We start from the raw sequence: 72,089 nt of genomic DNA, 5'->3' as shown, positions 1-72,089 counted from the left end.
TATGCATATACATATTTTTACTTATGAGCATGACAAATACTAAAAAGATAGATTGCTTGTAAATGTAATATATGAGTACAAAAAGCTATAAATGTAAAATGTTTGAAAAATAATTCCTTTTCCAAAAATAATTCTTAAAAAAATAGACTTTGTCCAGGAGGTAAGATGATATATTGCAACCCATCAGTGCAAAGGAACATACAGTATTCGCTAACATTTCCACATCCTCTTCACTAATGATATGCTTCAGTAAGGAAAGTACCTGAGAACAAACCTAGGTAACAGATACAATATTATGGAAGGGTGGTTTGATTAGATTTTCAGAGCTCAGAGAGGTAGAAGTAGCACTGCATCACATGCAAAGTTAATGATCAGATTGGGAGCCATATGCAACAAGTGTATAGAATATTATTACAAAAACAAATAAAAAAATGTCCCTACCCCAACTAAAACCCAGTCTTGACTGCCCAACTTTATTGTCAAAAACATATAGTAAACCCCACTTGTGACCACTAGTCTAGGTTGAGCTGTCTGTGATCCCCGGCCAAGTTTGCTGAAAAAAAGAGAAAACAATAAAAAGAAAGAAAATTGCCAGTAGATTAAAAATAATAAAGGCCTGCAAGACTTGAAAAGTGAAAGCACAGACAGTGTTATTTGATGAAAAGCTACTGTTTTCTATAGAGTATAAAATCTTTTCCAAAGAGTTTTATTTTTTACTTAGCCATCCAGGCTAGCAATAGGAAAATCACATTAATGCGTGAACCAATCCCAGCCTGACAGGCTGTGGAGTCTACCAAGTTGTCTCATTTCAGTGGTGTTGGAGCAGTACTGTAAGTCTGCTGAAAGTGTGAAGCCCTGAGGCTGTGCTGCCGCAGCAGTACAATCAGCACCCTTCATTGTTCTTTAGGTTTTCGGACAAGGACCACATGACCTTTGAAACTTCTTAGTATCTTTGTAAGAAATTACACTTCTCCATGGGACCTATGATTAACAAGTATCAACCTTGTCAAGAGGCATTTTCATGATCTCTATATCAACTTACATTGCTTTCTGTAAAAATACTCCAAGTTGTAATTAATATTATGAACAAATTACCTCTGCAGATAGATTGCATCTTTGCTTTTCTAGAAAAAAACACATGAATTGTTAAATATTTGTCAGTCAGTGGCTTTGCTGAGAGTGAATTGCTGCAAATTGGAAATCCAAATTATTTCATCAGCTTCTTCCCTGCTTCAAAATGATTTTGAAACACCACTGCTGATCCACAAAGATTTATGAAGCCAAGGGTAAATGAAAGCCTGCTGTGGAACAACAACTGTTCTGTGACAACACAGTTTAGCAAAGTGTATAAAGGTGTCTCATGGCACAGCCCTGGGCAGCCAGAAGTCTGTACTGCAAATGGCCAAAGTGAGCTGGCACAGACAACAGGAAAGCAGTGGGGTTCAGCGAGAGCTGTAAATTCAGCCTGAGCAAGCTGGTAGTACTCAGGTAGCTGGCATGTACCACACTCTGTCCAGCTGCAAGTATGCTGCTTCTGCGCTGGCCAGCTATTTTAAAACCAGCTCTGATCTATGGCTGCAGCCTGTGTGATCCTTGGCCGTAGTGGATAAATGCTGAAACTCACAGGTAAGCTAAGCACAGGGCTCGCAGCGCACCTTTAACGTTCCTGGTGTTTACTTTCTTTATTGCTTTAGAGGGGAGATGGTTTAACTGAAGATTGCCCCATGTGACTGGCTATGACTACATACATGGAAACTATGAGGCCAAAATGCCCTAAGGTAAACACAGCAGGGCTTCATGAATGCGAAGTGATGCTTGGCTACTCTCTGGATACTGTGAGTGAGTCTCACATGCAACGTCTGTTACCACTAATCCTCATACATTTAGAGTAAAGGCAGATTAGACTCCTGTGGTGGTGCTTTCCAGATTGCACTATAATCAAGAGAAAACATACAGACTTCTCATATTTCCTGTAACCTAAAAATGTGTGCAGTAAAATCAGTTCACGCAAAAAGCCATGTAACTGCAGCCCTTGAAGCCCTCCAGGAAATAGTATGCAGTGCCAAAAAGGCAACTACCACATATACCACAAAGCAAGGACATCTGGACTGACTGGACTGATGATAACGTTCCTGGAACATCTGGTAATTAATCTTGGTTTGGAAGGATTTTAAAATGTTGGCTTATATGACTACTTCCCTTTCACTCTAGTAAGTACGTATGCACCAAGAGACCTTTGCTTCTACAGCTCCTTAGTTGCTTCTCCAGAAGTTGAGAAGAAAAACTGTTTTGGAGCTATAGATCCTGCTTAGAAAAAGGTCAAAATGTCAGAAAGCTACACTGTCCTGATAGGTAATTTGGAAAAAGCTTTAGCACTGAGAGGAGCAGAATAAAAAACCAAGGTTCATTGACACAGATTAAGTATTATTCACCATTTCAGGGTTAGAAATTTATCTGATGGCTGCTTATACATACTCACCAGGTTGGGATATGGAGTACCAACCAATCAAATATCTGTGATTTTTGAAACATTGATTCAATAGCCATTGAAGCCATCATACATAATGGAAACACAATTTGTTGCCTAATAAATCTAATCACTTTCTCAAGGCTAAAATTCCTCAGTCTGGTGTCTGTTGGCTTCTACCCTTTCACCAAGGCAGCAGCTGCTCTGTTGCTCCATGTTGTTCCATGCCCTTTTGTGTTCTGGTACTTATTCTGACTTTAACTTGTGTTTTCAAATCACTTCTACCTGGGGACTTTCTTACTAGAGCCTTAAAGAACTTGCACCATGGTTATTTTAAGCATATATGGATTGTAGCAGTCATGGAAGCTTCTCAGATTAACAGTGATTCTGTGAACACACTTCTAACAGCATTAGTCTCATGTGCAAGAATGCTGCCAGTAAAAACTCTATGTATGACAGTATTTCCAAAAATAACATTTCACCAACGTTACCTGAGAGACTTGTAAACTTCATGCCCGTGTTACCACCAGTGTGATGGACAATCACGTCATGCTGTAGCAGGTCTAGGCATAACCTTTTGAAAAGGAGGTATTTTATTTCAGCTCCATAAATGTAAATCAAGTCTAATAAAGGATATCTTATCAAGCAGGTCAATATATAAAAAAAAAATATAAAAAATCTGTGACATCGTCTGTCCTACACCTTTACCAGTAGGCCAGCTGAATAACAACCAGTTGGGATAACTTATATATTATTTGACTGAGCTACTCCTATAGGGGAACTCTGAATTGAGGCAGACCCCATGCTACCTCTAGCTACTTTAATAATCATTTAAAACAATCAATTATTCTTGACAAAATTCTTCTTGTATATTTTATATGGGTTAACTCCTTTGGAACTATTATCATGAATCTTTAAGAGAAAAGCAAAACATTAATAATGTAAATATGCACTCTGATTTATAAACAGTCATCTCCTTTACAGTTTCAAGCTACTGTAGAATGCATGCTTTAAATCTATGCTAGCATCGTAATTGCCTTTAAAGTGATGAGTCACTTGGATTTGAGCTAAGACAGCTCAGTTTGTATAGCTGCCTGCTGGGGTAAAGAGATGGGATACAGACACAAGCCACCTTGTGCCCCTGAGATTTTTTTCAGGAACAGTTTTTAAGTGGTCTTGTCACATTTCATATTAGCATGAGTGCAAGAAGGGTTGTTGAAATTAGGTCGGGTTCTCCGAGCATTGCCAGATAAGTCACTCCAGAGAGGAGATCAGATTTTTCTGGTTTGATTGTTCCAGTGCTCTGGGCTTGTATCAAGTATTAAAACAGCTGGTTTATTGCAGTTCTCTAAATTCGCTAGAACTATTGTTCTTCAGAGAATTTGTAACACTGACAGCTATTAGATAGTCCTTTCCGCATAGTTGCCTGAAAACCAGGTTGGAATAGCGAGTGTATGTCTCTTCCCTATCAGGATGCAATAACATCATGCTGTAATAATAAAGAAACAAAATTTGGTTCACAGTCAACAAACCTGAGTGACCCGTTTACCTAATTCCCATCCTGACACAACTCCTCTGTACCATCACAACCAGTTGAAATTTGAAGCCTGGGGAAATAATACAGCAGTGCACTACCTAGCTCTAAATCCATGGCTCTCACCCTGATACTCTCTTACCCTAGGGCTGATGAAGAAAGCGGGAAACACTACAGCTACATTTACTGTCATCTTTTCCATTTCTCAGTAGTAACTCCATGTGAATGCAACTTAGCTTACTTTGGTTGTGATCCTCTTAGACAAACATACAAACAAATAAATAAAATCTCACTTCACGATTTTGTACCAGCCTCTATTTGAAATACTCAAACCCTTAAAATGAGATCTATTCAGATAGATATTACTATTTCCTTACAAAGTATCCTCACTGAAGAGACCTGAAATATCCACCTAAGCTTCTGAACTTCTGTAAAATCTTGGGTAGAAAAGGCGTTCACAGGATAATAACCTGTTTTCCACAGCAGCTTCCAAATTTTATCTTCCATTACGTTAAAAGCCTCAGACAATTTGATCCTTCTAGGAATTCCCAAATGAAAAGCACAAATACAGTTAAAAGAAAAGAATGTTTTAAAATGAGAAAAGCTAAATATTACTTCAACATTTTTGAAGGTTTAAAGCCTTTTTCTCATTTGGTCTTGGCACAGTGCTTTATATAAAACAACAAATGTAAATATTTATTGCAAAGCCTGGTTTTGTATATCCAAAAATTTTAAGGATGACAGCCAAATGTCTTGTCAATTCACTGGAAGAGCCCAAATAGAAACAGCCCTTCTTTGTTGTGATACCCAGTGCATAATAACGGAGTAAAGTCTCCTGCCAGAAAATAGCTATTAATTTTCTTTTCTACTATCTTGGATCTGGCCCACACCATAAATATGTGGTTAGTATGAAGTATAGAGTATTCCTAAGAATGCATTTACCATCACTGTCATTATCTCCAGATTTTCTTCAGATCATAAATGTGTTCTGAAGGCAAATATGCAATATACAGGTAGGGATCACGTCACTAAAAATGTTAGTGTTTTCATATGATCTATGATATCAACTGTTATTTGCTATCATTTTATGAGAAATATGTATCTGACCCAGAAAAAATTACAGCATTTAGAAAAAAGAGACTAGTTTCTCTAGAGAAGCCATATCATTGACTTATGTTTTAAATTTTTTTATAACAAAAAGATGTCAAGAAACAATATCTAAAAAATTCCATGGTGAAATCGGACTGCATTACAAACCAATGAGATTATAATGTATTTTATGGTAAACCCACAAACCTGTGTCATGAAAAGGATAGGAGTTAAACTTAAGGAAATATAATTTTAAAGATTTCATATTAAATAAATCCCTTTATATATTTATTTGGGATTAAATATTATTGAAACATAGCATTCCTCGGCTGAATTGGAGTTGCTTGCAATTCCATAGCTGTTTAGAGCACAAGAAAGAGATTGTCTTTCATTTTACCACAGTAAAATACGAGTCATAAGGTGAATAAAAGGGCTTTTCCAGGAGTAACTGAATATTGAGCATTTTGGAAAACAGTCAACAGGAGTAAATGTTGCTCCAAAAAACCCACTGAATATCCTTCACTTGTAGCACCTTTGTAAAGTGCTAACTAGTTGTAGTCACCTGATAAACCTTTGAGAAAGCATGTGATCAAAGTACTAAAAGTACTTGAAACAGCACAAAAGTGTATGTTTGTGACCTTCCAAAGAACTTATTTCACTGTTAAAGAAATGAATTAATTTATATTTTCTACAGAGGACATGTTGGGCAGGTAACTACATTTACAGCTATAAATACTGCTAACTTTTTGATAGCAAGAATAAGCGATCCCATTTTTGTTGTGGAAGGATAAATATATGAACTGACCGCTACACTTAGAAAGAGGAAATGTTTTCTCTTTGTCTTTTTAAATTATGTAATCTTTTCATTAGTCTCATAAAGCAAAACATCTTTTTCTTTTCCTGCCTGTAAAATTATTAAGTTAACTAGAGGTATACAACTCAGCTGAGAAGGTGCGAGACTAACAGCAGTTCAAAAAGCAAAAGCAAGCTAACCTTGTCTTTGCTCCTCAGTCTACAAAACACAAACACTTACAGCATCAATACAGCACAAATCTTCACCAGAGGGTTGGCAAAAACTTGATCTTGCTACTATATTTTAGATAGTAAGTCCGCTTTAAACTTTAGTCAGACTAGATGTGCCCAATTTGATATTTTAAAAAATTTTATTTGAATTTTGAATTTGAATTTTGAGACTTGGAGTGCTGGTTTGGATATTGTCATATTTGGATAGTGTTGTAGAAGCTTGACGTGCTTTTAAACAAACTTTTCTGAGTAGGAAGGCAGTACCTTGGAGTTGCTTGTTGAAACTCAAACTGCTGTTAAAGCTTTGAACGTCAGGGTGAACTGCATCCTACAGAGATTCTTTTAGCTTACTTTTCAGAGCATGTAAAAGCTGTATGATCAAACAACCTATTGATCAATTTGTGCCCTGCTTTCTCTCTCAACTGAATTTGCCCAAGTTAGTGATAAGTAAGTTGTAACAATCCTTATGGGAAGACTAGACTAGATGGAGGAGCATTACCCCAGTGATTGCCCTCACAGAGAAGAGTAGGCCAAACCTAGCTGTTACAACATGGGCTGAAGAAGCCAGTGGGCCAAAACCTGATGACCCTTTTCTCTCTCACCTCGTGGAGGTAAGAGAGTCATCATGTATTCAGGAGACAAAGAAGGTATTGCTTGCGGGAGAACCATTTTCTTAAGTACAGTGTGCCTTGTTTAACACCTTCTAGTCTTCTCATGTCCCATATTTAACCTGATTACTGTTTATCTTCCGTTCTGATGAAACACTAAATGAGGCAAAAATCCTGCTTTCATTCTACCCACAAATGTCTGCGGTTTTCTGAAGGAATCACAGTTCTGCATATTATCCATTTCTACTACAGCAGTTCTCTTAGGTAGGTACAGATCTTGCTTATATTTGCACCCTCGAGGACACCAGAGGAGCCCTAAAGTCTGTCAGCTGGTATTTGTGTTAAAACGATCCCTTTACACCCCTGTAGGGGTGCAGAATTTTTTTTGTAAGATGAATTTCTATGGCTTCACTCAGGAGTTAGGCCTGGAACTGCTATAGAAATGAAGCAGGAGCTCTGAAAACTATTCTAATCAAAGGGTCTGTGATTTATAAAATTTGTATTAAATTAAATTATACAACTAAAATGCATTGAGATCACCTTTGAGATACATTTGTTTCATTATTGTAGTGTTTGTCTTTAATTTATCCTGGTTTCTCTCAAGGCAATCTCTGAAATGGAAGGGACTATTGCTTTAACTGAGGACGCATTCACTCAGATAAAGAAACATCTTAGTAACTTGGCATTTTAAAGCTTATGTTTCAGAGCTATGAACAACTTTGGAAAGACAAGAAGTGCTATCCAAATAGAAAATTTTATCTGATGGGCACATTTTGGGATTAACAACAGCATGGAAAGCTCCTAGTACAGTCAGAACTGTGCAGTGCAGGAAACTGAAGTTTACTGATAGCAGTTAAACTGATAACTTATTAAAAGAAGATGTTATTCTTTGAATTTCAGATTTCCAAACAAGCTTATTAATGAACCGGTGTTTGGGTACTCCACATATTCACCTGGCTTTGGCAGAAATGGAGATGGCTAGAGATGATAGGTAGTAAGTAGAGTTTGCAGTTTTTATTTTTGTTTTTCAGAAATGCTTACTTGCTTATTAAACATAAAACTCTGTAGCTCTAATACTCATTATACAGCATAAACTGTACTAATTTGCAGAGATGTGGACTGGCTGGGAGTGTTAGGCAGGATGAAATGACTGCAGTATCTGTCTCATCTCTCCTCCCTCCTCTAGAGTCTGTAGCAGTAGTTTGACAGTGAGTATGGTACACTGTGGGGCTGTAAGGCTGTATGGAAAGGACAAAGTCAGGGTAAAGTTGCTATATGTCATATCCTTGGGCCAAAAGCATGTGACATTTGCTTTCCCTCTGTAACTCTAGAGCCCATAGAGTATTAAGGTGTTTGGAGCAGGAGTTAAGCAGAAGCCAAGCACCTAGTTTAAAAATTGCAATCCTGGACCATCCACTCATTGATGCATAGTTTTCAGAGGTACATAAGCACACTGAGTAACTCCCGTTTGACTTGTAAGCTCCCTAAAGTTCAGTTTCTGTCACAGTCTGAGCAAATCAGAATGTATCTCTCAAGGATTCAGGATATAGAAACTAAGTATTTTCTAAGGCCCAGTCAAGGCATGCTTCAAAATCACCTAATGGGTGAACTGACCTCTTAAAAATAGTAAATACAGTCACTGCCTCCCTAAAGATTGTTGAGAAAGAAACACAGATCCCTGTCTTTTCACAAGCCGTCTAACTTTGCTGGGGACATTGGCTTCTTGCTTTCCTCAGGAGGGGGGTGAAATCCTTGCCTCCTACTCCCCAAAGGACTATGCTTACATCATGCTTATTGGCCATTCTGTTCCTGTGAGCACTGTGTAATAATTCATTTAAAGTAGTAGGTCAGAGAGGAAGCAAAGAAGGAATATGACTTGCAGGTGGTACAAAAATGGGAGGAGTGGTTGTGCTGCCATTCAGAGGGACCTTGACAAGCTGGAGAAATGGGTGAACAGAAATCTCATGAAGATCAACAAATGTAAATGCCAGAGAGGTTGTGCTGTCTCTTCCCTTGGAGATCCTCAAAACCGAGCTGGACATGGCCATGGGCAATCTTCTCTAGCTGAGCCTGCTCTGAGCAAGGGTGGTTGGACTAAACAATCTCCAGAGGTGCCTTCCCACCTCAACTCTTTTTGTGATTCCATTAGTCTCCAGCCTGGTGACCAGTTTATCACTTATGGACTCCAGGCTTTGCTCCAAGGACTGTTTCTGTATTTACATTCCATAGGCCCTGGAGAAAATGCATAAGCAGTCTCTGGAATTGGGGCTACCTAATTTTGGACTAGATTTTGAGTATTCTGATTAGCTGTGCTGTTTTATAAAATTTGGCAGAACAACTTCCTTCAGACAACCTCTAAAAGAGAAGAGCGACCATATTCAGATCTTTGAAAGATAAGGTGTGTGCTCTCAGGAGAGGTTTAGATCCAGTTCGCTATATCCAGATAAATCTCAAACACCTCTAAGCTGTAGAGAGAAGGGCTAGATGAAGATATTTTGCTACCTTTTGCATTAGCCACCCCAAGAAATGGCTGGCTTCTGTACAGGATATTTGGGGCTTTTCAGTGGCAATTCTATTATCTTCTACAGTCCTCATGCTCTCTTCCAAAGTCTAGTGCAGAGATAAGACCATGCACCTAAGGAAGTGTCTTTTGTTGTATCAAATTGACAAACTTACCAAGCCCAAGGGGTTACTTGTAGCACCCACAGATGCTGCTTAAAACTGTTGGGAAATCTCTGGGTTCTGAAGATCACATTGACCTCTTGTGAAAGCCTTTCCATTTTCTTACCTTTCTGCAGAGCTCAACTGATGCGGTAATGTGATAGGCGAGGCATGGAAAAATCTCATTTGGGAAGGAACTCTTCTCCATTAGATTTTCCCTGAGAGAGCTGGATCAATTATTTTCCTATTTAAGTAGGTAATATGAAGCACTGTATAATTAGAGTGAAAACAGTAGATGAGTGTGTACCCAACAGGAAGAGTTAAAGAGAAGCAACCTAGTGCCAAAACTGTTACGTTGTCACTGATGATTATTATCTAGCAGTCACAGAGATATTCAACACTACTTCTTCTCTGTCAGTGTGTGGAGTTTTGGTCAGTCTTTTTTGTCTTATCTTCATAATGCTAAAAATCGCAAGGACCCATTTACACTGTAAGGTGCAGTGCCACGTCATTTTGAAGTTTACTTTCAACTCTTTTTTTTTTATTTTTCCTTGAAGCAGATTAATTATGGTAGAAGTATTTGCAGCAGCCTATCTGTCACCAGAAAACAATAACATAAGGCAGCCAGAACTGTAGTGGTAGACTTACTGGAAGGGTATTACATGATCAGGTTAAACTTAACAAATTGAATTTGCTTCTATTTTGTTAAAAATCAGTTCCACAATAGATTAGCTAACGAAATGTCCCTGCAGTGACTGAAGGATGTAAACCAGATATAGGTTTGTTGAGTATGTTTGTAGAAGAGATGTTTCTATCACAGATTTTAAATAGACATAGGGGATAAATGAACACGCAATGTGTTTTTCATCAAACATACTGCCTAGAAACTTTCAGTACTTGAGAAACAGTGCTGGTTCCCGGCTGTATTTCAGATTATCTCCTTATCATGTAGATCTCAGCAACAGAGGCACCGTGCAGACTTGGTGTTTTTGTTACAAAGAATACAAAAGCCCATGTTTTCTTTGGTTAAAATAGTATAAAGCAGAAGTTACTGCTTTTAGTAAAGTTTCACCAGTATAAAACTAACCGCAGAAGTCAGAAGTGGTTTATGTGTTTACCTGCTATGAAGTAAGTCTCGCTGATTTTAAGAGCTTTAGAGAGCAAAGTCAGAATCTGACATCTGATGCTATTTTGTAAACATGAACATAGTGAACACGAATGTCTGTTATGCCAAGACTGTTCATTACCACATGAACCACCAAGCTTGACAATTCTTTGTTGAAGGTGGCCGTTTTTGAACTAAGTAGGACATAAGTGCGAGAGGAAAGGGCCTTTTTACTATTCCAATAGTAATTTTGAACATACAAAAAAGTAATTCTTGAGAAAGCTAGGGACCTGAAGGTTTGTTTTTACTGTCTTGAATCTGGGATATGTTTTGTATTGTGAATTCTGGAGGAAGAGGGAAAGGTATGAAACACCTTTTACATAACACAGATACAAGAGTATCAAAAGGCTATGGTTTACATTCATACCGTAACTGTAAACTGCAAGAACATGTTGCAAGTTCATTAGTATCTACTTCAGGTTGCCAGGAATTTTCAGTTTATGATGCCTAAATCAAATAAATATCCATTACTAGAAACTGCTTTTCTATGTCTTCGTACGTAATACTAGTAGGCTGTAAAAGTGAAAGTGGTTAGCAACTGTTTTACTGAGAATTTGCAAAAGATTAGGCACATGCCCAGGGTCAGCTAGTAAGTCTTAGCTGGAAGAAAAAGAGTGATTGAAGAAGTGCAGGAGATCTGATCACTTGTAGTGTGGTGTAAACAGACCTGGTGAATACCAGTGTTGGTATTTGCGCCATGCCATTTAAATATGTTGTTGCCTTCCCCCCCTCCTTTTTTTAAAGCTGGAGTATGCTTTCCGATACCAACAAAAAGTGGCAAGGAACTGTTCTTGCTCTAGATATGCTTCCTTAGAATTCAGACCATTCTTTCTGAGGTCCCTCTGGCCTGTGATCCAACATACACTGTAATTATGAAATGTCTGGAAAATATCTCACAAATTAGTTTTTCTCCACCAATACTGAAACTTAACACATAGCAGAAATTATGTTGGAGGGACAAATGAAATGAGAGGAAGGGAACGAAACAAAAAAACCCCACTTCACTCAAATGAAGTACATTATAATTACTTCTAAAGGACACAGCTCTGTGAAGGATAATCAAGGTCGAGAATGGAGGGTTAATTAAGTGCAATCCAACCTAAGAATTTTGATGGCGTATTAAAATATTAAATGGTAGAAAAGAATTTACAACAAATAGTCATGTGCTTTCTTAGTCCACCCGAATAATGCCAGAAACACTATGCCAGACAGTCAGCTACTCTGTTGTCTAGACAAATGGCATATTCTTGCTAATTGCAAGTACAAAAAGCCAAATTAAAAAGTAGGTTTTATGCTAGCAGGAAATGATAGAAAATGGACTGTGCTCTCATAAGCTTTTTTCCTTCTCATTACTTGAGATGGAATTGAAATCCTGCACACGAAATTATACTGATTTCATCAACTATGAATATGTATTTTCCAAAATATACAGCTATGAACATATGGATCATATTTTCAATGCATGTCTCAAGTTTAAGAGTTATTAAAAGTCATCTGTTTTGTAATATTTAAACTATTTCCAGTGTTAAAGCTTAACTTCTTAGACACGATATTTTCCAGCAACATTTGCAGAGAATTGTGTGGGGTTTGTGTTTACCAATGAAAATGAACTGCAATGAGGAGGGGGTAATATTCTTCACATATTTGTTGTTTGTTTTGGCATTTACACAGTCATCTACAAGAGCTTTCTCCTGGACACTTCCTTGTTCTGGCTTTGCTGTTATGTATCTGTTTTGCTGTGTTTGTCTCAAAGTGAAAAGGGAGATGCCTTGCATTTGTGCAGCACGATGAATCACTATGCAATTTAGAGTGCATTGCCACTTGTATTCATTTCTTTACCAAATTACAGACGAGGCCTTATTCTTCATTGCATCTTTTCCTCTGATGTCTTGTGTAAAGTGCACAAAAAATTTATCATCGGTGAAGTCCTGGTGTATGACAGAATGATTCTAACACTCATGGGACTCCTCATGTGTATAGTACCTGGGAGAAGAATTGCATTCATGGCTATAGCTCAGTTGTGGATGTTGTGTTTTCTGAATGCTGCTATGGTGTCCTGGGCATACTAACCCACCACATGTATATTGTCCACTTATACATTTCAGAACTTGCTGATAATTACAGCTACTTGCTACTGAGCTGCTGTACCATGTATATAGATAACTTTTGTTTGTATACTAAAAAGTGCAATACCCACCCAATTCTGGACAGGGAAGCCATAAAGTAGGCGTACTCTTGCTCTGTAGCTCATACCAAACCTTTGCACAGGAATATGAAGACAGCCTTCGAAGTCCTGATATTAGGACACACTACCAGTTGCTAGTGATAAAACCACCCAAGACCAGTGCAACACACTTCACACTTGTTTGTGTGTTCAGTACAAATAGTAGTGTCTCTCAAAGAAGAGTCAAATTGCTGGTACCACAGTATAGGTAACTGTACCTCCTTCTGTGAGGTTCTCAGTGAGATTTCCAATGCTCTGTTACCCTTTTTGAACATCAGAGGACACAAACAGTTGCAACACATTGCTCCTAATCCATCAATATGGCTGGTGGAGGAAACATGTAACAGCCCATATGATATGGGTTATCATATTTGCATGGTGCAGGCAAGCAGCTGGCAGGACAAATGCTAAAAAAGTCCTTGCCAGAAAAGCCAAAAATAGTTTTTGTGTGAGGTGGTGTGCTGATGGATGCCATATCTGGTATGCAATGCCAGGGACACCTGGGATACTCAGTAACAATTGTCAGGCCTGAGATATGATTGCTGCTCACCCACCACGTACCCTGGCAAGAACAGCCTGCGCATCTACCCAACAGACCAGTGCAGACATTGTCCTGGTGCCTTCCCTGCAGTATGAGAGCCCATGGAGAGACTGCAGAATTTGGCGAGGTCTTAAATTAAGACTGGAATGTGTCATAATAATTGACTAGTCTATTCCCCATGCATATCTCCTGACAACTGTCTGGGATAGGTTAAGTTCATTTCTGCTGGACCCTGGGAAAAGGATGAGGGAGGGTTCCCCAGCCAGCTACAGTGGCACGGAATGATGTCACATATAGACAAATCTATAGTGCTGGATCAGTGGTCAGTCGGCATTATCTTGGGCCAATATGTAAATGGTTGCCATGCAGATTTAGGTTGCCAGGTAATCCTGGCAGTGTCAGTGCTGAGGCCCTGGGGAGGAGAGACCACCACATCACGCCCTGTTTGGGTGCCCTGCAGCTCTAATGTGGAAGTGGACCACCCTGGACATGACTACAGGCCTTGTCCTTTATTTATGAGAGTATCAGGGGAGGTTCCTCTGCAGAGAAGTGGGGTTGCCTTGGGTCACCCTGACTGTTGGCATCCGGTGGATTGCACTGCGGGAACCCACACTCATAGGGTTATCAGCAAGATCACTTTCATGATATCCTCCCGTCCAAAGTCAAGATGACATGAACCGTCTGAGAATTTGCCCTGAAGTAAGCTCCTGCAGGATGATACAGAGACAGCTATAAAACCTTTGATCCTTCTGCTACAACTGTTGAAGTGCTGCACTGAAGTATGCTTCTCTGGAGTCCCCCTGCCTGCTCTGTCTCCTGTCATCCTGCCAAAGGAAGCGGCACCAGCCCTCTGCGATTCCTGCACCCCCTGCACCAGGACGTTGCTCTGCGCTGCTGCCGATGGGAGCTTGGCAGTGACTTCAAGGCAACCAGACGTCTACGCAGGGTCTCCCATTGTGCTCCGTCCTGTTATCAGAGACATAAAAGGAAGAAGGCACTTCCTACATTCTCCTACGTGACCCAGAGCAACGGCTCTGTGTGTGGATTTTTTGTTCTTTGGGGATGAAGGGAATGAAGATGGGTCTAGCAAAACAAATTGCAGGACTTTTTGTTTTGGTTAAAGCCACTGTGTAACTACTGCTTGTATTTTCTGTGGTCACATTCCTAAGGCTACACTCACAATAGAAGCCATCTTCTTTTTAAGATGAGAGGAAGACTTGACAAAAGGTTACAGTAAAGCAAGAAAAGCTAACAACATGGATAAAACATGCACTTATTATAAAATTATCATCCCTAATCCTTACTTCGATATAAGCCTGGTTTTGGTTTCTAGCTGCAGGCTAAAAATTGTTGCAATGATAATATGCTTTCTCAAATACAATGGCAAGGTGAAAGAAAAGCAATCTAAATATATGTATCAGAACTAACCATGTTTTCTTATATTAAAAAGGCATTTTTGTCTCTGAAGAAATGCCACATTCATGCCTAAAGCATAAAATACAGTGAAGGAATAGATGACAGTATTTAAAACATGCAGATGAGCTCCAGAAACTTCTAAGGGCATTAGCATAGCTGGCTGCAGAGAAGGTACTATTTATCTTAGGAGTCACTGGGTAATGTGTAACATATACAGAAAAGAGAGGTACAAGGTCAGGTCTCTTATGCTTAGGATACCTGGTAGTTTGGAAGTGTTTTTTATGAGGCTGTCTGCCATTTAACTTCCAGGAAAAAACATTGTACCAAACAAATTCTTTCAACCTTTCATTTTCTCTCTCATTTTATGTGTAGGAAAGCAAGATATTTTCCTTTTTTTTTCATCTTGAGAGTGCCTGAAAACTAAAATAGATGAAAGAGAGAAATCCAGAAAAAAAATCCTGTATCTATAGATTCATATATTTTAGAGTTTCAAAAGAACATTATGCTTATCTAGTCAGAACTGCCTGACAGGCTGAAAAACCTCTCCAAGTAATCTCTCCATCAAGCACATAACATCTGTTTGAGTAATTGCATACCTCTTAGAGAGATACCCAGTCATGATTTAAAGGCTGCAAGTGATGAAGTTCTGCAGTCCTTACTCGGGATTTGACTCAGTGAAAACATTGGCATATTATGCTCTCTGTCTGTTAGGTTTGGAGAAACAGAAAGAAATACCTGGCTTTAAATAGAGCCCTGTTTGAAATCTGTATGAATAAACTCTACAGAATTTAAAACAAACAAAATAGAATGCATCACAAGAATACTTGTGCACCACCTTCTCTTTTGTAAAGATGCAAAATCATGTTCTTCTATCCTTTTTCTTGGGCTTTTCAGAGAACATTGACAAAACAGATGAATCCTGCAGGTGGATCTCTTTGGGTTTAAAGTGACCTAGGTTTCTAATTCAGCGACCTACAGGAAGAGTTCCAGGGAACATCATCTCTAATATACAGTCTAGTCTTGTTTTACGTGTAGTAATACTGCACCTTCAGTATCTTCTCAAAGATACTAATGTCAAGAGAATTACATCAGAGGCACCAACTTTAAGTAGGGAGATAAGTTCTCTCACAGGTGCCATAGAAATTCAATCTTCTGTACGCTAATGAGACTTCAGGTGTTCAGATTTGATGCCAGGGCAAAATGGTGACTGAACTGCTCACTCGCTGACAAATACCACAGAAGTGTCCGAGCTCTGTGGCAGAAATAAGGACTATCTGGAATTCTGATCAACATATCTGTGCCTGTGGTGGAAGAAGTATGAATATACTTGGCTGTTAAATGTGATCAAGAAACTTGACAAATATATATAGCCAAAAGATGGCATTTTCTGAACAGATGCAGATGCAATATGTTCACAGATCATGTCAGGATGTGAACTTATACTCATATGCGGCACTGAAGTACACAGTGCCAGAAATTACTTGTCCGATTTCAGACACATTAATAAACAGTAGAACAATATTTCAGAATACAATAACATTGCCAAAACCCGAATATATTGGTAATCTTGTTTTCTGTAGCAGTGAACGTTATGCATACATGAACATTCAAACTATGGTAGCTCTGCTCTTTGAAACAACAAATGTTTCCAATATTAATTTGCACCATCTGATACAAGAATAGATTTTGCTTACATCCAGTGGTGTCCTGCTATTGCTTGAATTGACTGTCACAGCTGAAGGTCATGGAGTGAGTCAGTGACAATACAAACAGATGAAATACTGGGAAACCATTTTTTTAAAAAAATCTTACCTTACTAAAAGCAAGCACAAACTCCTGAAAAATGTGAACTTTGAAAAAGAGAAGCATCAGTTATGGTTTCTCTGCTCATCTTTCAAAGTTAAATCAACAGAAAAAGCAGTCATAATATTTGCACACCTAAATAAAACAAGCTAGGATTTGACTTAAGGACTTACTTAAAACTACTCAGTTCATTTCCCTAGTCAGAAAGAGGCTTCCTTTGTGACTTTGGATAAACTGTTTGGGACAAGGTTTTTGAAGTATCTAAATGCCTAGATGTACATTTAAGTGTGCATTGGGGTATTTGCTACAGATATTCCTAACTAACAGGTGCTGAAAATGAGTGCATATCTACCTTTAAAATGATCTTCAAGTGTTTTCCCCAGGGGTAGTCTCTGGATAACTAAAGGTCCACAAGCTCATGAATTTGGTCTATTACAAACAATGAAATTAAGAATTATTTTCACTTTAAGTGTTGATGATAAGGTAGTATGGTGCCCATGAAGCCTTTGAGAACTGACAGTGCTCTAGGAGAGCAGACTCTGTTCCCCTCTGTAATATGAGAATAATTGTACCTTCACTAGTAGCTGTCAAATAACCACAGGACACATTGTGAGACAGTCATATCATGTCGTAATGTAGCCATATTTCAAGCCTGCGTTAAGACAAGGAAAATATCCACTTGCTGCATAAAGAATATATGTTTGTTCTGTATCTTGCTCTCTGTTTCCACACTTCATCGGAGGAGGGAGAAAGAATGCATCTCCATTCTCATACAAAAAAATAAATTAGGTAAGGGGGAGTCTTATGCCAAAAACTGATAGAGTGTAAGTAGCAGAAATCACACAGTTGCATGCTGCTCAGTACATCTTGGAAGATGCTCAGCACCTCGGATTCAGGGCAGAATTTGTATATTTGTTTCAGGCTTGATTCTGCAATACTAAATTAAATGAGTCATCTTTAACTTCTGCAGAATTCCATTGAAATCAAGGACTAATTACACAAAAATCACTCAAGACAGAAGGAGTTGCAGTGAGGCCCTAAGAGAGCACAACTACATGCACTTTAGACATCTGAAAAAGCTCTTTCCGTAATGCACATCACATTTGTATGAATAAGCTAATTGCTGACTGGAAGGCGCTATCGGTGTTTATTAAATGTGACAGTTCAGAAGCAACATCTGGCTCAGGGAACCCCTTGACTTGAGGAGCCTGGAAGGGTTATCAGGGAAAAAATAATTTAAACACATTTTGTATAATCATTCATAAGCATTTGCTATGGGTGACCATCAGAGGTGGGATAATGCAGACGGCAGTTACTCTGACAGTTACTATAGTCCAATGCTTGACTGTCAGAGATTCCATCACATGTATGAGAAACTATATTACAGTCAGAAAAGTACATTCTCAGATCTCTAGATAATAAACTTCAACATTTACACTTGTCATTTTTTACCTGCCACAGTGGACCAGTAAGATACGACCACTGAGGATCTTTATGTTGACAAAGTAGATAATGCAGATATTATAATGAGATCGCTGTATGCCATTTAACAATTTAGTTTTGCTATGCTTTCTAGTTTTATAGAAATACATCTATTCTATGTACTAAGAGGTAACAAACTTTTCTCCTTCAAATTATTCAACTATGGTTAGTCCACTTTAATTATGGCATATAAAAGTGTTTTATTCTTTTCTTCAACCAGACTGGCAGAGATCACTTAGAGCATTCAACTAGAACAGTCTCAATAAAAACTAATCAAAAGCTCATGTGAGTTTGAGCATGGGATCTGGTAAACTCAGCAACAAATAAAACATAATTCTAAACATTCATGTTTACAAAAAAAAAAATTACAAAATCTGAACAATAAGTTATTAAAGTGAAATAGTTATCTACTCCTCAGATATAAAAATACCAGCAACTTAATTTGTATATCACTATAGCAGACATGACAAAATAATGAATAATGCTATCCACTGTCATAAGTGGTACTTCAAGATTTCCAGCTGAAAACTTATATTTTAATTTTCTGTTCATATATTGCCAAAAGTAAGAGACAAAGCCAGCCTAATAGTAATCCAAGGTTCTGTAGGAGAAACATCAACCAGGGTCGCCGTGTCTGAATATGAGTCATTTCAGGAAGCTAAAAAAAGAATGAGACACCAGAATGAGAGCCAGATATATTCATCTCTGGGAAAAGAAGTCTTATGGGAAAAGAAGGCAAACTTCATTAAAAAAACTTGTAAAATGCTGAGTTTCTGAATATAGCTATTAATCTGTAGAATGTTCTGTACATTGCAACAATGCCGATCTTGACAGCGAAATATTTAAATTAATCAAATTCTGCCCAAAATGGTTCTCTTACTAGCACCAACAAGAACTATAAATGAGATTCCAAAATCTGTTAACTTCTCAATAGTTTTTAGTAATTTCATACAGCTGTCTGTAAGGAAGTGCTTATTCAGTAAAATTAGTGATTCCCTTGTGTGGGAATAAACTAGTTTGATTTTTTTTTGTTTCAGTACTATATATAGGGTCAATCCTGCTCTTACTGAAATAACTGGCAACACTCCTATTTACTTGGGCTTTAGTAAACATACAAGTAGAAAACAGGACCTTTCAAATATGCTTAAAAAGTTACATTTAATATTTTTTTCTGCAAGTTTTAAATCAAGTAAAGGAACAGAGCAGCTGTTTATAATAATTTTAAAAGCTACGTATGCTGACCTTCCTACATGGTCTCTTTCATCAAAGTTTTAAACAAAACGTGTGTCTTTTAACAGAACCTGTGGAAATGATGCCTTAGGCTCAGACTCTCTTAGTATTTATGCTTTATGTGTTATAGACTCCAGGGGAGACACTAATGACTGCTGATACTTTGGCATCAACTTTGGAAATAAATATAGAGCAATGACCTGGTACTGACCTTTGGTTTTGGTTGTGGGTTTTGTCTATTTGCTGTGAATCTCAAAACAAGAGCGAGTGGTCCTGGCACTCTCCCATCACGTTGCCCTCCTGCTCCACTCACAGCCTGTGCTTGAATGAAGCTACTTATTTCCTCTGCTCTTTAGAGCCTCCTCACAGGAGCTGTAACAGCATCAGCCACTGGGAGACAGTGGAGTGGTGCTGATCAAGGAGGCTAAGAGGGTATGTTTACATCTATTTGCTCTGCTTGTCCTTCCCTCTGTCAGAGGGGGGGGTCTCTGGGTCTGCTTCTCCTGCACTCTTCTTTCTCTGGAAGCTGGCATGGGCCCAAAAGAAAACTATGGTGAAAAATATGCCTCCACTTTAAAGTTTTGCATAAGAATAACAGGCAAACCCTAAGGTCCTGGCTCTTCATAACAGCTAGGCAGTGGTTTAAATCATGGTACAAATTTGCACCTTAGAAACTCATGTGGTTATATTTAATTTGTATTTAAGGATCATCAGAAACATTTAGTCTAAAGCCAATGTAAACACCTCAAAGTTCTGATGTAAATAAAAATCTGAACTGACAGCTTGTAAGTGTTCTGAGCATTGTGGGTTTTGTTCTGTGTATAAGTAAAAACTGTTAATTAAGGCCTAGGCCTGAATCCAGGGTTCCAGTCTAAACCTTTGGTCTTTCTAATTCATCCTTATAATCAGTCTATTTTGTCCTCTTCCCCAGTGCATGAGTGAACAAGTACTCTAAATAAGAAACTTTTTCTCTTCCCACTGCAAAAGCTGGTATTTTCTCCTATTGCTGTCAGTGCCAATTTACAAGTTACACACATGCACAGTCGGTTCCTAAGAAAGTTTTAAGAAGAAATTTTCAGCAGGTAGTATCCTTCCTATGTCCAATGCAGATCTCTCCTCCCTCCACCTAGCCTATGTGCATGTTATCGAGCTCACAGGCCTTACCTATAGTCTTACCTAGTGTGACATCCCTGCTTATCTCTTTGAAAACAAAAGCTGATTGCTGACACAGTATCTGTTATGGTTCCCCAACTCTCTCTGAACTCACCTATACACAAGTGTGTGTGGTGCACCAAGGAAATCCTTGTTGTTTGGGAAGCATAGGCCTATTCAACTGGCAGATGCAAAACACTTCACAAATCAAGGGAAGATAGCACCACATCCAAGATGTTGGATGCCATCACACTGACTAAAGCTTCAAGTCTCTTGGAGGCAAAGGAGTTACTGTTAATCAAGGGACAGCTCTGTTCCCACTCCAGCTCATGTTTTCATCATGAGCACACAAAAGATGCAAAATATTAGGAAGCAGCATGCTGAAAGAAGGCATGAAGGGCTCTCAACCATGTGCTGGCTAAACAAGAGTTCTACCAAGCTGGGGCAAATATGACACGACTGCTGCACTGCAACAGCCCAATAAGCCACTTTAAAAACACTCCTGTATTTCCAAAATCTGAAAGATTTTTAAGGTTAATCAGAGGAAATGTCAACTAGTTGCCTCAGGGAGTGGTTCGCTAGCTCCTATTTCTTGACATCCTTACTGTCTTTCTTGCTTCTTTCAAATTAGACAGTAATTCTTTCTGGTCAGGAACCATATAAACAAATATGATCTGTACAATCACTGAGAAATGACGTCCCAGTCCTTGGGGTTTAATACAATGCATGTAATTTCATAAATATTTATCCATAATGATTACTTCATAGATAATCAATTAAGAGGCTGATACAGGATTTTCAAGTTTGTTTCCCAAGAGGAAAAGGGGACATGTTTTGTCAAAGAAATGATTCACTAGGAGTGAATTGGTCTGTTCCCTTCCATATATTGGTGTCTCCAGTTTCAATTCAGATTAAAGGTATGTTAAACTTCTGCAGAATTCCTTGGTGAAAAATGATGAAGGATATAAATAATTTTATCTTTTGTCCTTTTCCTTAGATTTCTAAAATGATTAGTCTAGCCTGCTTGTTAATGGAGCTAGAATGCCATTTGTAGAAATGAAAAACCTTTAATTAACAACAGAATTAGCTCTGTGCAACCTTGACTGTGGCAGCAATCTCACAGTGCTGTCCTGTCAATGAACCTCCACCTCATACCCCTCAATGTTCTTCAGTGCAGAAACCAGTGAGGCTGTTCAGCTTTATTTAACTGCTGCTCTCTTATTGAACTGCTGCTCTGACAAGCACATGAATATGTGAAAGCCCATTAAAAAATACTGAAAATTATAGTTAAGCTTTGTACACCATTGGCAGCAACACTGATGATTGCTGTTTGTTGATGAGAATGCAGCAGAGAACAGAAGTTGTTTCTGTGCAGAAAGTTGAAAAATACAGAAAGCATGGCTGATTTTCTTTTGAGAAGTACTATACAAACATACAAAACTTTTCAGATCTATAGATTCCTGCAGTGCTACAGGAATATTTTTTAAAATAAAATAATCCCTGTGATATTCAACACTTGCACTTCTGACAAACACAGGTGAGCAATCCAATGGCAGTTCTTTTGACAAAATGCAGAGAAAGGTTAATTTGAATCCTTTCAATAAAAGGGAGGTAAAAGAAATAAGATCCTCCCCTCTCTCTCCCTTTTTTCTCCTCTTCACATCAAGAACAAGATTATGGTGACAAGCTGAGAACAAGGGAAATCATGTCCTTGTCTCTGCCTGGAACTTTGTCATCTCTTGGGATTTACAGCTGGCTCATTACTTTGAGGGAATAACCATGGTGTTGTTCTAGGAGCTTGTGGATCCCTGAAGGATGCTGATCCTACACTGAAGGAAAAATATGCCTAGATCATTCTTAGCTGCATTAGCAAAACCATGCCTGTTGAGTAGGTAGGCAGCCTCACTTCCAAATTTCTGTGTCAGAACAAGATTCACCTTGCTACACAATGATCTTTTCTGTTATTTACCACCTCAGTCAGGACTCTTGACACATCCACAATCCTTAGGCAGTTCCCTCATAAGCTCTTAGGAGCACATTATGTTCACTTTTTTGTTACAGAAGCAAAAATACACCCAAGGTCTAAGGTCTATATTACAAATAGATTTTAAAATAGATTATAACACTGGCATAGCACATCAGTTTTAAACTATTATGCTTAAACCTGGTAAGTGTGATCTCAGGCATGAGGTGGGGGGTAGTAGTGAACACAACAGAGAGAAAGCCAAGCTTGGGAAAAACACAGTAATAATTTATGAAGAGACAGACCTCTTTGTTCCCCGCTCTTCATGTAATCATTCAAAATATTCTGTCTGTGTTCAGAAGCTTGCAAGCAGCTTCACATTAACACGTTGGTTAAAGAGCCATGTGACAAGGCTGGCGAGGTAGTTAAGTTCTGCATTGTTACAAATTAACAGTTGGCATCTCTTCAATAAATGATGTGGCCTAAGGCATTTGCATGAGTTATGATTCCACCGCATTCTTCCACAGTCCTTAGACCTTCCTCCTACTGTATATCTTCACATTTTTTTTCTCCTATAGTCAGATCATTGCTATTGAACAGGGCGTATGAAAAATGTTGGGGAAATATGAAAAAGTTGAGGCAATCTGATGGGTTTTTAATTGCTTAGGAGCTCATTCAAACCTCTCTGGGATAGAAAGGCTGTCCAGGAAGAGCACAGGATAAGCAACTTGCCATTTAGTTCAGAAACAGCAAATTAATGTTGAAACAATGGATGAAAAATATATTAAGAAAAGGAGCTGTAAAAAGAAAAAATGTAGCCAACTTCTTCAAGATTTCAAAAAACCCTGCAGGTTCAAATATTTCTTAATGTTGTACTAAGTAATTCTATGAGGCCTAAAAAAGATATTGTTTACCATTCCCCCTTTAAAAGTCCTTTATGCCTTTCTCATCTATTACCCTTTTAATGGCCTTTATTTCACCTTTTTATTACTAATTATATGTAACATGGTAGTGGCAAGAAACAAAACCAGGCTATTGTTCTAAGCACTGTAGACACACAGGGCAGACAACATGCTCTTCCCAAGAAGCCTATGAACTCTTTTTCCCTCCAAGTTCATCCACCTGCATTTGTCGACACTCATCTGTGATGTGGTTATGTCAAAAAGAAAATATAACAACAGACTGAAGTTCTCACCATTTCTGCTAAAGATAAATACAAGAACATTCCAGCTGTAACAGTAAAAATCCAGTTTTGAATGCATGGGTCAGTTGATACAGAAAGGCCAATATAAAGTCCTAAGAATGCTGTTAGCGCACTTATAAAATTCATCAAAATTGCAATCTTCGTGGGGAGCCCCGTACTTAGCAGCACAGCAAAATCTCCTGCATAGAGAAAAAGACAGAAAATTTATTATTCAGCTGATAAAAGTGTTTGTAAGACTCTTGGTAATAAAACATGAAGGAAAATAATTAAGATATGCACAAAGATAGGGAATGATGGAGGACTGCCCTTAGATTTCTGTAGAATTAATTAAAAACTCATCCTGTGTGAAAAAAACAAACCGAAAAACCCATATTGACTGATATTTGTTTAGCTGTTCCTAAAGTTAGCCTACAGTATACAGGAGTGGCTTTCTGTTAGTTCTCAATGTTCTGTGACATTTCCAACTTGGGCACACGCAAAAGTGAAGCCACATGCTTTCCCAGAGTTTCTAAATCTTTCTCGACTGGGAACTTGCCAGTTCAAATCATGTGAGTGGATTTGCATCATGGTCTTTGAGTGTTTTACAGGTGCTGCAAGTCAGAAAAACCTATGCCAGTCTGATTCCAGTTTGACTTTAATTCCACTGATTTCAGACCTAATTATTTTTGGTAAATCGTACATCAGAATCCCATCACATATTTTTCTTCTAAATTAAGCTATTTCATAACAGGTGCACAGTAGGAGTTTTAAAAAATTATTTTCTGTGAGTGTAGAAATGCCACTTTGACACTGGGGTGCTACTGCCCCAGAATTAGGAAGGTCTGTCTTTGGAATTAACTGTTCAGTATTGTGGTAATTTCTTTGCCACGCAAACAAGAGTTTTACAGCAATTCCCCATCTCACCTTTTTGTTTGGGGAAGCTTTCTACATAGACAGCACATGAAATCTTCTGTCATTTAAGAATAGAAATGAGAATCTGCAGTTCTCATCTCAAACTTCCCAGCTTATGTATGTTCATCAACACAATGTCAGGAACAGTGTCCATCATACTAAAAGATTTACCACAAGGAGATAACTGAGGGTAATGTTCAATAGAACTATCTTTCTGTCCTGTCTGCTAGTAAAATGGGTCATATATCTTCTCTTATTATCTTGTTACTCTTGTTTAGCAGCAGGAATGAGGGTAGCATGAGGAACACATTGTTAAAAGGCTCTGCTGCATATTAAAGCTCTTGGATAGCCCGTTGTGTCATGCATGCCCGTTACGCACACATGGCTCTTGCTCACAGCTTACTATTTTTTGTGTCTGTACACATGAGAATAGTGGGTGACTCTTGACCTGATGGCATTTACATTTGGAGAAGATGAGATGGGATGGCATCCAATAATGAGGGCAGAAGCCTCCCCTCCTTTTTGTGAAGGGGAAAGAGAAGAAAACAGCTTCTTTATATATCTATCTCACACATTAATATTATAGTTCATGGTGCTATAATCAAGAAGAATTTCCACTAATGTCATACAAGAAAGAATTCTTTGGGAAACATGGAACTACAAAGCCAATCAGGAAAATACACATATATATTTCTTACCCATTTCATGAGGAATTTCATGGCATAAAATAGCAATAGTCGTTGTCACACCTGTTTCTGTTGAGGATGAGAATGCTGCTCCTATTACCAAGCCATCAGCAAAATTGTGAAGACTATCACCCACCAGAACCATTATTGCTAACAAGCTAATTTTCTTACCTAGGAAAAAGCAAATAAACAACAAAAACCCCAGCAGTTTTAACACAAACAGATATTGTAATTTTTGCTATGTTACAGATTGTTTGGGTTTTGTCCCATACCACATTATGAACACTCAAAATAATCAGAGGACAAGAGTGTTTATCTGCTTTGCACTTGTTATTATATGTCTTTCAATATACTTGAAATGAAAAAGTGGGTTGTAGAATAATTCAGAGCTGCAAATACCAGGAATAACCTTCTTTATTTTTATGGGGTCAACTCTTAGACAAAAACTTAGAGCTCGGTTTGACTGCAGTCTCATGATAAGTCCTGAAGATTTCCATTAATCTTTCCTTAGTTGATCAAATTCACACAAGATTTCTTGCATTCTAGATGTTTGAGGTTTTGGTTTTTTGTGGTTTTTTATTTGGTTGGGTTTTTTTGTTTGTTTGGGGTTTTTTGTGTTTTTTTTTTCTTCTTAAAAGGTGGGAGTTTTCCCACCACCACTCACAGAATTGCACAGCTATAATGAAAATGAATATTTAGTCTCATGCAGCTGATCATTTTAATACTGTAAAGTGTGTTAATACTAAGTAATATTTTCAGGGTCTGTTTTTTATGAGATTGTATCACAGTGAGACAGAGATGAAAGGCAACAAGCCTCAGAGTATCACTATTGGTAGAGCATTACAGCATGCTCATTTCCAACTTTTGGTCCAATCAATTAATGGCGGTATGCTCATAGTACTCTGGTCTGCAGCATCAGTCATGGATGCAGATGGCTGTTTTTCTTTCCCATATTGTTCTGTGACCTTGCTTTAGTGTGGAACAGCACATTGGATGGTCATGATCAGGCATGTGAGATGAAAGGAAAGGTGCTACTAGTGATAAAAGTACTGAAATCAAGCTAGGGAATTAGGGACGATCTCTCTATCCAGCCTGTAACCCCGACAGCCATGTAGCATGCTGAATGGATTCAGGGGGAGGGATTTTATCTCTTCAAGTACCAATGAGGCTCCATACATAGGCTTAATGTCTAGGCTTAGCAACATAGAATTGGCTCCCCTATCCTGTACTTTGATCCTCTCATTTTATCCACAGTCTTACAGGCAGGGCCTTCTAGTGCCTCTCAGGAAACCCATCCAGCTTGCCTCTACACAGTATGGATAGAACACACTGTAAAGCATTGCTTTTATGCCTGAAGAAGCAGGTCATGTTATGGGCCCTAAACATCATGTGCTTTCCTGACTTTTGTTGGCTCCACACAGAAATATTTTGACAGTCTAAGGAGCTAATGTGGAGCTGCACATAACTGTCTGAATATAGTTATTACAAGGTTCAACTTCAGTAATTTTTCCAGAGGTGACCATTTTATAGTGATGGGGGAGATGCTTTTTGTACAGAAACTGGCTAGAACTGAAGTCTTCAGACTATTATTGAAAAAAAACACACAGCACATAAAAGCCTAACAACTGTATTCAGAAAATCCTCCCTAGTTGCCTGGGAGCTCTGCGGGTTCAGAAAAATTGGCAGGCTTGTTAGATTTTCCTGCCAGCTTACAGAGCCAGATGTGGATGTCCCCAGTTTGCACAGTTCTTTCTAAACACTATGGGCAGTTTATAATCAATAGTGCAGACCATGAATTACACAGAAATAATAGATTGCTGCATTGCATTAAGTCTGTGATTTGTAATAAGCACTGACAGGGGCAAAATCATGTCCTGCCCTGAGATATTATTAGTCTGTTTTATTCAAGTGTCTGATTGTTGAAGAAGCTATACCTTGGTTACTGGAACTCACTCCAGCATGTTGTCTATAATATAACATAGGGATCAGGTTATTATGAAGCAATTGCAAACGTGAGCTTTGTAAACTTACTTGACTGAAAGTTAAGAAGATGCATATATAAACAAATCTGAATGTTTATCTTACTTTCAGCCTATTTGAAAGCAACTTTGTTACTAGCAATTATCTCACAGCGCTATATTGCTGTAACAGTATCTATTAACTTATTACCCTATTTCTACAAAGCCTCTTCTTCTTTAACAATCTTACATTTATTTTTGATAATTTTCTCTGCTTAAATAGGGTATCAGAAATCATCTATTCCATAACTTTCATAAAGCTAATGGGTGCAGTACTCCCACTGCAGATTGTTTTTTAAGCTTTGAGTAAGAGTTCAAAGCAAACATTTATCCATAGTTAGATCTTTTCTCCAATGTTTTCATTACTCATACAGCAAAAATATTACTAGTTAATGTAAAGTCTCTCTGAGCATACCAATTATAAAATGCTACTCTCTGATCTTTTCAGATACTGGTAGGACAAGCGTGGATAAATGAAAGAGGGCCAGTAAGACATCTTTTTCTTCCAGTAGCTTCTTGCTTTCTGAGTTATTCACTGGCTACGTAAGGTGACTGACTCCTCTCACAGTCCTACTTGACATGTGTTTATAGTGAAGTCTGGCATTTCTGGAGACGTCAGGCTTCTGCCTTAGAGCCACAGATTCTATTCCATTTGGGGAAAAAAAGACCTAAAAGTATCAAGGTACCCAGGTATGTTTATGCATTTAGCTCTTCATAAGAACTCTAACAACACAAACTTTTGAAAATGCGTGTCCTCAAAAAAACCCTAAAATAAAACAACCCCCTTCCCTACTATGGTTTCAATTATTATTTCTAATATAGGGGTAAAGCTGAAGCATGAGGAAAAATGGAACCAAACAAAGAGCATTACTGAGAAGCTATCCCAAATTTACTTATACACCAAATTTAGTTATTTGGAACAAATAACATTGAGATCACTAGAAATTGGTTTATGCTTAGCAGGTAGTGGTGACTGAACAGAAAGGAAACAGATAGTCACACTGAAACTGTTGCTAGATTGTGTACTGCTGGATAGGTGAGACTGAAGAAATGGAAATTCAGATTTCAAATGCCTCAGAAATGGAAATGAAGTCCACATGAACAAAGAAGGCTATTAAAAACCTAGAAGAAGATAATGACATTGTTAAATAAATCAAACTGACAACCTGAGATCTGAGATCACAAAATAAAGGGGAGTTGATCATAGTAAATAATCTGATTTTGATTAAAATGCCATTCCCTCAGCTGAATGACTACAACTCTACTGAATTTACCAAGGTCACACAAGTACAGTCCAAGGCAGAGTTTGATTTATGCTCTATTTTCTTGGTTTTTGGACTAAGCAGCAATGAAACAGAGAGGATACAAATTACTTTGAAGCTGTATGAAGGAAACAGGTTATCCTAAAACTGAGAGCCATTGTGAGCCCATAATTCCATACAGGTAATAAATTGTTATTGGTTTAAAGAGGCTATTGCTTTACTGTGTAAGAGAAGAAGGAAGCAGAATTATGTTAGTATAGTGAGCCAACAAAACAATTGTTTCACTACCTTCAGAAATAAAAGCCCAAGCAAAGTTTACAACTATAAAAATCTGTTTTGTATTAAATTTTGAGTATTTCCCTTTAAGCAAAGGCTTTTCAAAATGGTTTGCAACAGCGAGTAAACAAACACTAAAGCGTAGATAGTATAAGATTAATGAACTTCATAATTATGGAGTTGGCAGCTGAAAAGGTCTTTAAACAGAGATTAAATTATGTAGCCAAGCACCATCAGATGTGGTGATGTAGCACATAACAAATGCAGAGCTATGCCAGCTTCACACTTTCAATTCCATCTTAGGTCTGAAGGCTTTTCCTGTTACTTGTGTAGTCTTTTTATTGATACTAACTTTTTTTGCTGACCGCTTTGCTCTCTGGAGGAACTTCAGCAGACTCAGAATCTTCTGGGCTTCTCTAGTTAAAAGCAAAGATAATGGATCAGTGTTAAGGGGCTCTTCCAGCTGCTGCTATAAATACAGGAAAATATCCAATAAGTTCAAGTTTTTGCATTAAAGATAGTTGCTGTTATTTATATAGATATTATTAGAATCATTTATTAAGCACTGGCAGTGTGATTGGTAATGCAGAAACACATTTAAAAAATATATCCCTTGCCCAGAAAAGGTTACAGTCTAAATCAGGTGGGAAGAAAGACATTCATAAGCACTGTTGGAACCTAAGAAAATCATGTTTCTGCTTGAATACACAAAAATCTGAGCCTAATGCAGAACTAAAAAGGACATTGTAATTGAAATTGTATCTTTTGATTTTGTCATGACAGATGATTGTAGTTTCCTCCTGGATAGGGTGTCTATAGGATTTCCAAGGAAAAATGGGTAGACACCAGAGTCTCTCTGGAGTTCACATTCTTCACAGTCACTCTGTGAAAACACAAGACTAAAAAAGATGATCATAGGTAGGTTTCACACCCTCTCAAAATACAGGTTTTTTTCCTTCAGGGTGATACAGCCTCCAGTGCCTTGCCTCAGCCTTTAGTTAGGTGTTTGCCTTGGCATCAGGCATCACTGGCTGGGCATAGCAGCACATAAGCACACTCCACTGCAATGAGTGAAATTTACCCTTATTTCAAGTGAGGAAAGAGATAGTATCTTTGTCCTTATCCTAGAGAGTTAGTTTGATGCATCAGCCCTAAGGTTTAATTAACAGAAACTTCAGCTGTTGGGAGAGAAGGGAGAACATGAAGAATCTCTCTCTCCCTACCTCCCTGGGGCTTAGAGAAATTATTACAAATTTGTGCAAGGGTGAGATAAGCCAAAAAACTTGTTTGCTTGAAACTAGGAAAACCTGAATTTATAATCACTAGCTTTTCCTTTTAAAAACAAAGCTAAACAAAACAAAACAAAAACCCCCACCCATATTAAAGCTATTAGGCCAGCCAGTGAAGAGTCAACAGCAACACAAAAGAGTGCTTTGTTAGGGACAGCAGCACCACTCCAAAAACTATACGCGAGATGTGTACTGGCTGCAAAACAGGATATGCTTCTTGGCTGATGTTAGCTTGGTTGTGATGTGGGATATGTGCTGTAGAAGTATGGGAAGGGAAGGGAAAGGACTTGGGTTTTAAAGTCTACATTTTAAAGGAAAAATAAAAGTCTTTAATTCCCATGATTGCAGCCAGTCATATGAATTCCAGTAATTGTTCCACTTCTCTTATAATATTTATTCACATGCCACTTCTTTGAACTCTGAGTCAAAACTGCAAGACTAATCACTGACCTGAAGGATTTATAAGCTTTTCTTAGTCAACCACTGTTTGTCTTACTATTACTCACATGATTCTGAAAAATTGGCTGCTCTTGTACAAGCTAGCTAAGCCAGGCTAGTTCATGTGATCTATACATAACTTTAGGGCGATCTTGCAGCTGAGAGGAATGACAAGGTCATTCATTATCATAAACAGGAAGCTATGACGTGGCTTACAAATTAGTAAACATTCTTCACTCGTCTGTTTGCTCTGCATTCAATCGAGAGTTTCCCAACTGTGTTTGAGAGATTAGCAGTGGCTCATGAGGCTCTTACCCATCACAACTGCTTTAGTAAAATGGAGTTCATATTACAGAAGATCTCTGGAGATTCTGATTTAAATAACCAGGAACCTATGTATCTAGACAGTACATATAAACTGAAGGGATTTGTTGGAAAAAGAGAAGAGGTTAAAAGGTATGAGTCAATTTAGTTTGCAGAGATATATCTATCTGGATACTCTCCACAGACCAATTAGAAGATTATGTAACTCCTTATAGGTAAGCACCATTCCCAGTTAGCCGGCTTGTTCATGTTACTCTGCAAATCTGTGGAAAAATGCCCAAGAACAGTCCAAGATTTCATCTGTTCACTAATTATGCACTTAACTCACTGCAGAAAATCCTGAAGTTTTCCCATGGGAGAGTCTGCCCTTACATACGATAATTTTTTAAAAAAGAATGGAGGAAGAAAATCTTCAAGAATTTTATCAAAAAAAGCTAGTCCAGGAAGGGTATTGTTCTGTCAATCTGATACACACTTAAGAAAAGTTATTGTAAAAATCTGTGTTTGAAATCTCTGTAAAAGCTCATTATAAACTTCGAAATCTAGAGATTCCTGATAATCATGTAAAGTAATAAAGGACAAATCAATAAAGACTGAAAAATAATACTGATTTAGTATATTAATTTGGTTCATTTTTTTGAGGAACAGAGAAAGAATTATATAAAATCAGGGAAGTATGTCATACTGGTAACCTACCAACTGTATGGTTGAAGTAGATTTGCCTCTGCCTGAGTGTTCATTTAATTCAGATTCCACTGGAAGATCATGGGAATGTCCCCAGTGCCCATTAACTAAAGAAAGGCCCTGCTGAATGAAGAAGCTTTGCAATTAGTCCTGAAACCCAGTGAACACAGATGCAGTCTTTCTCAGCCTTTTTTGAAAGTTTATCATTTATAAGAATTTTTTTTTCCAAAACAAAATGTACTGAAAAAGATTGTTGGTTGGCATCAAAATTTCCTAAAGCTTATTTAGTTAAAAAAAAAACCCGGAGAAGTGATTCATATAAATCAGTGAGAAGCATAATGGTTTGATAAAACTTATTTTATTTTAAACCTGAAGATTAAAATTTGAAGCTGTGATGGATATAATAATTAACCTAGAGAATTAATCTAGTTCTCAGTTCTCTCCAAATAAGTATCTAAAAGGACTACTTTTTACCAAACAAACAAAATATCACCATCATCAAAATAGTCTCATTCTATTAACCTCACATAATATTCTTATGGCTGACTCAAAGATAGTGGGAACAGGGACTCATTGCTAAATCAGGCCAGCCATTAAACAGTCTGTAAAACAGAACAAGCAAAGGCTTAGCCTTCTTAAGTGACATTAATATAGCCTCCCATGCTGAGAAACCTAATGAGCCATCACACTTTGTGTTACATTATATCCTTGTGCATAATAATATTTTCAGGCACCAGCCACACTGAAATAGAGGAAAAGAATTACTATAAGCATGGCAGTGAGCAAGGAGACATTATTAATATAGGATTGGGTTCTACTGACAACAACATACATACTAGATTTTCAAATGTATTGGGATAGGGGTCAAAAAACAATTTGGAAATTTTAAGATATCATTCCTGAAAGTATGTTGTGCTTACATCTATGTCTTCCTCCTCTTCAAACAGAGCCTAGAGTAAGCAACTGTCATTGCTATTTCATGTGTACAAATTCTTCACCTGCTCCAGTGCTGGTCATGAAAGAATGCTTATAGAACACATTCAATTAACTGTTTCCTTCTTGAGTTCTATGGACCACATTCATGAAGCATACAAAATCCACAGTGCAAATCAAAACAGAAATTGGAGATCAATCTGGTAGAAGTGCTTTGGAAAGCAATTCTTAATGCTCCATTTAACTCATACAAATGATAATTATTTTCTACAATCATTTTTACTTTTATTTGCATTGTAAAATCCCAAATTAAAAGAGATTTTTTTAAAGGATAAATTGTACAAAGCTTTACCTGGTCACGTGGTGTTACCAAAAGAAAGAAACACTTTTCTATCAGAAAAAATCCATGAATTCCTCCAATTATTCCCAAAAGTTTCCAAATATATTCTTTTCCCTCATAGAAATGTTCTACTTCTTGGGCATCATGTTTATGTAAACCAAGAGTCTAAAAAAAGAGATAAAGTAAAAAAATTTAAAATACCAATGTTTTAATTTTTGCTAGAGTAATCCATAAAATGTTAATTCAATATATTTTCAAAATTTTCTTTTGCTATCTCTTTCAAATTGTGTTTTGAGCTAATCACCTGAATGTTAGGTGGATGAAATTAATTATTAGCCTCTGCTAGACTTCATCATCTCTCAATGGTGAAAGTAAAATTATTTTTAAAGGCAGTTTTATGAAGTTGCCCTTTATAAACATATATTTGATAAATTTTGTTTGGAGTACATTGATCTTTAAAGTCTAAAAAGTTACTTGCATCATCTTCAGATGTAAAATTCATATTGAAAATAATCCATAAAGCTTTCTGCTGGTGGGTGTGCTTCCATTTTTTTGCCAGTGCGCAGCATGGTAGCCCTCCTTTGCTCTGAAAGTGGGCGCTTTACAGGCTACTGGATACATCACTTAAAACTGGTGAAGGAGTATACTTTCACACTCAAAAGGTGTTTCTTTAAGAAACACTTTTGTCTGACATTCACCGAGAATTGGCTTCCTTAAACCACATTCCCACTTCTGCTGCCAGAGATGCTGTACTGAGTAGGAACAATATTTTGACCAGAATCTCAAGTGAAGGTGTGAAGCTCTCTTTCAATGACCAGTTAAAGACTACTCCTCAATATTTTGACCAGAATCTCAAGTGAAGGTGTGAAGCTCTCTTTCAATGACCAGTTAAAGACTACTCCTAACAGTTGTGTCATATCAGAGGAGACTCAGTCAGGAAAAAAAAAAAAAAAAAAGAATACACAGTGGTAAATAATTTGGTTTTTTTTTACATACTATCCTGTTCTTAAAATTTATTTATTAATTTAGGAAAAAATCATGGCACCCATTTTATTACCATTCTAGGCAGCAAGATTAATTAGTCTGACAGCCTCTACTTCTCTGGAACAATGTGTGGAGGGACTGTGGATGCCTCATACAACCTTCGAACAATTTCTCCTAAACTGCGTTACAGAATCAGAAACCCGGCATCAGAAACCTGGCTTGCACAGGACTTGTGAGTTTTCTGAAATGTTTTTGTGCAAATAGGAATTATTTTCTCTTAATTCACCATTCATTGATTTCTGTTTCTTGTTACTTGGAATGTCTCTCTGACCTACAAAGTGCAAGATGAAATGCTGGGTAGTTGGTTCACAGATTTCATGGAAAGCTTTATGTTTAAACATATGAACATTGACCAGGTTTAAATGAAACTTTTCTCCGTGCGTGTGTGTGCACACACGTGTTTGTGTGTTAACACTTTAAAAACACAAAAGTGTGCATTACCTACCTGAGGAATGAGGTGTAGCAATGCGTCTCCAGAAAGGGTCCCAACAGCCAAACCGACAAACAGCTGTAAAATGAGTGTATAGATTTCTTGACAGGAGTTAAATAAAATGAGGGTTGTACCAAACATAGATCCAATAGTAATAAGTAAAACAGCAACAGTGCTGTAACCATATTCTGTAGGGAAAAACAAAACAAGAGCACCTTTAATCCTTCAGTATTTGTATTTGAGTATTTGTATTTGTATTTGTATTTGGTTTTGAGGCCATGTTTTGCCACCTCTGTGTACAAGCACAGAGAGAAGTGATTCATTGGGCCACGTAGGTTTTTCTTGTCATGTGTGATACAGATAACAGAATTGGAAGCCTAAAACCCATTAATTTTTTTCAGGCTTTGCAGGTAATACAGTCTAATGCTTCCAAATTTCAGACATTAAAGAACTAAATAAACTGTGATTGTGCAGATTAGAGACACTCTGAGCAGCACAGTGAATGCTAGCCTGCATTTGTTCCCTCTCTTAACAGATTTATGCTTGTTATTCTATGTCCTCACATGCCACACCTGTGTATCTTTACAGTCAACACTACATTATTAGCCAAATCATATTCAGTAAACAAACAAAGGCCTAAAACCTCTGGTGAAAGTAAGCATTTAATTTAGGTTCTAAGCATAAACTTTTTGGTCCAATTCTTCAGCGTTACATGCTGCTCACATTTCCAACCTTTTGCACAACATGAATCTGATTAATCTGTATGAAAGTCTTATGATGCAGGTAAAAGGCTGATGAGAGACATAAAGGAACTAATGCCAAAATATTCAAAAGTGTCACTTAGTGTTTCACACTTTAATAGCACTGCACGTGTGCAGCACCTCATAAAATCAGACAGTAAATTTCATAGACTGCACATCCAAATACAAGGGTATAGTAGATGTTTATGGAAGGACAAGCCTTGGTGACTTAGCGAAAACAGCACAGCCTGTCAGTAAAATAGAACTGAGAATAAAACTCATGAGCCTATGCTCAGGTCACTAGGTCACGCATAGGTCAAACATGAAGTCCTTTATCTGTCTCAAGCCAGCAGAGTGTCTCTGCGGTCATGGAAACCTTCCTTTGCCAAAAAGCACAGGAAAAGGGCTGCAGAAAGGGCTCTTATTAATTCCATTCTGCGTTTGAATAGTTCAGCTTTTCTCATCTACACAGATCTCTCGCCTTTATGAGATCACTAAAATGTCATTTATTGGGCTGATGGCCTTAGACCTGGGAGAAATTCACTCAACTGTGACTTTGCCATGAACCTTGTACATGACCTGGGTAAGTTCCTTTCTTCATTTGTCCCTCAACTCCTCATCTGAAAAATGGGCATAGAAAGATAAATGCAGTAACGACTGCAAGGTGTGCAGCTAATAAGAAGAGAGATAACATAAGAAAGAAGGATTGCTGCCTTCTGGGGAGCTATAATGGTTCTTCTGTATGTTTTTCTCCTATAACTAGTCTTGGAATATCCACGAGTGTCCTTCCATGCCCTTATCTAACATGTTATTTTAATTCACACTTACAGTTCAATTAATCTGTACATTATGGAATGATAGCTCAGCTCATTCCCACAAGCTGCTTAACTTGTGTAGCTTGAAGTACAGATAGAATTTAGAGATTGAAAGTTCTGTTCCATAAGGATTGTTGGCCAGCAGGACGTGGGGAAACTTACTAGCTCCTGAAAGACTTAGTGATCTGGATCTGGCCATGTAGATATTAGGATAAAGGTATTGAAGTCATTGATCTGTAGCCTATAAGTGCTACTCTAGATGCAGGTGATTATGGTTAGATGCCCATTCCTTTTTGCTCATTCCCAGCTCCCAAATCTCCCACCAGAAATTAGTGACCCCTGTAACACACCAGCATACTTCCCAGATATCACTGGTTTAAAGTAAAAACAAAACGAGGAAACACATTAAGAAGCCCTTAGGTCAGATCAGATTCAGATTTTTTAGATAAAGGGTGGGCTAGGGATTGATAACAGGAGAGGTTGAATCAGCAGAACAGATGGGACAGAAATCCCTGGAAGCAGTGGCATGTGAGGGCAACTGCAACTGGAAACAAGCTGATTATACTCTAGCTAGTTCTTGTTCCAGCTCTGTCACACAAGTCCTGCTGCCCATGTGACTGGTTTTCTAGTTGTTTTTCTTGCCACAGTACTATCCCCAAAGCTTCTCTGCTGCAAATGCCAGCTAACATAACCTTGAAGCTATATGTAAAAGCAAAGTATAAACCTGGTGGGAATTTAACAAAATAGGTCATTATTGCCCAGCAACCCACTGATAAGGGCCTGTCATGGCTCGCCTGCTGCCTCCATCAAGCAGTCCTCTAAGACAGGAAGAAAATAAAGCTTAAAACCTTACACAGTAAAATAGAAATCTGTCTAATATGAACTTGAGACCATTGAATCTCCTCACTTCTCAATATAGTACTATTATGTGACATGTCTGCTATGAAATTACAGGGTGCATAAATCTCATCGTGTTTTGGTTTAAGTTTGTTAATGAACAAAATGTCTCCAGAAGTTAAGCTCCTACACACCTTTATCTGAATTTTCACAATACTTTACTGATAACAACACAACTCACTTTCCAAAGTTGTTGGTGGAAGCTTTGTCTGCTTGGAGTCAGGAAGCTGACATGAACAACTTAATAGTTGCTGAATGATTGCGGGACTGATTTGCTTGAAGTGGTCCTTAGAAATGGAGGAAGAACTATTTTTTAAAAATATCTTCACAAGTTCATTGGCAGAGAAACAAGCCTATGTAGAAAAGTATATACAGTTACTGAATATGTTGCATATACCTGCATTTAATGCTGAGGTTAATTATGGAATCTTAGAAGAACATAGGGTTATACAGCCTAGAAAAACTTGTTTTCCGTATACTTATTTTCTGGTTAAATGACTTAATTACTACAATCACTTCTAATTCTTGTTTTTCCAAATAAAACTTGATACCAATATGCATTTCAGAAAGACCAGAATCTTTGGGATGAAGTAGCACAATTTTTATTGAAGCCTGTTAATATCATGAGGATCTGACACAATAATATCTCTAAATACGTTCTTGTCATATGTGCTAACAAATATATTTTATTGATAAAACAAATAATATTCTTAGATAGTAATGACAGGCTGCATTAATAGCAATAATATTGCTATTAATATAAGATAGTGCCTGTATCAAGGAAGTACTGGAATTTGGCTTTGTGCTGCATCTTTAGTACGATATGGAACACCATTGCTTTTTTCATTCTTTCAACAATGGCATGCCACTTTAAGGTCAGCAAACTAAATGTTACATGCTGTAAATTTGGTCTAATGATTACTTAGTAGTTGTATAATTAGAGGTACTTAAGAATTTCAACTACTTTTTGTTCTTGCTATAAACATCTCTTTGTCAAAAAAAGGAACTTTTATTGGGAACATTTATATTTTGAAAAAAATTCATGAAGAATTATTTTTCATCTCCAGGATAAAACTTCTAGTAAAAATGTCGGCAGTTAGCATTAGAATAGTTCTAGTGTCATTTTCTGTAAGAACTTTTAAATAGAAGTCATCCAGATCAAATATGCTGTTTTAATTACAGGAATAATCTTGATTTCTTAATCTCATCAGATTAGGTGTGATTCAATTAAAAAATAAATATTTGTTTTTTTAATTTAAATTAGTCTGCATCTGAGAATCAAGGAATTCCCAAATATTCTTGTTTCTAATCACTGAAGCTTAGGTTTCTTTTGAAAGGAAATTACTATTTAAATAAATTTTTTTTAATTATAATTACTTTTAAATAACCCAGTTAAAATCCAAACCCAACACCCGACTGCCTTTGTTCATCTGTTAGTAAAGTAAAATATGCCTTGTAGCTCACTTAGAAACTGAATGAGTTGAGCCCTGATACATTTATTCTGAATACCACATTCAAGTCTTCAGGATAACACTTATTCTTGCCACCTGGATCTATTCTGTTTTGCCACCAAGCATCAAGACAGTTCAGGAGCTACCATATTGGAAAAGACCTCCAGTTTGCCTCTTCTAGGCAGTGGTTTTGACTCTAGAAGGAGGGAACACCAACAAGTAGTATCAAGTTGGAAGTCTAGCTTGTCGCTGGTTATGAGCAGCATTCCTCACTGGTCGATACAGGGACTGATGGAACAGAGTGCACCGCATTCACGGATGCTAATGGGCATGGCTGCTATTTGGAGAGATCTTGACAAGCCAAAGAAATGGACTGACAAGACCTTCATGAAGATCAGCAAAGACAAATTTGTTGTGCTTCAAACAGAATAGCCCCATGCATCAATAAAGGCTGGGAAAAACCGACTGGAAGGTATCTTTAGACAAAAAAACCTTGGGGTCCTGACAGACAACTGGAACATGAGTCACCAGTGTGCCCTTGTGGCAATGAAGGCTAACTGCATACTGGGCTACATTAGCAAAAGTGTAGCCAACAGGCAGTGGGAAGAGATTATTTCCCTCCACTCATGACATGTGAGTCCACATCTGGACCAGGTCCAGTTAAATAACCTGCAGTACAAGAAAGACATTGGCAAATTGGGGGAAGTCCAATGGAGGGCCACCAAGATGGCTAGGGAACCACAGCACATGATGCAGGAAGAGGCTGAGGGATCTGGGTCTGTTCAGTTGGACAAGAGAAGTGTTGGGGGGGGTATCTTAAGTCTTCAACCATCTAATGGGGGTTATAGTGAAAATAGAGCCAGAGTCTTCTCAGAGATGTACAGAAAAAAAATGATGAGATGCAATAGGTATTAGTTGCAGCAGGGAAAATTTCAGTTTCTAATAATTAAAAAAAAACACAACAACATCAAAAGGAGGGCAATAAAGCACTGGTACAGGTTTCCGAGAAAGACTGTGGAATCTCCATCTTTGGAGACATTCAGAATTCAGCTGGACATGGCCCTGTGAAACTTGATCTTTGATGTTAGAACTGTTTTGAGAAGTAGGATAGACAAGATGAGGTCCAGGATTACTATGAACCTAAATTTTAATGTGATCTTGTTATCAGGAATTTGAAATGAAAAAAGCAAGATCTCATCTGGAAAATAAACTGTCTGCCCACACATAAAAAATAATGCTTATTTAGTAAAATGTTCTTGTAAGACTTGAGGCATGAGGACTTGCATCTTTTCTAGTTGCAAGCCCTAGCCTTTTAAGCTTTTTAAGACAGGAAGGCAGAGTACTAAGTCTCCATTAGTAAAGGAACTATATGTGTACTCCTGGAGGATGATATTGAAGAAACAAGTAAATTGAATTTGGATATTCTCATACGAAAAACTGGATGGATGGATGACTTTCGTTTCCAAAATCCATGTTTCTTTAATGACGAATAATAAATGAATACCTAGATATTGTGACATAGTTAAATGGAACTTAGTATCATTGCTCTTATTATATCATCTGCTACTTCCTTGTTTTATATGCATTTTTTAAATCAGTAGAGACCATGATGACTTGAAAGCAGTGACCTTTTTTCTGTGATAATGTTTCAAAATATAATTCCTATCTAAAAATCAAATCACAGATCTTAATGTAGTTAGCAAACACAAGTCATAAATGAGTCAATGCTTCATATGTAGCAGCATCTGTTACTAATGGAGCACAATGGCTATCTGCACAATGGATATGTGCAGAAAGTAGGAGCCAAAATTAGCAACACAACAGTGAAACACAAAGCCTTCTAATGGAATGATATGTCAAAGAAAAGCTAGAAAGCTATAGCTACAAAGAAGAGGAATAGAATGAAATCAAGAAACTAGGAATTAATACAGAAGAGAACTTATCTTCTCTTCAGATGTTTCTTTGTGATTTTTTTTTAATCTATACAGAATATTTGGCTCTCAGTTTGACTCCCAAGCCTCAGATAGCTCTGCTGCACACTTATCTTTTGAGTTACAGTCAGTCTCAGAAGTTCAAGAAATCAAAACCTGTGTTTTATAAATTTTTCTATTGCTGGAGAACAATTTTATTTCTTGTACAGACAGTGTTGCTATGGATTTCTGTCCTTCATAATTTAAAATTAATATGAAAGACATTTAAAATGACCTTCATTTGAAATTATTTTGAGACCCTATTATGTCTTATCATGCTGATCAGCACGATTCTCTTTTGTGGTCAGCTGGAAAGAAATAAACATACCAATAGAATATGTATTCCAAATACAACAAAATTACACAGATAGATATCTATTAGAATGGCATTTAACCAGATGCCATTTGCCTCAGTTCTACCTCATAAAACGACCACACAGCAAAAGTCAATTGCACATTGCTTATTCTCCTAAATGGAGAAGAAACATTGTCTTTGAGTTAACTTAAATTGTAAAGAACTGAAAACAATAGAAACATGTATTTCAAATGTATACATCAAAATATATACCAAGTATATACTTTGAAGTCTCCTTTTTTTTTGTCTAGAGAATGTCTTCCAGTCTAAAGGCTGGAAGTTAGTTACCATCTTAATAATTATTATAAACAAAATTTATTTATTTTCAAATATTTAGGGTAAGGATAAAATCACCTGCAATGAGCCACTGTCCTTCAAAGCCCTCAAAGTGGATGCTGGGTAGTAGCTAAAGTTCTGTCTTACAGACCCTATACTTTCTAAAGGAGGTTTCTGGACTCCATAGATGGCTACTAAAAGTGTTTGGAAATGCCCAATCTTCAGTTTACAGAAGCCTTTTAAAAAACAGCTTACACAGAAACCTTAATTTACTTTTTCCCTTAGTACAGAACAACTCTTCTTTCTACAAGGTCACTTAAGGGGCCCTAGAAGCTCTGAGACATAAGAGCCGGAGAAATCTCTAATAAATGTGTGAAAATATTGTAGCCATGGTACTACAGTCCTCTGTGTCTGAAGAAACACCTGATCCTGTGTAATATTAACCATTCTGTTAGCCCCTCCCAGCTACTTTAATCACACATTCAACAACCATAAAGTTCTTCCCCCAATTAATATTTAAACAAATAGAACTATATTAAAATATATTTTTATCAGTATCTACATGACTTTTTGAAACGAATAAATTTTACCTCAGAAATATTGTAACCTTTGCAAACCAATTTGAACTTTTATCACTGAAATTCTGTGACCAATACTATAATAACATTAAAAAAAAAGATTAACCTGGTCCCAATCTGTGTTCCTTTCATGATCTTCAAAATAACCTTTCAGATAGCGTCCTTTTGTATGGTTTCCTTCAACTGGGATACTTCTGGTTCCAATATCTCTGACTGCCATACTATAACGTCTTCTTTTGTGACTGTGGAGTTGGCCATTTACAGTGCAGGTCTTTTTGGCCATAAGCACATTTAGTAGCTGTTCTAGTTCTAGTAATTCATTAGAAAAGAAATATGTTACCATGGGAAAATACACATTTAAAAAGATAAAACCAAAAATAATTGTTAAAATTTTGTTAGTTTTAACATTAATTAATCTCCTCATTTTCATGGATTTTTCTCTCCTCAGTTTGGTTCTGTACGTAATTTCTGTTTAACACCTCTAGAAGTTCAAGACACCTGTATACTCAGCCTTTCCTCCTTTATAGTACCATACTCTGATGTTTTGCCTATGACTACCTCAGAGGAAAACAGACGTGACTGAAAGGCAATTCATCTTCCATTTAATCATTATCTACAAATTACTGCTAAATAGCTTCACTGTTCGTCAAATTTTCCCATGTAAGTGGAACACCATGCTAAGATGCCATGGTCAGGTATTTGGAGAGTCCAGAAGACCAGGAAGGCAGATGCTTTATAGGGTGTCCTGAAAGCAATCTTCAGAAGTGGAACAAAGGGCAGCGGATTTTCTCTCCCTTTGGTTAATCTGGAAGCATGCCTGTTTACAGCACTGAAGTAGAAAGGAGGGAGCCAGGATCCCTAATCCAAACCTGACACAATGCAGGGATGTATCCCATGACATAGCTTGAGTGCAAGGGGTGTGCCTGCTGATGAAATGCTTGGTTATATGAGGGGCCATACTCTATCCTATTTTACAACCTTCCTTAACCTCTGCATTTTCAAGAAGAAGCCATAGTGATAGTTTCTGTAAACCTGAGTTTGTCCATTGGAAACAAAGGCAGGCCACAAATTAATTTCAAAGGAATTTAGATCACTGAGATTAAGAATGTTTCCATGTGGTAATCCTTCATTTTTTTAATGTTGTTATTCAGAAAATGCAAATAGTATAATCTTAATGGTAAATCTTACAGAAAGGCTTGTGATAAGATGTTTATCTACTTTCTTTGTCTTGAGCAAACAGATCTGAACGGAGCTGAAGCTAGATTTTTTCTAAATGTAGTGAACTCTAATTTTCTTTTTTTCCATGCTGCCAGTTCCTAGATCTTTCCTGCAGTTATTATTAAGAATTTGAATAAATTTAAAGTGAGAATTTAATTAGCTTAGGCTTAAAATATACTTAAACTCTAACAAACTGGTTAAGAATATGTTTTGTTTCTCTGAAAGACACCCGAACTCCACCAAGCATTAAGTCTTGCTATTGTCTTCACTGGGGCCTGCATTTCACCATATATAGCTATTTAGTAGCACCGTGGCTAGATGGCTCTGTCCATTCTTGTGAGTCAATTATTTTAAAAGACCTAGCTTGGCAATTTTAAAGGAAGGGTTTTGCTGTGAAACCAGTTTATGCAAGTACAATCTAGGAGTCCAAGTTTAGGGCTGAAGATTTGGGTTTTTTTTTCTTATTATTATTTACTTCTGTGACACAGTGTACCTCTGTGTAACCTAAAAGCAGTAAAAATATTTTTAGCTATGCTTAATTCAACTTTTTAAGCTGTTTTAAAGCATACTTAATGCAACTTCTAAAAAGTGCTTTGAAAAGCTTGAAAAGCTTTTCTATAAACAAGAAAAAGTAGATGTCTTATAATAGCCTTCTAAATCCCTACTATGCCTCCAAGCTGATGGTTTAGCTTCTTAAAACACCAAGCATGCAGAATCTTTTATAGAACTTAATAGCAGCTGCTGAGAGCTCAACACTTGTCTGTTCTATTTTTATTTATTTATTTATTTTTGGACCACTTCGAACTCTGCTATACTTCTATTTATTTATGGTTAAGTAGCATTTCTGACACATTTAGCAACAGAGCTCCTGAAGAAAATGAACTTTGCATATTCCAGGCTCACTGACTGGGTACGAAGATCAGAAGGTGGGTAGGAAAGCACAAACCATAAACATGTACATTAGGCAGATATCAGAGAGCATTTGGTCAAAACAGAGTGGCCTGTGTCAATTTCATCTCTTCTGGTGGTACATCTACACTAATTAGTGACTAGGGTGTCTAATCTGGCTACCTTACATGAATTATTCCACCTACCCCTAAGTGAGTCTTGCAATGTATCAAGGTCTGCATAAAGAAGCAATGTAAATGAGGCCCCAGTGAACTCTGCCATCACAGCTAGATTGCCACGCTCAGACCTCTCTTGGGTAATTCAGACTGTGCTGAGCAATAAAGTCATAAATTAATGTGATGGTACACATTTAATAATCACTGTAACAATTTGTTTTATACCTCTCAGAGAATTATCAAAATAAGGAGTTTGTTTTCCAACATTGTTTTTAAATTTAGAAGAGACTACTTAACAGCTCTAAAAGGAAATGGCATTTAAATCTAAAATGAAGTGCAAGAAGTCCTTTAGGCACTTAAAGATAGTTTCCATCATATGTGTGTTGCAAAAGGCAACTAGAGATGAATAAATAGCTTACCTGTTACTTGAAGCTCAGTGGTACTGTTTAGAGAACTGAAAATATATTTTATAAAGAATTCTGGTGAGGGCAAACTTGCTTTCCCCATACAGACTCCTTGGAGAGCCAGAGTAATGATTAAAGCAGCCAGGCGTGGAAGAGTGTTTTCATCAGCACCATCTCTGTCCATTATATCAGCATTTTTCTCCAGAGTACTCACATCAACACACTGAAATCAGGATAAAACGGCATGAAGACAGCCCTGGTCACCTCCATTTAAATAATCAGAGTGACAGGAGGAGAAACTGGAGAGAACACTTTCACAGACAGCCAGGATAGAAAAAATACTAAGATTAAAGCTGTAATTGACAGCAGGACAGCAAATGTGAACCAGAGGACATTTTCAGGAGAACAGGCGTAGAATAAAAAAGCCTGAAATTTTACTCAGTGTCTGATGGGGAAGAAGTACAGTCCTTCATTCAGGTTATTTTTCCTTGGTGTCATTTTCATGCTGTTTCTGTTATTCCCATGTCCTCCTCAATTGCATCTACATCTAATTCCAGAAAGTGGCAGAAAAGGGAGTATTTTTTATTAAGGCACAAGAAATTGACTCAAATAATACAGACTTCAACTCTTTATCTCAAACTTCAGAAAGATTTCTCTCAATGATTTTAGTTCCCTATCTATTAAATGGAATCAATAATTTGTTATCTGGGGACAATATGGAAAGATATAATTCTGCAGATAAAGGGTGACTTCCCTGCTAGGTGACCAAACAGGAGCAGTTGACAGTTGTGTACACCCATGTGTGCAGGTCTGAGTGAGGGAGCAGGGTACAGCTCTCTCAGTTACCTGGAAACTTATCCCTGTTTTCTTCCATTTCTGCCTTTCTTGTTTATTTTCACTGCAAACAGTTGGGGTTTGAGAGAAACAAAAACATTGGTGAAAATTACTTGAGTTCATTTGTCTCTAGCCCATAATAACTAAATTGAAAAGTCAACTAGACAAGCCAGTACAGTAATAATTTATTTCGCACGTACACATCTCTATATATGCCTTAAACACTGTAGAGAGGAGGCTGGCATTTCTTTTGCCATCCATCCATTATACATTTACATTTCCCCAACCTGAAATTTCACTTTTCATTTAAAATAACGTATTAGCTGCTACGACTGAGAAGAGGATATTTTCTGTGAAACCAAAACACATAAAGAGGCAGTAAAAATGCTATTCTTCTATTACCACCCTGCATCATTGGTCCTTTTCCATAACTTAAGTGTTGTGATTCTAAGCATTAGAATCACACAGACTCAGAATTAGTCTATAATATTTTGAGTATTTTTCATTAAAAAAAAACTCTTTTCCCTCTTGACAGTGAGCGGTGAAGTCCCAGTTACTGAACAGGCTTGACAACCGATTATACTGCCAGCATAAACAGACCACACAGTAAAGCACTTTATGGATTGTTATTCTATCTTGACATGCCAAATACCCACCAATGCCTCTTTACAGTTGCCCAGATACCATTGGAGTTCTTGGAAATCAGCACGTTCACCAAGCCTCAGAACCAAAAGTACTGGTCAATGAATAATTTATGATGGGAAACGATTATACAAAGAACACAGAAAGAGGAACTGGAGGCCCTCAGCATTCTGCTGCACAGCCAGGACTCCTAGCCATCTTCTGTTTGAGTAGGAAACTCTACTACAGTCTGGTGTAAATTAAAATCTAATGAAAAGAAAAGAAAAAAGGGCAAATTCAAACTTTGCAATAAACCAAATTTAGCTGTATGTTACGAACAGATCTAAGGGGCTTCTCACAGCAGGTCAACCTGTACTTTTGGAGCTGTCTAATCTGGCACAAACTTATTTTATTGCCTTTTACAAGGAAAACAGTTTTTCTTTAGATAGTGAATTCAAGAGTATTATTCCATTATTTTATAGACCCTACTTGAGATAAGAAATAATAAACAGTGGTGAGAAAACTCGCTGTATGCTTCCTGACTTAAAAAGGATGTTTTTGGCCGAATATAGTCAATATGCTTTTTTTAAAAAAACTTTAAATTTAATCTTATCGTTATCACTCTTTCTACAAGGCATATTCATGCTGGTAGATAATTAGTCACAAATATGTGTCCCAGCTGAAGGAAACCATCATATCTTTGGACAGTTTCCTTATTCCACCCTGCTTTAGATGAATGTGGAAGTGCAGGGCCTGGCAAGGATATCATTACAGCAAAATGATTCATCATTTCTGCTATACAGCCAGATCAGTTTTGGAGTTGTTCTGCTTTATACCATTTAAATACAATCACTGCTAGTACATCTATAATAATAAATACAAGAGATGAGAAAGTATTTTATGTCCTTGAAGCCAAGTGCAAAATCTTGCATGTACATGGCTATGCTCTTTTCTCTCTGTCCTAAGCATGGCAACTGCATCTAAATTACCTGTCGGGATTGGTCCCTAATATCTTTTAAAAGGGTGGAAAGGAGGACCCGTGGAACTACTGACCTGTCAGCCTCACCTCTGTGCCTGGGAAGATCATGGAACAGATCCTCCTAGCAGCTATGCTAAGACACATGGAGGGCAGGGTGGTGATCCGAGGCAGCCAGCACGGCTTCACCACAGGCAAGTCCTGCTTGACCAACCTAGTGGTCTTCTATGATGGAGTGACTATATCAGTGGGCAAGGGAGGAGGTATGGATATCATCGATATCATCTATCTGGACTTCTGTAAGGCCTTTGACATAGTCCCCCACAGCATCCTTCTCTCTAAACTGGGTACATATGGATTTGATGGGTGGAGTGTTTGGTGGATAAGGAACTGGCTGGATGGTCATATCCAGAGAGTAGTGGTCAATGGCTCAATGTCCAGATGGAGATGGGTGACAAGTGGTGTCCCTCAGGGGTCCATACTGGGACTGGGACTGTTTAATATCTTCATCAGTGACATAGACAGTGGGATTGAGTGAACCCTCAGCAAGTTTGCAGATGACACCAAGCTGAGCAGTGCAGTTGACACACCAGAAGGATGTGATGTTATCCAGAGAGACCTAGACAAGCTAGAGAGGTGGGCCTGAGAACCTCCTGCGGTTCAACAAGGCCAAGTACAAGGTCATGCACCTGGGTTGGGGCAACCCTCAATATCAATACAGGCTGGACGAGGAAGGGATTGAGAGCAGCCCTGCAGAGAAGGACTTGGGGGTAATGGTGGATGAAAAGCTGGACATGAGCCAACAATGAGCTTTTGCAGCCCAGAAGGCCAACCATATCCTGGGCTGTACCAAAAGCAGTGTGGGCAGCAGGTCGAGGGAGGTGATTCTGCCCCTCTACTCTGCTTTAGTGAGACCCCACCTGGAGCCCTGCATCCAGCCCTGGAGCCCTGAGCACAGGAAAGACATGGACCTGTTGGAGGGAGCCCACAAAAATCATCTGAGGACTGGAGCACCTCTTATACAAGGACAGGCTGAAAGAATCAGGGTTGTTCAGCCTGGAGAAGAGAAGGCTGCAGGGATACTTTATTGTGGCCTTTTAGTACTTAAAGGGGGACTACAGGAAGGATGAGGGCCATCTCCTTAGCAAGGCCTGTTGTGAGAGGACAAGGGGTAATGCTTTTAAACTAAAGGAGGGTAGATTTAGACTGGATATAAGGAAGAAATTTTTTACAATGAGGGTGGTGAAACACTGGCACAGGTTGCCCAGAGAGGTAGTGGAGGCCCCATCCCTGGAAACACTCAAGATCAGGTTGGACGGGGCTCTGAGCAACCTGGTCTCGTAGAAGATGTCCCTGCTCACTGCAGGCGGGTTGTACTAGGTGGCCTCTAAAGTCCCTTCCAACCTAAACCATTCTATGATTCTATGATCTATGCACCATCTCACCAACCACGTCTCAGTGGACTCTGTGGAAGTGCTCAGTAGCACATGCCAAAAGCAAGTCAAGGAGAAGGCTAGTATTAAACAGCATGTACAATGAAAGACCAACGATCAGCCCATGCTCTCACACTGATATTTACCAGTTTTCTGGAGGACCATGATACTGGCACAATGCCTGAACTAGCTTAAAGGCATTATATCAATAATAAATATGAATTTATTTTGACTCCTGTTTTCTTTACCTGGGTTTCAGAAGTTTTAAAATGTTGCCTTACAGCAGCCAAAATATCTTCAGTTTCATTCCGTGAAAAATAATAACAGTCTTCATCATGTCTTAAACTAAGCATACGCTGTAGGTAAAATTTGTAATCCTTATTATTCAAGCTGAAGTCTGAAGAACACACATCTCTATGATGAAGAATGTAGTAGAGAAGAATAAGAGAAATTCTCTCAAATACTTCTTCACTGAGATGATCTTCTAAATCTCCACCAGCTGTTAGTAACAAAGCATCTGGTTCAAGGCACTGTGAAAAAATAAAAATAAATGGAAATTCAACTCAAGTAACACACTGCCAGTCATCTGCAAATACAATTAGAGAGGATAACAGGAGAACTCAACTCTTATATTTAAGGGATTGAACCTAAGCCTACACAGATGCAGGCTGACGGAATAGCAGGAGGGGGGTGCAGGTAATTCATTGCAGTTCTATGGTTGCAAGATCACACTGTGGTTTTTTCCAGACCCTCTTCTGTTTTTAAGAAATGTCGAGTATCAAAGGGATTTAAGATTTACTACAAAACAGGACTAACTCTAATCAATCATTGCAGAGAATTGAAAGTCTTCCACTGGCTTCAACAGACTGTATTTCTGGTTATAAATATATTAAATAAGGGCTATGGCTATTCATACTTTCACCTGTGCATTCTATATGTGTTTATATTATAAAACAAAGACCCTATCTGGACTGTAATTAATTCAGGGTATGTAAACAGAAGTTATATCATATTCAGCGCACTGTTAAGAGCCTTAATTGACTCTGCAATTGTACAGCTGTTTTTATTTTTTCTCAGTGAATTCTGTTAACTGCAATAATTTGGTCCAGTGCAGAGAAGCCGGCACAGGTCTCAACACCATTTAGTCCTCCAAATGCATTTCAAGAGGGATTGAAATGATATAATCACCCTGTGCAGGCTTTTTATCTAAGCACAGATTTTTAAATATATATATAAAAAAATATGTGTATATATAAACTCCTTTCATTTTTCTTGATACAAAGACACTTTTCCAGAAACTTTTGTCAGCGCAAGCACTAGTCTTTAAACCAGAAGACTACTAGAGCTCTATGTCAGGCTATGGTAAATAAGATGCTGGATTCCATAATAAAGAATCTTTCTTGAAGGGATGCTGTATTGTCATTCATTGTGTGGCTGTTTTTTGCCAACTGGTTCCTTTCCAAGCACGTTATAGGCATGTCAGCTAATCTCAGTTATTATGGTAGAGCAGCCAGACTGTACATTTCAGAGAAGAAATTACAACACATTAAGATTCTGTGGGAGGATCAAAACTGCACTCTAATAAATTAATGAATTCAGACAGAAGCTAGTCTGTGAGACTAAATTGTTTGTGGCTACAAGCATGATGTGTTGGGTGGTGTGGCTCACCTTGTATGTTACTTCGTTTTCCTACACAGAAGCTGAGTAAAATCAAACACACTTGTGTTCAGAAGCCAATGTTCCTTGAAGGAATTGAGAAAGCTGCTACTTTTTAACAGAAACAATTATAACAAAAATCCTCACAAATAATCTGAAAAAAAGAGAACTGTGGATGGGAATTGCCAAATTAAGTATTTATACTTGTAAATAAACAAGATTACAGTATGATCCACTGTGCCCTGCCTACATTGTCTATCAAGGTCTATAATTCTAACTTTTTCTAATGCATGTTTCTGAGCATTAGTATCTGGGATAGGAGGAATAATAGACATTCTGTTTCTGTCCCAGAAGACCTCAAGTTAGCCAACCAACCTTTTCAAACACTCAAGAGTAATACAATAAACACACTGCATGCAGTGGAAGATTTTCAAAGACTTCTATAACATTTCAAAACACAGTGAAGATAAATTGTAATCAGTGAGGCTGTTGTTTGCTCTTGAAAGGAAGATGACTGAAAAGGAAATTGCTAATTGGAAGCAGTTGCATTGTAAAAGATGCAGCTATTTCATAGCATATGGGTAGTCCATAGAGCGTGGCCTTTAAGGAGATATCAAAAGGATATAAATTGGTTCATCACTGGTTATTTTGCTGTTACTAGTATTTTACAGGCATAACCAACTGCATGGCACTTGGTTTAGAAATGCTTATCTGTTATAAAAAAGAGACCACCTTTGAACCTGGGCACTGAACCCTGAGTTTCTTCTGTTTAAGAGACCAGAAGATAGAAAAAAATCTCTTACCACTGCAAGAAATATATGACTTTCATGTGCTTAGGAGATAAAGAAGTGTCAGTTGCCATTCAATAGCTGCCAGCCCCTGCCCAAAGAGTCTTCGGGCCAGTATGTAACAACAAACCAGAAAAGCATCTAAAAAAGTGTTAAACTGCACTCCTTTTAAATACCCATTGGAGACATAATTAAAAATTAAAAAAAAAAAACAAACACAAAAAAAACCCCAAACAAACACCAAAAAACCCAAACAAAACCTGAAAACAAAGTCATGTGGTATGGCTGGAATCCTGGATTTAGAAGGGAAAGTTGAGTCTGAAATCAATTAGTTATTCCCAACAAGCATGGGAAGGAAAATGCCAGGCTAAGGTGGGGCATTCTGTTTCAAAATTTGACAGTCTTGAAGGATAGTGCTTCTTGCACAGTTTTTGCAATCTTGCTTACCAAATCTTGTTAAATCATCATGGAAGATTTCAGCAGAGTGCCATGTGGGCTGCACAGGACTGAAGATGCCATCTCTCTCACATGGATTTTCTACAGACAACTGTGTTCATGTGGCACTGGCAGAACAGTGTTACTGACACAGCCAAAGCTGAGAATTACTGGAAATAGTGAAAGTCCTAAAATTCTTCCTACAGGGAATTTCCAAGATGAAGTGTAAACAGAGTGGAAGTCCTGACCAAAGTAAGCCCCAGCTAAGTTCTTCTTAGACATCTTCCATCCAAGGATATGGTGGGCATGATCTCCATAAACACATCAAAAATACAAGAGAAAATATGGCAATCCATAGAAGCAAAACAAAGAGGGAGAACAAGAAGGCCTAGACCCCTGTTTTGTGAAGTTTAGGAGGACTCTATATCCATTACTGTTTAAGACACTCTCAGCTTTTGATCTGCATCTGTATCTGGTACATATCCATTGCCCATATGTGCAGAGAAAACTGCACAATCTGCTTCATAAAAATTACCCATTTAGGGAATAACAGGCACCTACATTATTTATGTAAGAAATTTCACATTGGGGGTCATGAAAAATGGAAGCATTTGTAGAAAGGGCATATTAAATGAGTAGCCATTTACTGCACAAGAGAAAAAGATCTCCACTGGCTTGGCAGATTGCCAAAAATAGTATGTTGTGAAAGCATTCACCTTTATGACCATCCTCCTAATTCTGACATAAAGTGACACTGTGCTGTATGTAGGTCACAGAACAATGCCAGAGCTAGAGTAACGTAATCAAAGCCAAGACGGACCAAGCCTTTTGTGGTCCCTTTCAGATAAGTTCCTCACTTATCACTGTCTCTGTCCTACCAGAAACTACGATCTTATTCACTTGTTCCTTTCTTTGTCAAGTTGGGAATCAGTTCTGAAAATATTGTCAACTCAACTAGACAACCAAACCTTCTGTGAAGCTGTACCCTGGACTATTTCCAGTTTCAATTTGGAGTTGTAGATTCATTCTTCTGCTTTTGATTTTCATTGACCTGAACTGCTTACCAAAACCCTCCCATAAATCTTGAATATTTCAGTGAAGTAGCACATAAATCTGAGACAATCCTGTCTGCGTTTTATTTTTACGAACTAGAATCCAGAACAAAAAAAAAAGTGGCAGAACTGGTCCCCAAGTTTTACTTATATCTTTCCACAGTGGAAATTCTCCGTGTCCCAAATTCAAGCTCATGCTTTTATAGTTAGTTCAGGGTAACACAGAAAAGTCTTTGTTGGAAAGTAAACACTTGACAACTTTTAAAGGAAAATTATTGTTGTCATGCAACTGAAGCATGGAGTTTTTAAGGAATGCCTGTCATGTTTGGAATATCTCTTCATGATCTCAGACAATAAATATTAATAATTCAGAATGAAACAATTAAAGCAGGGACAACTTTTTGCTGCAACAACAAGCCCTTCACATGCTTAGGTTTTGTATTCAGGAGAGTATCACTCCAATAAATAATTTTAGAACTCACTGACGATCCTGTAAAGATATCCCTCATTAATTGAAGCACTAACCAGATTACAATCCTCTTGCATGCCATAAATCCGCTGTGGGCACTCAGCTCTCTCCAGTAATATTTTGATCAGTTCTCGTGAGTGGTTCATGTGGAGCTCAGTGTTGTCAGCTGAAAGAACGCGTAAAACTTCCACCAGATAGCCTCGGCTGGGAGCATAGCTGCCATCCTGCCCATGCTCTTCCCCAGGCTGTCCTTCAGCAATGAGCACGCTGAATATGAAAGCAGAACATACCACCCCAAGAGCTGGATGCTTGGTCAGAAAACACATCTCCTCTTCCTGCAGTGCTTGATCTGCACTGAATGTTGGACTGTTGTTTGCACTTCACAGCTTAAACTTGAAACCTGAGGAATCTGAATGGTAAAGGGGAAAAAAACCCCAATGCTTTAATTAGTGTGAATGCAATATGTTTGAAAGGATTTATTAATTGGTCAGCTAAGCTGATTTGCAGTGACAAGCTGTTTTTGAACAACAGGGAGCCTGTAAGGGCTTTACAGCCCAGAACAGCAGGAAACTAAGAAAACCATGCCCTTAAAACTTCTGTAGAATTACCAAGAGGTTGACTCAAAATGCCCTTCACTCCTCATAAAAGTGTATGGTTTTCATTTCAGTGTTATGTTACTGAATTCACTAATAATCTTCTTCAGTAGGAATAGGAAAATACCATAGCTTTCACTTTCATTCCATTATGAAACAGGTTTTTAGTAGCAAAAATAGCTGTAAATAAAGATTACTAGTCTAATTCTGATACGAATGTTCAGTAATCACACAGCAACGATACAGAGAAGGTTTTATTTTCAAAACACTTTACCAGCATTACCAAACTCCAGCTATATAACACAAAATAGGAATGAACAGAATGTACTTAAAAATTAGTGATATTTTATGATCAGATGAAAGAGTTACAAAACTAAGGTTGTGATTTCATTCATAGAGCTCAGTGAAGAAACAAGACAAACACACCAGAAGCAACAAGCTTAACTTGTTAACTCTAGATGCAAAAGACACTTTGTAAATCTGCCTTGTCACCATCCTTCCTAGTGTACCATCGTCTCTGCTTCAACAATAATCTATCTCAGTATCAAAGCACAAGAAACATAAAAGAGATTCAGTTCTGTTTTCCACAAAGAGGTTTTCATTTTATTGATGGGCAGACACTGGCAGTGACATACAGTTTCAGATGATAGTGCACATGTGTTAAACAGCCACAAATAAGTTCAGCTTCTTTTAAGTGCAATATGGTACGTGTGTGTCTTATTTTAAAGGAAACTTTGCGAACAAAGTATTTAAAAGGAAAAAAGAACTCCTGAATTCAAACTGGCATTAACTCAGATAAAGGTTAGTATGCTTCTAGATGTTAGGAAATCTGTTGGTGTTTGGATATATTATACTGTTAGTAGCATTAGGAATATGTATAATTGTTATGAGGATGCACTTATTTCTAAACATCATTTTCTTACCTTCTGAAGGGAAAAAGAATGCTTGTATATCTAGCTTTGTGGCCTTCTGAATCCTCAGAAGTATTTAGCTGCTGGAAGTCCGATGTTTTTAAAATTCCTTGATGGTGCTCTGGAAGCTGGAGAGGATTAGTTTATTGCTGCCTTGCAAAGTTTTCAGTTGCTATGGAGAGAGCTGCTCTTAAGGTAACAATGGAGGTGGACAGGAATAAGTACATGTTCTTCTTGGCAAGTTCTAAGCATCATGTTATTAAATGTATTTCACATATTTTAGTAGTTATCATTTTCATCCAAACAGCCTATTTTAGCAGTGCAAGATACATAAAATCTACTGGAAAATGTATTTCATTACGACGGATAACACTTGCAAGCACTCTGACTGTTCTCTATATTACTATATTATCTGAGCAATTTTACAACAAACCTGATTTTCTTTTTTGCATCAAAACATTACTTCTTTTTGCAAATATGAGAACAGAATAGAAATAAAAATCTTTTCAAGCACCTCCATAGAAAAAATGGTATTTTTCTTTGGGAAACACTGTCCATGGAGAACAGGCTCTTTCCTCCCCACTTATTCTGTGCCACATTTGCACCATTTGAAAAAGCTGGGATAGCTCAGACTGCAGTGCAACAAAATTTCTTCCACTCAGATTTTCCAGAGGGATGCTGTTACAAAGTTGACATCAACGTCACCAAGTCATTACGATATTATTGCACTGGAAGTTAGTGAAACCTGTCATGACTGACAGATTTCCACAGCGACAGGTGCACCAGTCATATTACTCTCCCACCTTCCAAACCTTCTGTGTGGTAATCAAGAATTAACATCTCAGTTGGCTCAACAAATCCTGTGAAGCAGTAAGCCTGTAGTAACAGAAACATCACAATTCTCTTTAAAGCTAGATTGACAAAATCCCGGGACTCCAAAAGGCTGGTAATGTTTCCTACAAGGTGGTGAGCTCAAAGGGAAGAACCTTGTTTTAGTAAGGCTGAGAACTGGCAACTGATATTGGCTATAAAAGGATTTAAACTGACGGCACCAGCTTGAGTGAAGTGCAAAATACAAACAAATGTTCTCAAAAATACAAAGTACAAGTACATGGAAGTATGTACAAACTCTTGAATGATCAAGGCTGAGCTTTTAAAAAGTTAGTCCTATTATTAGATGTTCAAGTACAAAAAAAAACAACCCTCAGATTTGTACCAAAATACCTTTTACTTCATAAATTACAAAATATATTTATCAAACTACCATTGCCAAATATGCAACTTTATGCAAACAAGAATTAGAGTAATTTTAATCTCAAAGATTTATTTTCAGATGAATAACTGAAAAGCAGAAACACATGATAATACACATCTCCACTAGCTTTTATATAATTTGCTCTGTGAAACAAAGCTAACTACGTCCAGACTTGTTCCACTAATAAAAATAATGCCTCAGATAATGAGGGAATAGCTTCCAGCATTTAATTCTGGGGATTGCTCAATATCCAAACAAACACAGAATAGGTTTATCTGTATATAATTTGGTGTTTTGTATATAATTACAAATTGAAACTAAGAATTCATTCTATCCAATTAATGTGTACAAACAGAGGGTGAATTGTTTCAATTTGTTGCAAAAAGCTAACATTTAAAAACACATTTGATGATTTATAACTATTGAAAGCTTCTGAGAGAAGATTTACATAATACTGGCTTTATCTTACATTAATATTTATCTTACAGGGGGATGGTAACAAAATGACAGGTTCAGTGTATTAAAAAGCAACAGGTAATAAATGGTACAGGGTACTATGGCTGATTTCAAAGGAGACTTCACTTCCGTTCTTAAGACTAAGTGTTGCAAACCTCCTCTGGCTTGTAACTGAGTTTCTCAGTGGTGGCAAAATAACTGATGGGGACTCAAGCCTCAGCCTCTGCTTTTACCCCTGACACCAGAGCATTACATGTGCTTTCAGTCATGCCACTGTCAACAACGAATTCTTCTGGCTACACAACGCTTGGATTGCTACTTTTGACGTAGTTGCTATCATAAGTTGCCAAGTCCTTTTTCCAAACCATTCCGTAGTAGCATTGCTCCCCTACTACATACCCGTCCTGATGCTGTGCCAACTGATAAAATGGGACAGTCATAATAACAGAGCTGTATCATTAGATGCCTATTAGAAGTTTGCTGAGATACACAGACAGAAAGAATTCAGTGGTACAGTTAAATGTCCTAAAACATCCTGAAGCACCTATCACTGCTATTGTTCTCTCATGTGTTGTAAGGCTCAGCCATTTTGGCTCAAATTTGACTGTATGTCTTTTGGTGATTTTTAATAAAGGGTAAAAAAATGTCCATGCACAATGCTTGTAATCCAGTTACTCTCCATTTACTGTAGAATGATAATATGTATGGAAGAAAGAGCCCTCAGGGGAACTGGAGAACTGGGATAACTCAAATTGGGGTAGCTTACCATTCTAACAGGATGACAGACTGTATATAGCAAAACCAGAGGCATGATGAACTTAGTGATTAAGTAAGCAAATTAATATTTTTTTTATTCCATTCCACATTTATTAAGGACTTTGGCATGATCAAGCAAGGGTCTGAGCTCAAGAACTTGCAGTGATAATCAATCAGTTTTAATCAGTTTGAACAGCTACCATGGAGGGGTACTTGTAAGAGAGTAACTGATTGCTGACAGGCATAGGTACATCCCCCAGGAAAAGAAGTAACAGAAGAAATAAGGTAAAAAGAAGAGTAATAAAAATGGGAACCTCGCAAAACTCTTATTTTCATTTTATGACTGGATTAATGATCGGAGACAACTGCATATCAAATTTTCTCCACACACAAATGCAATCTTTTATGACTTAGAAAGCTCATATACTAATAACTTAACTTCCATTCTTAGTGAGTAGGAGTGAAGGCAATTTCCAAACGGCATAACCAGACACAGAACATGATAAGCACATGCAACAAGCCCTCTTTAGTTATAGGATTATTATTTATTTATTTGGTTTTAATTTTAAGTGAACCAGTGAGACTTACTGCAGCTTATCTTCTTGTTTCTCCCACCCACGCACCTGCTGTGAGAACAAAAGCAAGTTGCCCATTCACAAATGCCATGAATAACTGCACTCTGCAATTTCCTGGTTTTCAAAGGATCGGTGAATAAATTATGTAAGAATAGGAAAACTCTTTAGAGAACTCACTCTGAGATGACAAGGACATTCCTGTGAGCTCTACCAACCTGACAAACAGCTTAATTTTATTTGTACAGCAGAACGGGAAAGGATGTAGACATCATTTTAGCAAGAACCCTGCTGAACTTCACAGCTTACTGAGAAATGCAGCTATATAACTCTTATTCCTTAAATCCTGTATAACTTGTTTTGATGGACTAAGCAAATGCAGCTTTTGCCCTTTTATTAAATGCAGCAATTATGGCAAATAGAAGAGAATCCTGTGGTACTGCAGGCTTCCTCCATGTTATTAATGTGATGTGTGCACATTGCTATAATTACAGCCATAGGTAGCATATTGACATATGAAAGAACTACATTTTGCATGTGATTTGTTCAGAATTTCAATATATAAAGCATCTTTGCCAATGAATTAATGCCAGAGTGCTGTAAAAATAGTCAGTTGTTTAAAATTACCACAGTCTATTCAGCTTCATTGGCCTCACACATCAACCCTAACAATATCACATGTATTAAGATTGCCAGAGAATTAAGATAAATGAATGCTATTTAAATTATCTGAGTTACATATATTAATGCAGAGTTATATATATTAATATATGTCCCTGGAACAAGCCTTGTATTAGTTAAGGACTGTGAAATTCACCTGTTACTCAGCAGAAAGTTTCCTAAGACCTGGAAATCTAGTTACATCAAAATAGAACAGAAAGAACTCATGGTTTACTTCCACTCTAGGCCAGCAAAGCCTCTTGTGTTTTGAGAAACGTACATTCAGAAGTGACTTCTCACATATTACAGAATTAATCTGTGACATTTATTGTCCTCAGATATTCCTGGCATGAAAGCTTATGTGGGTTAACAAAAATAAAATGTTCTTTTATATGGAAAGTGTGATCCAAAACCTCATTAACTGCCCCCATCTCACTATGGGCTTCTCCCTCACACAACCTCTCCATTGCTGACTATCTGGCTATGTTTCATAAAAAATTTTGAATGTAGGGGTAAACCATCAAGACTATTCAACAGTAACTTTAATTATAATCAAGAACTTAGTCACAGCAGCAGATATGAGTATCCTGGGCAAGAAAAAGAGCAGGCTTTGGAAGGATATATACGATGTTGCTCATTTTTAAGTTAAAAACATATGGGGAAAAATGTTCTTGTGTTCATCCTTAGGAACTTTAGCAGCCTAGCATTACTGAAGGTAGCTAAACATTGAAGTATAGCTACTAGGCCATCAAGTCAGCTTCAGCTATATCACCTCCTTCTACACTACATAGATGCAGAAATCAGGTACTAAGCTTTTCACTGCCTATTGTTTGGCTTTGTCCTGGGGTGTTATCAGAATCTATTATGTATACTGTTTGTTTCCGTTCCGTTGGGTTTCCAAAGACACTGGGCTTAAAAAGCATGAGCTGATTTTACTGACAACGGCTCATCCAGTCCAAAGCATTTACGGTCCAATTACATATGTTAAACTATAAATTTAAATATCCCAAAAGAAATATTACGTAGTATTACAGCATAGAACACCAAGTAATATTTTAATGGAAAAAAAATTAAGGTTTTTAAACTGAAAAATAACCTTTTGACCATTATGCTATTCACCTTGTAGGAAACTGACTTACGTCATCATATATCACTTCTTCAGCTATTGACTGCTGACCTCAATGCACTGGAATGTTCCTTTCCTGTTAGATAGTAATCATTTTATGCTTGAAAAGCACTCAAAAGTCCCTTTATGTAATTTGGCTTACTTCATAAAATATTTATAAATCATTTTTACTATTACAGAAATTAAGATTTCAAGCGTTTAGTCACATTACTTTTTGTTTTTCAAACTACAACTCAGTGTTCAGTTGTTCTAAAGAAATTCTCCTCACAATAAGGAAGAGTCGTTGCAAGCAAACGCCATGGTAATTGTTGCCTGAGAGAAGACTTAATGTTTCTCAAGGCCTTCTAGTCTACCTAAAAACAAAGGAAAAAGATAAGTTTCTGGGTCATGAATACAAGCCAGGGCGAGGAGAGGGGAGACAGTTTCTTTCACTCTTTTTGTCTTAAATTCAGGAAGTTTGTAGGTGGCACCAATGCTAACAATAGCTGAGGGAAAGTTGAGTGATTAGATCGGCTTCAAGTAGCAGATGTTGAAGTAATAAAGGTGAAAAGAAAAATGGAAAATCTGAGAATGGAAGGACAACAAAAGAACCCGTATTGATAAAGAACAATTAAATTTAACCAAATACAAAGTTAATTGCATTACAGTGAACTTAGTTTCCACCTTTATTAAAACTACTGACCAACTAGTATCTCCCCCCATGTAACCTAGTATTATATCCACTGTTTGGAGGTTCGGTAACAAGAGCAGTGACAGGGGAGTTTGTTATAATAAGAAGCGCTCATGCTTTATGAAAGGAAGTTTTTTACTTTTAAAAGTTGTTTATCTGTATATAACCATAGATAACCTAAACACCAGCATTCACAATGAATGCACATATGTAACCCTTAGACTATAAAGCAAATGCTTTTTCCTAGCCTATGAGAATACATACAGAAAATACAATATCAGCTACTGTCTTAACTTTGCAAATGGCGTTTGAGTTAATACACCATATATTCTTGTAGTATTATTCTGTCCAATTTAGGAACAATTCTTATTTTCTCATCAGGAGGACACACTGTTTATTCTGCTCAGTGTTGGCCACAGAATTCTTTGTATCACTAGTTCCTGGAACAGAATTGCTGTATTTTAATAACACTTCAGTGAATTTAGCATCTGTTTGCCATTGGTTGTGTGGTTTGTGTTGTTTAGTTATAGAAGAGAAAAATTGTGAGTTCAGTGTTTATTATACTGAGAAGCACCAGAATAACTCACCATACTGAGGTGAAATATTGCTATCTTCACTGGTTTGTTCTCCTGTAAATGAATATTCAAAGCAGTGTATGAAGTGTATAAGAGATCTTCTCATGATGGGCAACAACAGCGCTCATCTGTGTAAGCAGTTTCTTATGTCTGCATGTACTCTGTACACAAATATATATACAAGGAGTATGAAACAAATCGAAAGAATATGAAAGAACAATTAAAAAACCCTAGGTCTAATTTAATATGACTATTCTGTTTCTTATGTTAACACAGCAGGTTTTCCCCCACTTACTGAATTCACCTAATGAGTATGCGTGATTATAACCATAATCATTATTCCCAATGAAGTATCTTTACAATAACATTAGAACTTTCACCTTTCCTCAAAATATTTGGCTGTGTACATGCAAAGGTTACATTTGCTTCTTTTAGGATTGCACAGTCTACATGCCTCACAACTCTGGTGGATGAGTGATACATGCAGGTCTTAACCCTCCATTATTTCCCATCCTAAAAATTCTTGTTATTACACTGTAATATGCACTTGTTATGTACTATTATGTTTCACCTCATGTTTAAAACTCCAAATCTCTAATTCTTTTTGCATGAAAACCTGAATATCTTTTTTAGCCTCCTGACTCAATGTCATCAGCAAATTTAATGCCAAAAAATTTAAGAAAGTAAAAGAAAAGCCTAAAGACTTGAACCTTGGAAGGTCTCATTAGCAACCTCATGCCAGGTCAGTCAATCCCCTTTCAAAGCAACCTAGACTTTTACCCACCCTCAGTATTTCCATCTCCTTCAGTTTAATAAGTAATTTCCTAGCTGGTACCACACCAAATAGTTACAATATTGAAAATATTGAAATACTGAATGTTGAAAATATTGAACATATTGAAAATAAACCCAATATAGATGTAGATTAAAATAAAAGTTTTAATTTAACATGCAATGATACTGCATCAAAACACTTGGCAGTAGAAACACTTTCTCAGATTTTTTTTCAATCTCTTATATTGTACTCAGACTGTTTCTAGGTAAGTAAATATTTTTATTTGTTCTGGCAAATGCAGCTGGAAGTTACTAAAAATATATGCATAGTCAGCCAAGTCTGAAATTGAAGTTTGCTCCAATCCAAAACAAAGGCACAGAGTAGATAGCTAATTATAAAGACAGTTTAACTTAATTCCCACTAGGCTGCTGTTTCTTAATAACTAAAACGCTGTTAATTTAATGTCCTTCAACTTTGGATGTTAACAGCACTGGCATAACCAGGGCTCCATTCCATTCTCAGATGTCTTTTCTGGTTTCTACTTGTTTTGTCTGAGTTATACACAATGCTCATTGACCACACTTATAAATTATATAGATGGTATCAGTTAATATCAATGCAAATGCCATGGTGGACTGTGAGTTGGAAAGCAGATCTCAACTTTCTTTGACTCCCTGTCAATCCATGTCAATCATCTCAAAATCCTCAGCTCATTGCCTAAACACTTTCTGTTATCTCCAGAAAATGAATGAACCTACAGTAGGGGTTTTTTTGCATTAAGGCTATTGTTAAATCACTCCGGAGCTTGCGTCACTTAGTAGCGAAACACATGTAGGGATCCTAGCCATGATGACAATGAGTAGGAACAAACAAATAAACAGTGGTAATGCAGATACATTTTGGAACTAATAAAGAATGCTGGGTTTCAGGGCTGAAGTCTGTCTCTGTCAAGTAGCAGAAGAGAACTTTAAAGCAGCTGGTAGTGGGATAGGTGACACACCAGCGGGCCCTGAATTTCGTTTAAAATGGAAAGCCTTATAATACTCAGCTGCAAATGATCAAGCATGAGTCTTTGTAACAACATCACTCATTGTGATGTTGGTTGGTATTTTAAGCTTTAATTACCGATTTTGAACTGTTACCATCCAGACAATCTATAACTAATCAGTACCTGTAATCTCCACACACTGTTCCAAGAACAGCTTGCCTGGATTTTCTATTTAGTTCTAATTATAAGCTCCTATATGGGAAACAGTAACAGTCTGTACTAAAGTTGTCTTTTCATCAAGACAGCAATTGAAGATTTAAAGTAAATAACTCTTCCAATTTTTTAACATTTGTGCCCACAAACTACTAGTTTATCTTGAAGATGCTCCATACTTTATAACTTCCACTTTCCACTTACTAAAAACTGCTCTTTGAAAACATTTTACTAAAAATAAAATCTTTTAGAAGACTCAAGATAAGCTAGAAGTTTCCTTCATATAGTTCCAATAAAAAATTACTTCCTTCTTAGTTTTGCATATATAACTTCTATTCAGTTACAGGGAAGGATTTCAACCTATGACTTCCAGTTCACCGTTTTTAAGGACAGAAGGGATCGTTTAGGTTCATTACACAGTTTTGCATTAAAGCAGGACAAAAAACTATACCCAGGAACTTCTGAAATAAGCCCATCATGTGTTTGCATTCTAAGACATATTTATGTACCAAATTCTGGCCTTAACAGAAGCCTAATTTGAGGATCTAACTCATCATTGGGAGAGTTTTTTCAGAGCTTTGTTATCCTCACCTTTAACATATATGTGCCTTACTTCTAGCATGAATTCATTCAGTTAGGTACTATGTTTTTTCACTTTAACTTGACTAAACATCCAATACAGTAGAAAAAATGTTACAGACGTAAGCGTATACTCACCATTATCACTATATATCAACCTTTTATTGGATAAAATAAGGAAATGGATTTTAAATCTCAGAATAAGACATATTTCTAAGGTGTTAACTGGCTCTTAAAGCTTTTTTCTGAATATTATCACAAGTTTTCCACATGTCTTATTGGAGCTCAGAATTTTTACCCATTATTCCAGTGCAGGTTTACACTGAGATCATATATAAAGAAAATAGAATTTCCTACTTAGTACATCTCAGCATTTGTATCTACAGTTGTGGCCACCATCTCACCCACAGTACTACATAGGGCACTCATTTTCAGCTAATTATCCACCACTTTATCAGGTCAGTGCTCCAGGGCACTTTCCCTCATTCTGTCAGTGTGACTCCCGATTTTTTTTTTTTTTTTGACCTTGGAAGCCTTCCTTAGATTGCTAAAATTCTGACTGTTCAATGAATGCTTCTTATGGAGTAAAATGTTTCCACCATTTTTTTCTGGTGGAAGTTCTACCTTCTCCATAAATTTTGGCCTTAGTATTTTCTTTTTTTTTTTTTTATTCCAGTGCTGAGAGAAATGTGGAGTGGCATTTGATCAAAAACACCCTCCTGAAAGCCTAGTCTCCTAATTTGACAACTCATTTCAAGTCCTTATATATTTATTAACTTGTCTTTCATGATTCATTTAATTAGAATCATAGAATCACAGAATAATTAAGGTTGGAAAAGACCTCTAGGATCATCAAGTCTAACTGTCAACGCAACACTGCCATGTCTCATAAACCATGTCCTGAACTGCCACATCTACACATTTTTTTAATACCTCCAGGGATGGTGACCCCACCACCTCTCTGGGCAGCCTGTTCCAATGCCTGACCACTCTTTCACTGAAGAATTTTTTCCTAATATCCAATCTAATATCTAATCTAATTAAACCAATATTGTTTTATGGGATCCTACAAAGTAATTTTTTTTTTAAATTGCAGAGTCATTCAGGAATCAGGTGAAAGCTTCGTGGCAGTCTAGGCTTCTGCACTGTTACCTCTATCAGACAAGTTCATACTCTTATGAAAAAAACAATCACATATCTGTTTCCCATATAATCACATTGATTAGTATTTACTATGCTACTGTGTTTTAACCCCTCACTTACTGCAATCTAGAGCACCTTTCCCTGCTGTTGGCTAGGATTAGTGTCTGGTGAAATGGCCTAGAGACACGCAGTCAACCGGTTCACCCTTTTTAAAATGTTGGAACAATTTAAGCTTTTATTCCATTCCGTGACATTTCACCGTGCTCCAAGATGTGGGTTTTTTTTTTTTAAAAAAACATTAACAGTTCACAATGCTCGTGTGAGTAATGCTTCTGGCTAAGTATATGCTATCCTGTCTGGCAGATGTAAAAACATTTAACTGAAATAATTACTTGGTTATAACACAGTAGAAGGTATCTTTATATCAGAATAAGGCACTAAATGCACTATTTCTTTCCAAAGCTAGAATATTAATATATTTATATTAACTTACACATACATACACTTTTAAACAGTCTTATCTAGACCTTGCACCAGGGCTAGAATTTACTTTGGTTTTGACATACCTTTTGATAGTTACTACTGAGTACTTTGGTTTCATATTGATCGCTTTGGTTTTGATATACTATTAAATCTTTCTTTGACCTTACATTTAGCATCTAATTGCCTTTTTTCTTTACTACTTGTGCTTTTATTTTTTTTAAATAAATATTGACTCTGTTTACATCCCTGTTCTCATTGCCATCCGCCTTCTTTTTTTCCTTGTTGTTTTATATATTATTTGATGGCATATTTATATTGCTTTATACAGAAGTACAATTGGTAGAAGAGGATACACGGTACAAATTAACAAACAATTTTCAGAAAATTGGTAAAGCTAAATGCAGGATTTTTCACAAAAAAAAGGGTCATTACTTTTACTGTGTCCTCTCTTAAAAATTACTTCTTAAGACAAATTTGCCTTCTTTAATGAATGCAGAATTTGTGCCATTTCTGTTTAATAGGACATTCTTAGTTACCAATAATCATTCTCATTTTATTTTTAAAAGCCTCCACTCATCCAGTTTTGCTCATCATTATTTTCAGCTCTAAGGAAAGAGCCTTTTTAAAGTATCAGCCATGTATATTTTGTTTACAACTATTCGTATATACATACACCTATGTGAAATCAAGAAATGAACTGATGCCTGTAGGCATCAACTTTTAGTCCAGTGACCAATCCACCTGTCAGCCACAGTGGCCTTTAATTTTGAATTAGGCTATACAGATTTTGGTGAGTCTGTAGTAATTATAATTTTAGAAAATTCTAAAATGCTAACTTCAAAGCACCATGCTAAAGATAATATGCTCAGCTTAAAGGTAACAAAAAGACTAAAAGGATGTAAAAGGCACAAGAGTTAGAAACCCATCCAAGTAAGTATAAATTGTGGCTTAAAAAGCAAAACATAGTAATCTTCAACATAGCGACAATTTGGTACCTATTTTTCCTCTCTAAAGATTTTTCAAGCCTTTTCTTCTGCTGAACAAATTCCTTCAACCAAACAGAAAGAATTAAAGTCTTTTAGCTTCTCCTTTGCTCCTTATGTCTCATCTGTACAGATGAGGGCAAGAAAGAAGTCTGTATAAAACAAACAAACAAACAAAAAACCCCAAACAAATAAATAAAACAAAACCCCAGAACATTCAACTTATTTTTATGACACAAATTCTCATTAAATCCAATACCAGTAACTATTGAGGTAGTGTTGAACTGCAGTCCATGCTAACTCTCTGCTGAACAAGTGCTTGTACTTTGATTTAGCAGCTGAGCAAGCTCTCATGCGTGCTGGGGATTACTGAAATGTTCAATGTGAGTAGCTTATGAACACCAGTGGCAGAAACTTTCCTGGAACTGAGGGTCTGCTACAAGAAAATTGTCTACTTAGTATGATACTGACCAAGCCTACTGACCAAGGTCTGCTCTGGCTGTGGTCCTTGGTCCCTCACTGCCTTCTACACACTTGGAAATGGATTTTGAGATATGCAAGGAGAACATTTATCCTAATTCCCCTTTTCCCCACTGGCCTTTTTAAACACACGCACAAAAACACACACAGGAGTTTGGAAACTCGTAAATGTAAAGAGTAATCTTAGTTTTCACAGTTTACTTACATGAAGTTTAAGTGAATATTTATTAACAATTAGATACACTTGCTTACACTTAAAAACATGCATTCTGCAGCCCAGTGTAAGACTCAAAGCAGCCAAGCAGAACAAGTCAATGGCTGGCACTCATAACCTTGAAAAAGAAAGTGGATTAGTATGCAGAGCGTTAGTGCATTGAGGTAATTTTTAAAATTAACTCTCTACAAGGAGGTTTGTGGGGTTTTTAACTGGAATTTAATTTCAAAATTTCTCCTTTGCAGAAATCCCAAAAAGAACAAAAAAGGAAGCTGAGGTAAATTTATACAAGAGGAAGAAAACTAAGATCTTTCATAAACTAGTGGCAAAGTGAAAAAAAGGGAAGCGTGAGTCTGTATGTAACCTCAGATGAAAGTCTGGAGAAAGGATGCATCCAACACACTGGATTTCCTCGCCATCTTCTGAGTGATGACTCTCATTGCATTGTTTCTATGCCTTCTTTTGAGTGACATGGAACTATTCTACATGCAAATCTTGTCATTTAAAGGAAAAAATGAAACAGGCATTATTTACTGTCTGCACACTGTGCTAACTGGGTATGTATTAACTCCAGTTTGCTCTCTTACTGCAGAAAAAAATCTGAGATACACATGCCAAAGACTATCTTTATTGTCATTTTGAAAGAGCGAAGTATATGTGCATGAGAGAGGAAAAAATATACCATGGTCCCTTCTAGCATGTTCCTTTATATTATCTCTTCTTTAACACATCTATAAAGCTGAAATAAATCTTTCAGAATGCAAACGTGTAGCTGTATGTTGATTAATCAATTCTTTAAGAAACTGCAAGCTTTACAGTAAAGCTGGCACCCTTAACCTGCCTACAAGCCTTTGGTCTTTGATCTGAATGTTTTCCATAAAAGCTAATACATAGTTCCACAGAAGCTTTTTAACATAGGCATGAAGCCCGCTAATTCTCTTTCACGTGTTTTTCAAAAAACCCTTTCCTACATTATTAGACATATATGAGTACATCCTCAATTATTTACCTTTTATCTTTATTTTCTTCTTTGTTTTTTTCATTTTTTTCCCCTCATTTATAAAGGGTTCGTTTTGCTTTTCTTCATTTTGACCTCCTGAGGAAGGGACGCTTAAGCAGTCAAGATCTATGTGTGTAGTCAGGATTGATCTTATCTAAATTTGGTATATGTGGAAGTCTATATCTGGGCAAGTCACCCTAGGCTCTCTGTATAATCACTGGAGAGAAAGGCATTTTAAGAGGCATTTGTCTGGCCTATTCTAGAATAAACTTTTGGATGAGAGGAATTGCGGCCTAGCCTCTATGATTATATTTATAACTCCCTTGACTGTTAGGAGAGCCTGGAGTGATCGTCTTTGTTGTAGACATCTGTACCATCACCACATTTTGCCGGTTAAATCCCTCTGTGTCTCTGTATGAATTCCCCCACTCCTTCCACCCCAGTAAGTCTTTAACAGTTTTGCCACTTTCAAATATATTTGATAGAGGAACAAAAATCTCAAAGATATTTCATTCCTGCAAGTTCTGTGCAAAACTAGTATCGACATGCAAAAAAGCTGCAAACATAAGACTCAGCTATAGACATGAAAGAAACTGTAAGAGAAACGTTATGAATGCCATAAACCATCTTATTCAAAACAAAGAATTCAAAGAAAAGATGCAAAGCCATTGGCCACAATCAGTCTTCATTAGATCTGCTACTTGTTTAATTTATAATGGCTTTCCAATAATTTTTATACTCATGAAAAAGAATTCACTGATTGAGAGGCAGTATAATAGGATATTGACCACTAGAATGTAATGAAGCAATCTATAATCAAATGCATCTGTGGAACTAGCAATTTACGAGCTCGGGGAAAAATATGTCCATTTGCTAATTCAGAACCAGATTTTTTTTATTTGTTCAAAGAAAAAAGCAAAGTTATTAGGATAGGAGATCCAGTGGCCCTCCTATGAAGTGAAAACAACAGTAATTCTAGACTTGAATTTGAAAACTATGTTTGAGAATCATTTTCTCTTATTAATGAAAATAAATGCTAACATGAACAGCATCAAGAAAACTAAAATAAAATATTTAACCCCGGGTTTATTTAGCAGTTTTTATTTTTACTGTTTGAGTTACATTATATTAAAGATGATAGAAGTAGACATGCTGTAATCATCTACTTGATATGACATTTTACTACTGCTGCCCTCTGCTGTATGGAATAGTTTCCAAGTGTTTGTATTTCATACTAAGCTGGTGAATTATTAGTTTTAGAAATGGATATTCAAGTGCATATGCCAAGATTGCTTTTGTTTATTCCTTTAACTTTCAATGAAGTTTATTCGGCAACAGAGGAATGTGAATTTTTCAGTATGTCTTTAAATCATCAAAGTAAATAAATGATTATCAAAGATGACACATGATATATAGAAGAAATGTATTCTCAAATTTGTTTTCTAAAGTAGAACGACTTACTTCAGGAGATATTTTGACTGAGTTAAACATGCTGCAATATCCATGGCATTAAAGTTACTGCCTTGTTAAATGTCATCTCTCAATGAACATTTTAAATGAGGAGGTAGTAGGAACAGAAGAAAATCCAACATGAACAGTCTATGAATTCATAGCCTTCTCTCAGTACAGTTTGTCTCCAATATTTATCTCTTTCTTTCTTTTTTTTTTTTTAATCCACCCATTCATCCATCTGTCCATCTGTCCATCTGAGGAGAAAGTTCTGTTCTTAGATGCCATACTCCTATTATCTGAGAAGACGTAACTTACAGTGCAGGGTAGCCCAATTATCATGAGGTAATATACCTTTGCAAGCACACCCTCAAATGGGTGCACATTATAAACTACCCATGTATTTAGCTAATGAAAGGCACAGAGAACTATGTGATGCTTGTCACAGAATCTTAATAGGACCCAAAAAACCTTAGCTTAGGCTCGTTAGTAATTTAGCCATAATTCACAAACATGAGGCATTTTTGAGGAAATTCTCTTTCTTCCCATGGATTTTCCAATGAATTCATGGTATTATTGAAAAGAGTGCATAAGACCGTGGATTTAGTTAATTTTATGCTGTTTAATAAATCTCAGTATTTTTCATTACTTTTTGACTGAAATGAGCATCAAACTGCAAGGAAAACCTTATGAAGAGAAGGATGGGAAATGAAATTAAACAAATAATCAAAAAGATACCCAGAGTGGAGGACCATAAGGGCTAAGAAATGCCCCACTGGCTCTGAGCAATGTTTTATCTAGCTCAGCATTCTGTTGCAACAACAGAAAATGCTATTTAGACAATGCATGCAAGCCTGGCACTGTCTGTGGTCTGTGGCCCTCACATTCCCAGCACATGTAGTCATTACAATTAGCTGTTTGTGGATACACCCATGACTACTGCCTTTAGTAGATGCTTATAAACCTGTTTCCCACAAATTTATCTAAACTCTTTTTGTACTGCCTGCCTTCATAAGATCCTATGCTAAAAATTTTCAAAAATTCACTACCCACTGCATAAAAGAGCATTTTCTTTCATTCCTTTTAAACCAATCTCCTATAAGTTTCAGTTAGTGTACTGTAAAATTTGATCAGTATCAGTTATGTATACATTTTATCCACAATGTTCATGATTTTGTAACCATCACCAGTACCCCTCATCGCTTTCCACAGTCCAGATTTAAGTATTTTCTTTCTAGTTTCTCTCTCATAAAGCAGTTGTTCTGTCCCTAAATCATTTTATTTGCCTTTGTACCTGTTCTAAGCTGATGTTCCTCCCAAGAAGTGGAGACCCCAACTTCAAATAATAATCAAGATGTGGGTAGTACACAGCACTCTTGCATAGCTGAAACTGAATGTAACTTTTTTTTTTAGCAGAACTAGCAGAACCCTTTCCTTTCCTCATGTATTTCTGAGCAAGTACTGGTAGCAGGCATTTGACTTAGCCACCTTAATATAACACTGCTCCTGGAATCACTATATTGTTTTGTAGGTTATCTTAACTTTGGTATTGATGCATAAAGGCAGTAATCTGCAACGGTTTTCACCCTTCTCCCACATACTCTGTAAGGTGATTGCCTCTAAAAACCAACACAAGGAAAATGTGTGTTGAATTGGGTGTGTGTGTGTTTTTTAAATACAGCATGCCATACACTAAAGCTTACAACTACTGAAGCTGAAGGCAGGAAAAAACATACCTTTATTTCCAAGAGTCCTGTCTTACAGCATGTTCATTGCAATCAGAAGTTAAAAGGATATGCCTCTTGCTGCTGGCATGACAGTAAGCTCTAAATATGGATTCACCTGGTGGCTAGTTAAGCATTTTAAAGGCATTTACTCAAACAACAAATAAATGTTGCTTGGATTTACCACAGTTGCAGATGAACAATGCATCCTGTGTTCTTCAGAAAATCTTGTTTCTTGCGATTTTCTTCGTGTCTCGGGAAACATTCTCTGTGAGCCATTATTAATTTCATGCTACGCTCAGTTAACTTGGAAAAGTCAGGGTTGGGATTGCTTTCTGTTGAGCATACCTTAAGAAAATTACCAGAACACTTTTGTAAAAAAATTATAATCTAAGCATTTTCTACAGAACTTCATGATTTTTAACAAACTGAAATATGACCTTAGACTGAGTGTGAACAGATTCAGTTCTAAAGGATAATGTTTAGAGTTGATGACTGACAAGTTTTACTTGGCAGTACTCTCCTCAGCTTCCTAAGGAACTGGCGCTGTTTGAATGGCTTCCCTCTCTTCCCCGCCTCTTAATCCTCCCCCCTTCCTGAAGTTCTTATTTTTCCAAATGCTTCTTGTTAATATGTACCTAACCTGCTAAATGCAGTCCTTGGAGCACTTAAGAAAATATCATGTCCCCAAACTGGAACTGTTAAATTAAATTGCTTACTTTCAAGCTGTTTACAGAGAAGTAATTTTCCTTTTAAGTTGTTGTCTTTCAGGTTTCAGCTAGCTTCACATAAACACTGCATACAGTCTGCTTTCGTTTTCTTCTGGCTTTTTTAGCAATATTTTCAACATACAAGTCACTTGGGAAAACCATTAGTCTAAAAGCAAAAGAAATTAAAACAGTATATGTAGTGTCTCATGGGAAACATGAGTATACTGTCTTTAAATTGTAGTGACTGCTTCCAGTGTTGTTAACACACAAGTAATAAGGAATAATGCAGTGAGAATGGTTTTATGTAAGACAGTGACACAGCACATGGTGCTGACAAAGGGTTGAGAAATGCTCCCCAAATAAGTCACTGACCAAAGAGGTTTAGAGCTGTTACTCATTGCCTCAAGAACACATTAAAGCTGCTTTAGGTACAACTGGTCTTACATCTCCAAGATTTCTGAGTTTGTACCTAAACAGGAAAACAAACATATGTATAGACATATCCTACCTTGTCCATTGGCTAGGGTTGCTAGGGTAATACATCAAATATATTACTTCCACTATTAACAGAATTCAAGAAAGAGATACTCTGGAGTGAGCCAATGTGAAAGAAGGCTAGCTAAATACTGTAACTTCCTTTGTAGACTTGTTATATTTTCTTATTTGTCAGCATTAATTCCAGCTGCTGTTTACTAGATATGGGATAACTGAACTGACAGGCACTGAGACATTCACAGCTGCAGTGAGTGCTGTGACCCTCTGAAGTACTGCCACACACGAGTGGGCATGCCTTGCCATGAGGATTTGCAGAAGTGTGACAGTAAACGCAGTACCACACACCAGAATAGATTAAATGCTAGCAGCACTAGGTAACACTTAGCTGCGTAAGGGCCGTAAATTTGAGTGCATACATGAACACAGCCAACCTTTGTTCTCTTAATCTGCCTAAAACATGAACTTTGCCTCTGTGAGGGCACTGGCTGATAGCTTCCTTTTCAGTACCTATGTTCCCTATCATCTGCAAGATAAAACACCCTATTGTTTCATCCCAAGGATGCATGGGAGTCATCACTGATGTAATTTTTAAGGTTGCTTTCATCAAGAAAATGGCCATTCATGCTTTTAATTCTGATGGTCCTTTTATGGTGTCTATAATCTAGACCTCTGTGTAAAAGCTCACAATCCCAGCAGCTCAAAGAGGAATCTGGCCGTATCCACAGGCAGGAAACTGGAGAAGAGAGTGGTACACCTGGACACTTGTCCTGTGATGTTTTCTTTAAATATTTATATGAAGTAAACATTTTTGAAATTTGGTTTCTAGCCTTGGCTATAACTCAGATTAGGAACTCATCCAGGATAATATTACCCAAGAATAAGAATCTTAAACTGATATGTAAAACATCTTCAGAAGTAGTCAGTTTAATAAATTTGGTAAGAATGGAGCTCTTAAATCATGTTTCACAGAGGACCATACATGAAACATTAAGGATGAAAACAGCATAATAAAAAAAATTATCAAGACAAAGAATTAATTTGGAGTTTGATTACATACCATTGTACAAATA

The 72,089-nt window shown here is 37.2% G+C and overlaps 1 protein-coding gene across 1 annotated transcript; it reads right to left on the bottom strand.

Annotated features, from left to right (window-relative positions):
* Window positions 1–17,487: 17,487 nt before the first annotated feature.
* Window positions 17,488–52,608, bottom strand: SLC39A12 (solute carrier family 39 member 12). Its single transcript, XM_064444735.1, has 12 exons — window positions 52,266–52,608; window positions 48,058–48,339; window positions 43,961–44,168; window positions 41,366–41,568; window positions 36,811–36,982; window positions 34,193–34,365; window positions 32,716–32,868; window positions 31,443–31,553; window positions 29,048–29,111; window positions 25,152–25,310; window positions 23,554–23,741; window positions 17,488–18,671 (listed from the first exon to the last, which is right to left on the bottom strand). Exons 1-12 carry the CDS (start codon window positions 52,533–52,535, stop codon window positions 18,543–18,545), a joined length of 2,112 nt encoding a protein of 703 aa, XP_064300805.1. The 5' UTR covers window positions 52,536–52,608; the 3' UTR covers window positions 17,488–18,542.
* Window positions 52,609–72,089: the final 19,481 nt, after the last annotated feature.

Source organism: Phalacrocorax carbo, chromosome 2 (genome assembly GCF_963921805.1).
Source record: "Phalacrocorax carbo chromosome 2, bPhaCar2.1, whole genome shotgun sequence".
In the NCBI taxonomy this organism is placed as follows: Eukaryota; Metazoa; Chordata; class Aves; order Suliformes; family Phalacrocoracidae; genus Phalacrocorax; species Phalacrocorax carbo.
The sequence above is the reverse complement of the archived record's forward strand: the minus strand, read 5'-3'. Positions and strand labels throughout refer to the sequence as shown.

What these genes read in the sequence shown, in the direction of transcription:
- SLC39A12 (XM_064444735.1), bottom strand. Translation starts at nt 52,535, where the DNA reads ATGTGTTTTCTGACCAAGCATCCAGCTCTTGGGGTGGTATGTTCTGCT. An exon ending in CACTGAGCTTCAAGTAACAG is followed by an intron (nt 41,569 to 43,960) that starts GTAAGCTATTTA and finishes ATGAATTACTAG; the next exon opens with AACTAGAACAGCTACTAAAT. An exon ending in TCCACCAACAACTTTGGAAA is followed by an intron (nt 34,366 to 36,810) that starts GTGAGTTGTGTT and finishes TTTTCCCTACAG; the next exon opens with AATATGGTTACAGCACTGTT.